Source organism: Humulus lupulus, chromosome 2 (assembly GCF_963169125.1).
Source record: "Humulus lupulus chromosome 2, drHumLupu1.1, whole genome shotgun sequence".
NCBI lineage: Eukaryota > Viridiplantae > Streptophyta > Magnoliopsida > Rosales > Cannabaceae > Humulus > Humulus lupulus.
In genome coordinates this window covers 52,486,863-52,558,951 of record NC_084794.1, presented here as the reverse complement: position 1 = coordinate 52,558,951, position 72,089 = coordinate 52,486,863, and the positions used below count along the sequence as shown (strand labels likewise).

The following is a 72,089-nucleotide window of genomic DNA, read 5'->3' as shown; positions in this document are numbered from 1 at the left end:
CTCTACGGAGATTAATTAACTTGAATCACATACCAAAATTCCACATTGATTCAAATCATAAGTGTGAAACCTATGTTGAGGCAAAACTAACAAGGTCTTCCTTCAAAAGGATTGAAAGGAATAATGAACCCCTAAATTTAATCCATAGCGATGTATGTGATTTAAAATTTGTTCAAACAAGGGGAGGCAATAAGTATTTTATTACTTTTGTCGTTGATAGCATGAAATATTGCTATGTGTATTTGCTAAAAAGCAAAGACGGTGCTATAGAGAAATTTGTTCTCTATAAGACCGAAGTTGAGAATCAACTTAACAAAAAGATTAAGGTGTTAAGAAGTGATCAAGGTGGTGAGTATGAATCACCATTTCGTGAATTTTGTGCTAAACATGGAATCATCCATGAAACCATTTCACCTTATTCACCTCAGCAAAATAGTGTTGCTAAACGAAAAAATCGTACATTGAAAGAGATGATGAATGTGATGTTGATTAGTTCTGGATTGCCTCAGAACATGTGGGGAGAAGCTATCTTATCAGCTAATTTTCTTTTAAATAAGATACCCAAAAAGAAAGAAGATAAGACCCCTTATGAGTTATGGAAATGAGCAAAACCTTCTTTCAAATACTTAAGAGTGTGGGGGTGTCTTGCCAAAGTGGATGTACCTTTACCAAAAATGGTAAAAATAGGTCCAAAAACTATTGATTGCATTTTCATTGGTTATGCACATAATAGTAGCGCGTATCGGTTTTTGGTGTATGAGTCTAAAATATCTGACATACACAAAAATACGATAATGGAATCCAGAAATGCGTCATTCTTTGAACACGTATTTCCTTGTAGATCAAAAGATGATTCAAGTTCGTTAAAACGAACACATGGGACTATTGCTGAAAATAGTCAGGATCAAAGTCAAGAATGTGAGGATGAACCTAGACGTAGCAAAAGAATTAGAACAGAAAAATATTTTGGTCCAGATTTTCTGGCCTATTTGCTAGAAGGTGAACCTCAAAACTTTGATGAAGCTGTGAACTCAACTGAAGGCTCTTTATGGAAAGATGCTATTAATAGTGAGATTGAATCCATACTTCAAAATCACACCTAGGAGTTAGTAGATCTTCCTCCAGGATGTAAGCCTTTAGGGGCCAAATGAATTTTCAAAAGGAAAATGAAAGTTGATGGTTCAATTGATAAGTATAAGGCATGACTTGTAATTAAAGGCTATAAGCAACGTGAAGGCCTTGCTTACTTTGACACTTATTCTCCTGTGACGAGAATAAATTCCATTAGGATGATACTTGCTATTGCTGCATTACGCAATCTTGAAGTACATCAAATGGATGTGAAAACTGTTTTTTCAAATGGGGATTTAAATGAAGAAATTTATATGGAACAACCCGAGGGTTTTTCCTCCCCAAGAAAAGAAAGAAAAGTATGTAAATTGGTGAAATATTTATATGGTTTAAAGCAAGCACCAAAACGATGGCATGAGAAATTTGACCAAACTATGTTGGAAAATGGCTTCAAAATCAATGAATGTGATCAATGTATTTATGTTAAAGACGCAGATAATGACTATGTCATTTTGTGTCTTTACGTAGATGACATGCTCATTGTTGGAAGCAATGATAAGATGATTAAGTTACTTGTCTTTCAATATAGTTTTTCTCTTTTTACTCTTTAGAGTTCTTAGATCTTTTGTAGTGTGATAGAGTTCGGGCATATTTGGTTCAGCGAAGTAATTGAGTTACTTGTCGCTCACCGTTGTATTCTGGGAGATAGTCGTCGAAACTTCTTGGAGGCGGCGAATCTGTTTTAAGGAAATTATGTGTTATACAGGCCTCGGCTTTTATTTTTGTTCTTTATAATTATTGTCTAAATTAATTATAATTATTATTTATATTATAATTATTTATATTGTGTTATTTATAATTATAATATTATTATTTATATTATAGTTATTTATATTGTATTATTTATAATTATAATATTGTTATTTATATTATAATTATTTATATTGTATTATTTATAATTATAATGTTTATGTATCTTTAATTTAGTAAATATAAATATTGTATTTATTATATTGCGTTTATTCAAGTATTACATTATATTATTCTTATAAGAGAAACATGTAATAATGGTATAATAGATACACTTTCAAATTACACATTATTTATTATATGATGTGTCATTATTTATATCCACATAAATTAATGTAAGGATCTTACTTTAAAATATTATATGATTGATCACAATAACATATTATAGTTTGCAAAATATATATATTTATATCATTCTCTCCGAAAATTTTGCGTTTTGCCATTTTGTATGACTTTCCCAATTCATATTTGAGTGGTTTTGCCGATTTAGTCTGGAGCATCAATGCCTGATTATAAGATCTTTAAAATGCGAATCATTATTATGTGCGTTTGTACAAGAGTTATGATCGGTCCCTCTTTGGGTATAACTTGGTACTTTGATATATTTGTTTGTAATCCGCTACATTTTCATTTTCAAATATTTGGATTATCTTCGTAGTGGATTTTTCACAAGTTTTTTTAACTTTCCGTGACCTGTAACATTGAATGATACTTTATTATTATTATTATTATTATTATTATTGTTGTTGTTGTTGTTATTGTTATTATTATTATTATTATTAATTTTTTTTTTTTTTTTTGTTGCAAAAATTTGCACGGACCTTTCGTTGGTTGCAAACTAGTTATCGCAGATTGGTTCTATTTCCATTGAGAAAACCCATAAACCTGGATGGATCTGTTAACTTTTCAAGATTGGTACAAAAGCTAGCCCATCAAAATAGTGTATTTCTCAACTCTCAAATAGCTGAGCTGGCCTCTATAAAGGCCCATCTCTATCATAACGAACCCCATCAAATTCTTAGTCTCGCGATCATCATATTCTTCGTAGACCACTGACCCGGAGAATTCGCAAAATTGACAACGAAAAATTTAAACTTTTACCATTACCTATGTTAATTTTCAGAATAGAATTGATGGGAAATATATGGACATGAGTAGTAGGAGTAGGAGTGAGTTTACTCTAAAAAATTTGTTATTGTTGTAGGACTATCATTTTGTTATGATGATTGGTGGTTACAAAATTTTGTTCTTGTTATATAATATCGTTTTGTGATTGTTTTATATAGTAGGACAGTCACAATTTTTAATACTTAGATTATAATAAGTGATTAGGGTGTGTGTGATGTTTCTTTTTATATCAAATTATATTGTGTTATATATAACATATTTTTATATAGTGTGATGTTGGGTATGGACTTGAATTTACATATAAATATATATTTTTTAATAAAAATCAATATCCAACATAATACTTTTAAAAATATGATATCTAATACAATCTAATTTAATATTGTACAATATAATACCAGTAACATTCTAATGACCTATTATAACCTAAGTAGTAAAAGTTGTAACCTTTGGAGGCTAAATTATTTATGGTTTTGTATACAACTAACATTTGGTTTATTTTTTATAAAGCCCAAAAGTCTACAAGAATCCACATTTCAAAACTCAATCATGGAGCTAGAGAGTGTTAGTAGGATTGATAAATACCACTTACAATCCACACACATAACCAAAGTGGCACTAAGTGGCAAACACACGCCCAAGAGACTACTTTTCATTATGCTTTTAATGAGATTAATCTTTTTTGTTCTTGAAGATATATGATTAAGGGTAAATAGCATTTGATATCCTCAAACTTTACTAAGTGTATCACTTAGGTCCCCAGCCTTTTTGTAGCATTTAGATCCCCAACTATTAGTTTTTGGCTCACATAAGTCCCCGATGTCATATTCTATAAATAAACTCTAAAAGTTAAAGATAAAATGAGATTTTAACAAAATAAATATAAAATAACACTTTTTTTTCTCTCTTTACACCATTTTAATTAATTAATTATTACTCAATATATTATTTTGGCAAATTAACCTAAATATCATCATCATCAAATACTAAGAAATAAAGACAAAAAATCTATTGTTTCTTTAACATATTTAATATATCACTCATGTATTAATTAGTATGTTATTGTTAATTGTTAATGAAACAAATATACATAGGCCCTGTTTGGCATGATTTTGGAATAATTTTTGAAGTTTAAAAGATACTTTTAGGTGTGTGTTTTGATGAAATATTGAAATAACTTTTTGAATTTAAAAGAGCTTTTAAGAGAAGCAATGACTCACCAGCTTCTTCAAGAAAGACTTCTAAAAAAATACGGGAAGTTATTTTCTTGTTTTAATGAATCTTTCTTAATACCTATTTTACCCCTATTTTTTATATAATAAAAAAATATATTACATCTTTATCATAAATTGTGTAGATAACAGTTATAGAATACGATTAATTTTTTCTTAAAAAGTATTCCATCTAATTTTTCTAAAAAATACTACTTACGATTTCTTTTAGGTTTTATTTTTCTTGTTATTGTTTTATATATAGAATATCTTTTTTATATTTGAATATTCAATTTAAAATTTAGATTTTTTGTTAATTACGTTTAGATTTTTATGATTTATTTATTTATTAATATTAATTCATATATGTATGCAATTAGATTTTTCTTCTTCAAAAGAACGATTAATTTTCAAATGAATTCAGACATAACATATACTATTATTATTATTACAAACATATAATTATGGTTAAATTTGATATTTATTTTATAAGAGCTTTTATGTAGTCTATGTCAAACACTCTGAAAAGCTCTTCAACCAAGAAAAAAGCTCTTTCAAAATATAAATCCTAACAGTAATTAGAAAGCTCAAATTTGTTCTTCTCTTCTTCTTATGTCTAAAAGTAAAAGTAAAAATTATGTCAAACAAGCTCATAGTACTTTAAATTTTAGAAGCATGAAAATTAAATATTTGTATTTTACTAATGATTTTAATTCTAGTGATACATATATTTATTTTTAATTTTTGAAAAGATTATTATTTCCTTAATAGCGTCAATTTTATTTCAATTTTTAAATAATTTTAAAGGTGCGAAAAAAGTAAAATTATTTACTACATAATTTTGCACTTCAACTTTTTAGAATGTGTGTGTGTTTTTTTTAACAATTTATGAGGATTTTAAATAGAAAGATGTGTAGTGAGAAAAATTCGCGTATAGATAAAAGCAACCTTATTAAATTTCCAGCTTCTAAAATTTAAAGTACGTAATTTTTTTATTAAAAAATAATAAATTAATTAATATATAAGTGATATATTAAATATTTTAGAGGTATAATAGAATTTTTTTTATTTGTTATTATTTAGTAGAAATATTAATGTCAATTTACCAAAATAATACATTGATGATAAATAATTAATTAAAATTGGCGTAAAGAAAAAAAAATGGGTGCTATTTTATTTATTTATTTATGTTAAATTATCAACCCTTAATTTTTAGGATTTATTTAATAATATATGACATTGAGGAATTATGTGAGCTAAAAAATAATAGCTCGGGATCTAATTGCTACAAAGAAAAAAAAAATTGGGAACCTAAGTTATACATTCGGTAAAGTTTGGAGACGCATGTGCTATTTACCCTACGATTAATCATTTTGAACATGAAGTGTTGACATTTTTGCATGCTACCTTATAATAATTAATTATTTTTTAAAAAAAATATTTAGCATAGGAAAAAGAATAAAATGCTCCATTAGAAAAAAAAAAGACTAATGCTCACAAATATCTAGCTTAACTTTGTGCTTAATTATTAAAATAATAACATTTTACAAGATAACAATAAAAAACAAAAGATTAATTTTACCAGAGGATTTTTTTCAGCTGCAGTCCCCATTCTTTACACTTTGTAACACTTAGGTCCCAAAATTTGATTTTGTATCAGTTAGGTCCCTAACATTTTGAATTCTTATCATTTAGGTCCCTAAATGCTATTTTTATTTATTTTTTCTTTCAAAATACCTAAAAGAAATAAAAAATTATTGACACGGTTTTTCGCCAACTATGAATTAAGAAATCCGACAACAGAGATATTAGCCTTTCTTACTAAAACGTGATTAGAAAAATGAACAATATCACAAACACTCACATTCTAATGTGGTTCAGTGGTTAAAATCCACCTAATCCATGAGACAATCTTATTAATCTCTTTAAGGCTTTGAGTGAAATTGTTTCTTACAATTTGAGCAAAGTTTCTGTATATCAAGAAGCAGTCCATTTTCTATCCATTCCCCTAATCTTTATAGAGGGTGTTCCTGGACAGTTTTGGGTAACCACGTACATATATATGGTATATAATAAATCAGAATACTCTCCCATTTACATAGGGATATGATTTCCTATGGAATTTACATCTGTTATCTCGAGTAATAAATGTGTAATAAAATATGGGCATTAATGAGTGTATAAGGAATCTCCAAGTCTTTTGGGATCCTTCACTATGCGTCATGATTAGGCTTCCACGAGCTGAACACTTCCTTCGAGATGGATGTCGGAGAGCTAACCTAACCTAACATGGGCCAAGTTTAGTCTAGAAGGCGATCTAACTATCACGCATCTCAAACTAGGTTGTTGGCGCAAGAGGCGATCTACAGACTATCTGATTGTCGTACTGTCAAGTTTGACTCGAGCTGCTCACACCAGAGTTAGCTAAATGTTCTACCTATACACTTTCTCCATGCGTTTATCTACCAGATGTACCTCGGGCTGAGTGATTCAGTTCGTATATATTTTGGGGTACAACATTTTCCTCCCAAGCTCCTGCCCGTGCATGACGTTACCTCTTACACGCACAATAAGAGCTTTTAGGCCTCTGTTATGTGAAATCGTGCCCACCCACTACTCGAGTGCTAAACACGTGTCACTTTGTAATAGCTTCCTGTTCGGGCTTCAAGTACTGTGACAATTGTCCTGTCAACTTTTTGCTGTCGCATGGGTTATTTAATCTAAGCACTTGGATCCTGAACTGACCCAATCGAGTGGCCCAGATTGGTTCTTGAAGTTTACGTATAAATAGGAGAAACAAACCTGAACCTCGCCACCTTTGCATTAAAAAAAACTCCATTTCCTTCTCAGAGCACCTTTAGAAACCTTCGACATTCTCTCATTCTCCAGAAGCTTTCAAGCTACTATCTTTGGAGCTGTCATCACTTCCCTCGATCGAACATCTAATCTGTAGGTATTTCTATACCTGGTTTAAATTTCACCTTCTTATTTTTCAATAAGTTTTACAAAATTTTCCAATATAGTTTCTTACTTCGACCATGTTCGAGTTTAATATGGGGTTTTATTAGGCCAAAACAGTAATAGGTCTGATTAGAAATAATGTGCATAAAAAACGAGTAATTTTCTGGTTTTTGAAAGAGGATCGCCTGTGTATGCGTAGAAATTTGAGGATTTTTAGGTCAAGTTCTGGGTAGCTTAAGGGTTACGATTCCCCGAGCAGTTTTGCATTAAATCGCTTTCAAAAAGGTATTGGGTCTGACACACAAATCTCGAAGTATCAGGGGATTTCCTAAGTTTACAGCACGTGGTTACTGAACGCGCATGGACACACACGCTGTTGCTAGGAGATGTAACACCCCAAATTTCCTTATGTGGCTTAGTGCCTGGATTAGGGGGCCGGGAGGCAATAATTGAGTTATTATGTGAATTATATTATAATATAATTATGTTTGCATGTTAGAGATATTAAATATGTGTATGTGGGCCCGTTTCTTATAAGAATGATATTTTAGTAATTTGACCCGTTCGAGGAATAAATGCAAATATGTGTTTGTGTGATTGAGACCACATTATTATGTGGATAAATTTTGGCTACTCGATGAGAGGCGATCCCGATGAGCAAGTTAGCAGAAAAGTCACAACGGGGTTTTAATACCTGGCTCGAGGGAAGGTTAGGGGTATTTTAGTAATTTAGTACATTAGCGGGAATTAGTGGGTAATGGGAAATTTATTGGTAACCGTGTGAGAACATTGGAAGTAGCGGGAATTATAGGATGTAAATTGTGGATAGCGGGATTTGAGGCAAAGGAAAAAATTTCCCTTGTGAACATTTGATGAATAAGCTAAGGGCAAGGGGAAAAATAGTCGTTTTTGGTCTAAGTATAGTGTATGGTGGGCTGGGAATGTTTGAGAAGGCTAAGGAAATTAAAGGAAGAAAAACACAGCAGCAACTCTCCCTTTCTCTCTCCCACGTTTTCCTTATGCACCATGGAAGCTTGAGGAATTTTTTGGGAAATTGAAGATCAAAGCCTAGGAATCAAGGTGTAGGGCTTGGGGAAACTAGAGGTTTAGCTCAAGTGGATCAACTCAGTGGAGGTAAGGGTTTTAATCTGAATTTTTCATGATTAGTTTTGCTAAATTATCTAGAGCTATGGTGTTCATGCATGCTTGATAGTTGGAAGGTTGGGTTTGGGAATTTTGATGAGTTTTACTATGATAATTAGTTGGGTTTGAGTGGTGAGAAGGATTATTTACATTGTGGGAATTGAATTGGAAGATTGGGATGGAATTGGATGATTTTTAGTTGGGTTCGGCTGAAGAAAAACCCAGAAAATTATGGGTTTGTGGGGTTGAGCCGCGACTCTTTTCTGGTGAGTCGCACCCCTCGAAGGGAAAATTTGAGCCAGGAGGGCTCGGAGGCAGGGGCGGGCCACAGTGCGTGTTGGTTTCCAAGGAGGCCGAGCCTCTAGAATTAGAGGCAGGTCGCGGCTCGGGTTTTTGGGGTCGCGACCCTTAAGGGGAAATTTGGCCTTAATGGGATTTTTAGGTTGGGGGACTTAACCATTTGGGCTCGGGATCGATTCTACTTCCTTGTTAAGTGGAATTCGATGTCGCAGAGGCTAAGATTTGGTCTGAAAGCTTTTATTTACCTATTGTTGATGGAACTTCCTTACTACGGTTGTGACTAGGTATACGCTAAGGGCTTGAATCGGGGATCGTACTCAAAGGGACGTCGCTAGTAACTTGCATACAGACCGAAGGTAAGAAAACTGCACCCATTACGTGAATGCGTGATTAGGGCTTAATCAATGTGGTGAATGTAGAGATGAATAAGGCTTTGACTTTGTTAATGAACATGATTATAATTATGTTTGCGAATATCTGATTAGGTACACTGTAATGCGTATAATTATAATTATGCCTATGACTACCGTTTGACTGTATTATAATGCATTGTAATTGTTGATATGTATGCTATGTGAAATATGTGACTATCTGTTGTGACCGTGAAGCTTGGTGTATAAACCAGAGAGTTATTAGAATGTTAAGTGAGGATCAACTTATTAGTTGAGAGTATATTGGACTCCGGGAGACTCGCCTTATAAGTCGAGAGTCCCAAGGCTTCAACTTATAAGTTGGAGGCACGTGGTGGCTTGACTTATAAGTCAAGGGCTTAAAGAACTTAGTTTATAAGCTAAGATTGGCATAGTGCACGTGGAGTGCAGGCCACCATGGCTGGGCCACCCTGGGAGTGCGACACACACTTGACTGGCTTGAATGCCAACAACTTGAAAGAAAGTGTGATACGCACTTGTGTGACTCCATGGTTACCAGTTTGCTTAATGAACACACCAGCTTCAGTTATTACTGCTTGATAGGCATTTTATTATGTGAACTGTTAAATATATTTTCTTGCTGAGTCTTCTGGCTCACAGGTGCTTTGTGGTGCAGGTAAAGGTAAAGACAAGCTCAACCATCCATGAGTCGGAGGGCAATAGCAGTGATATGTACATATGCAGTCCGCTCGACCACCACGACCGAGATGCTCAAGGGAACTAGGGTTAAACCCAGCTTTTGCCGCCTAGGTTGGCTTATTGTGTAACTTGAGTGTTGTAATTAACTTTTAAACTGATGTTTTTGGGGATCCCGTGTAAAGAACATGTTTTTAATCTAATGAAAATACATATGAGTTTACCAAAGATTTTTAGTACCTAAACCTTTAGTGGCTTAATCACACATTTAGTCCAAATGACTTGTTTAGCAAGTCCAGCACTGGTTATAAACACACTTGGTAATGGACCCTAATTAGCAGGGCATTACAACTTGGTATCAGAGCAGCCAAGGTTTAAGGGTTCCTGATGTAGGACTAGGCATGTACATTCACTGCTAAAGACAAGCTCAACTCAAGGTTGGGTAACTATTAATATAGTTATGTGTATGTTTGCTTAAATGAATTATGTGTGCTTTATCTGCTAGTCTAAATAAGAAGCATGAGTTATTCTGATAGGGCCTGGCCCTTGACTACTGTATGTAGGTTGAGAACGTGTTTATTAGCATGATAGGTGTTAGTAAATGCTATAGGATTTCTTATTAGCGTCATTGAACTTGATGAATGTTAGAAACACTTATTAGTGCTGCTGTATGTTTACCCAGGATAGAGGACGCTTATCAGCATCGTTACATGCTAAGGAAAATGTTTATTAGCATTGCTAAGTGGTTATTCATGCCAAGAATATGCTTATTAGCATCTTCTTTAAGTGATATCGTGAATTTCTCTGCTTATTAGCATGATTATTGTATGAGAACTATAGGGATGCTTATTAGCATTGTCAATGCATGTGGATGCTTATTCGATTGGTTTTGAACCATGGGTTGATGTGAGATATTGTTATTATTGCCTAATAAGCTGAGTCATTGATTGCATATAGACTTGGAAGTGTGCTTCCAGGGCAATCTAATGAGCCAGCCAACGCTGGGAATCAGGCCAAAAGTAGTGATCAAGGTCAGAACCCTCCGCCAACCCCTGAGAACTGGCAACATGTGCTTGCAGACTTGTAGGCTCAACTGCATAGACAGAATGAAGAGATACTACAATTGAGGCAATAGCAGGTTCCGGTAGGGAACGCTGCATCAGGGGCCCCATCTGCTGTTCCAGTACTAGTCGTACAATAGCAGAGTTGGAGAACCGCTGGGAGTTGGTATATGAGCGGTTCAGGAAGCAGCATCCTCCGGTTTTTTAGGTTGGGGCAGATCCACTTAAGGCAGAACCAAAAACTTGTTGCGAAAATTATAGAAATTAAAATACGCAAGTATACATAGTCGCACAAGTAATATAATGATAAATGAGTATCGTCTCCACAGGGATTTTAAACTAAATAATTGCAAAATCAACTAAAACAATTCAAAAAGACAATAACCAATTCAAGGGAATAATGGGTAAATGAATCTGGAATTAAAAGTAAATATGCAGAATTAATTAAACTAAAATAATAGAACCAAGAGAAATCAAGTCTGTGAGGAAATTCTATGTGAATTAGTGATCTGGGTGGTTAATCCCCCTATAATTTCTTTCTAGTTGTTATAGCATAAGTTCAGCAATGGATCAGCAATTACATCCAGAGTTAACAGATTTCAAAAACGCCCAGTAAGTCTTTTCCAAAACCCACTGTATAATGCTTACAACCCTCTCAACACACTCCTGTATTAAACCAGATTGCAAACAGTCTATTAAGCATCAAATCGTGTGTTATACAAGGCAGCAAAATATCCCTATTTCACCACTAAAATTTACCTACAAATAGGCAAGTTTCTTGCATCAATTAAATGGGTTCAGCTAGCTTAAGTTTTTCCAAACTTAGATCTAGCTCAGTAATTGTTAATTATGGCCAGTAAATAACAATCAATAGCATTAATCACATTTAATTGAACAAAGACACAACTACTTCAACCATGCATCAAAGATTCATTCATAATATAGGTTTCATAACCACCCAAATCCTTAGAGTATTAGTTCATTGCTGAAATGAAAAGTACAAAACCAGTAGTAAATAGAGTATCCATAGAGTTGTTCACAGTTGAAATGGAGAGAAAATTTAATACAAAATTAAAAGGAAGAAGGAAAGAGTAGAATGAATTGATGAGCTCAAGTCCTCCTAGGCGTCTGCCGTGGTCCTCTTCCCTTTTTGGTATTTTCTCTCTGTTTTCTTCAGCTCTCCTCTGTACTTCCTTTTTTCTCTCAAAATGGTGCTAAGAAAATCAGCTGTCTTCCAAGAATGGGTTCTCCCTCATGTTGCGGCTGCCCCCCCCCCCCCTCCTTTTTAGGGTACTTTGCTTTACCCTAATAGGAAAGTCAATTCCCACCTTGTCCTCCACGTGCCACATCACCCAGCTGACTTAAGTTTTTTAAAATTCTCGCCACATAGGCACCGATATCACTCATTAAGTCCAGCTGGCCTCTTGCCCCGTCACCTGTCTGATCCCTTGAATTGCTGTGTGGTGATCTTGCAGCATTGAAGTAGCAACACGCCCCTTTCAGAATTTGTTTTCCCCTTGCTTCCAGCATTTTCCCTTTCATATATTTTCTTAAGCTTCCTTTCCTGATTAACACAACACAGTAATTTACATAAAAACACTGAAAAATATTACAATATATAACTAATTCTTACATGGACTCACTACCTAGAATAATACACTAAAACTAACAAATTTACAATAAACAAGGACTCATTACTCTTTTTAATTTGAAAAGCAAGTTCAAAGATTATAAGAATAACTCTAAATCCTAGAGTTATCAACAGTGGATGGCCATGATTACTTCTATTTTTGATTTCATGAGAGTTGTAGGCAATGAAAGAGTGGCCTATGCCACGTATATGTTTCGGGAAGATGCCCGGATCTGGTGGGAGGTTGTATCCTAAACTAGAAACGTAACCACAATGGGATGGGAAGAGTTTAAAACCCTCTTCAATGAAAAGTATTACAATGAGGTTATTAAAGCCACAAAGGCTGAGGAGTTCAGTAAACTTTTGCAAGGGAATATGTTGGTGACCGAGTATGCCCTGAAATTCGACAGGTTAGCCAAGTTCGCTCCAGACTTAGTGCCCACTGATGGGACAAGGAAGGAAAGATTCCTTCAAGGGATACAGCCTATGATAGCCCGGGATGTCAGAATTACCACGGTACCTGGAGTGACGACATACGCTCAGGTAGTGGAGAAAGCCCTTACTGCAGAGGGTGCTGAGAATAAGATCTGACGTGATAATGCAGCCAAAAGAGATATGAGGAGGAAGGGACCTCCCTCCTCAGGAGTAAGTAGAGGGGGAGGCCCCAGTGATCTGAAAAGGAAACCTTCGGACACCAGTTCAGCTCCTAGACCTGATAGGAGGCCACAAGGTGCACAGATTGGCCGCCAGGGCGGCAATGAGAACTGGAAGACATATCTAGAATGTACCAGATGTAGGAGACATCATCTAGGTGAGTGTCGGGCGAAATCCTGTTTTGTATGTGGACTTATGGGGCATCTTAAGAAGGATTGCCCAAGACTGAAGAAAGAAGAATATAAGAAGCCAGACAGCTCGACTCCAGCTTGAGTATTTGCATTGACACAAGTTGAGGCTGAGGCTAGGCCTTCAGTGGTCACAGGTCAGCTTTCTAGTACTGGCATATCTTATTCTATGCTGATTAATTCTGGTGCTACACAATCTTATGTATCTAGTAGGGTTGTTGATAGTTTGTGTAGGCCCTGTGAGTTTTATGCTGTGGGATTTGGGACATTATTATCCACTGGGGAGTTGGTGGTTTCCAGGAGATGGGTTAGGTCTTTACCAGTGATGGTAGATGGTAGGGAATTATCAGTTGATTTGATAGAGTTAGCATTGAATCCCTGACAAAGACTCAGGGAAAAATTTTGCTGAGTCACGAGATCGAATTGGGGTCCGAGGGCCTTGTTGCCCGACCTTTGTTGGAAGGAGAGCAGAGCAGCACTCCACTTCAGGATGACTTCAAGGCCTGGAGTGACGAGCATCTGAAGTCTAGTGTCTTTCTCCATTTGGACCAGCTTCCCCCCAATTCATATCAGCTACCAACATCATGTACTTCTTCTCTCTCAAAGCCAACCTCGAATAGAAGGGGCGAGGTGACAACTTCTACTAACTCACTAGATTCCTCAATACGTCCTCCGTCATCGACCTCCCCAGCCACCCGAATGACTACAAGGATCAATATTGCATGTCAAATGGGTTCAAGAACTGCACCCATCAGTATTTCAACCGTCCTCGTAAGTTTCTTAGCTTTTCAAATTTTGTACTTGAATTCCATTTTAATAAAGTTTAAACATATTCTAATTGAGTTGTTACCTTGTGCAGCTATATACAAGAGAACAAGGCGATTAGAGACCCTTGGAGGTCAATATGAGACGTTGTCTCGTATTCCTGCCAAGGAGAAAGAGTTTTGGATGATAGTTAATGACGCTACCATGGTAGCCTGCAAACTGATCAAGAAACATCAGACACTGGCTATCAGAGCTCGACGTCCTCCCCTCGAGCTCCCTCCTCATCAAAAAGGCATCCCTATTGTTGAAGACACTGAAGAGGAAGAAGAGGTCGCGTAGCTGATGCGCAAAAGAAAAGTCCTTGAAGATGGACGACATCCTGACCAAGACCGAGCTAAATCGAAGGCAGCAGCTGGTACTTCCAACCAAGGTAACCCATATAGAGAATTAAACTAAGCTGCTGCTAGTTTTAGGCTAGTTTGATTCAACCCACGACAGTTCATGAGTCGACATCCGGTTGATCTGGACCTGAAAGTGACCCTCCTCCAGTGCGTGGATCACTTGGTTGTACGCTACCACCATAGCTATCCTTGGTGTACCATAGTGGTAGATAACACCCTTCACTTTAGATCCACCATTTGTTAGGAGTGCGGTACAAATATTTTGTCGTGGCCTTCCCTTTGTGAGGGTGTTTTTTCCCCGGGCATTAGGCATGCCGCGCATGAGTCTAGTTCGAATGAAGAACCTGAACCCCGTAGGACCCAAAACATAATAATATTAGAGTCCCCCCCTCTTCCGATAGTGAAAGAGTTAGAGGTTTTACCCAGTCTGGTTCATGACCCAGAGCTGATCATAGTAGTTTCCTCCTCTAGCTCGTAGGGTAGGGTTTTTGCTCTATTTTTTTCCTTGAATTACCCTAGCTAATTATTTATTGGATCTGACTTTTCTGCTAGCCCTTTTTTAGGCTAAGATATGGACCTGAAGGGCGCCTTAAAATTTGATGGGGCCAGAACTGGAACCGTAGTCAAGAAGGCAGGAATATCAAAGAAGAGTGCCTCCAAATCTGGAGCTGCCACCAAATCTCCTGCAAAGGATAAAGGTGCCAGCTCCACTCAGAAACAACAAAAGCAAACACAACCACCAGCTCTAGTAACTACAGCTACCATTTGTAACGCCGTGGATAGCCAAGACTATTACACTGTGTATTTTAAATAAGGTTGGACTTGCTAATCAAGTCATTTGGATATAAACATGTAACTAAGGGTAATTAACGGATTAGGGTTTTAAAATTTTGATCATAGGAATAGTTATTTTAATTTAAAAGTTTGAGTTTGTACATGGGATCCAAAAATAATTATTTATAAGGCATTTACAACTCTGAAAGTAATTACAACGCAAGTCGGCCTAACCGGCAAAATTAAGGTTTGACTCTAGTCCCTCTTGAATCCTTGGTTGTGGCGGTCGAGCAGTTGCAAATGACACGCCACCTCTAAAGTTCTTCAACTCATGGCTAGTCCAGCATCCCCTTTCCCTTACCTGCACCACATAACACCTGTGAGCCAAGGCTCAGCAAGAAAACTTAAATCAACAGAATATAAACAACAAGCTTAGCAATCATAACCCTTCTCAAACAAACACATAGTCCAATTTATTAGTCAAAGAGTTAGACAAGTGCAGACCGCACTTCTAATTATTTAGGTGGAGTTCAGGCTAGTCAAGTGCGTATTGCACTCCCAAGTTACCCTAGTCAAATGGCCTATGTTCTGCACGCTTATTTCTGTCCCCGGCTCCCTTAGGTCGAGCTTTCAAATAAAGTATAACCAGACATATAGTTTTCATAGCGCACAATCAGATGTAGCATATACAAGCATGCCTAATCAAATAATCACATTCATAATCACAGTCATATTCACTAATAGGGGCTCGAGACCTAATCACAACCAGGGTGTAGTTTTCTTACCTCGAGTCCCAATTAGATAGTGTATGGCGATCTCGAGCACGATCCTTACTTTTGAACCCTAACGATATAACCTAGTCATAACTTAATAACAGGTAATCATCAAGAACTAAACTAATTAAAATCTTTGAAACTACTTACTAGCCTCCGAGACCTCAAATTCTACTAAACCGGGTAGTAGAATCCTTCCTGAGCCTTTAGGTTTGAGTTCCCGAGCTTAAAATCCCCTTTTTGTCAAAACCTCCCATTTGAGTCATGGTGCCCCTCAAAAGCGTCGCAACCCCCTACAATTTAGAGAGCCTTTCCCCCTTGTTACTCTGGACACGCGTTGCGGTGGTAGGTGGCGCTAAGGCGGTTTAGAGAATCACCCTTAGCCATACGGGTCGCGACGCTCCAAGAACAGTGCTGCGGCGTAACCCCGTTAACCCAGAAATTCAAAGTTTTTCCTGCGTTCTTCCCTGAGCCAAAACTTCTCCAAACCCAACACAAAGTTGAACCTAAGTCTCAATTGGGTCTAGAACTCTCAACAACACAACATAGTATCCATTTATACCTCAAAAACCAACCCAAAAGCCTTACCAACACTCAATTACCAAAGATAGAGTTTAAACCTCAGCCAAAACTCAAATTAGTTCGAGAATTCATCACAACAGAGAAGGATTCTTACCTCAATTGAATAGCTATGATCTCAAGCTTCCTTTAACCCAATCCTAGTCAAATTCACAGCTTTAATCTCCCAAGCTATCAACTCAAAAATCCAAAGAACCCAAACCACTCAAGAGGAAGAGAAAACCAAAAGATGGATGAGAGAATAGGAGCGGCTGAACTAAGTGCTTCCTTTGGTTTTTCTGAAGGCTTCTAGTCTCAACTAAGTCAAAACAAGGCTAGGAAAAGACCATAATGCCCCTCACCCAAGAGCTTTCCCTTTAATGCCATCAAGGGCAAAACGGTCATTTGCCACATTTCCAGCTAATCCTCAAATAGCACTATAAATTCCCCATTATTCCGAACATACCCAAATAATCAACAAATAACCACTCATCACCCGATAAATCCCGACTACGCTCTAAATTACTAAAATACCCCTAGGCTCACACCGAGCCGAGTATTTGACCCTGTTGTGACATTTCAGCCAACTAGCTCACTAGGATCGAGCCGAATATTGAAAATATATCCACATAATAATGTGGTCTCATCCGCATAACACATATAATTACATTTATACCCTCAACGGGTCAAAATTATAGGTGCCCTTATTAACGAAAACGGACCCATATGCATATTTAATACACATAAACTTGCATAAATATTCATATCACAATATAATTCATATATGCCACTTAATCACACTTATATTCAATTAATTTCGCATAATTAGCATATAAATCCAATTATGTCGCTCTAATTGAGTCACTAAGCCTTATTAGCAAATTTGAGACATTACACCATTCTTGAGGGTCCTCCTCCTCATCCTCGCGATGAACTTGTTCCGATTCCCCAAGTTGTTCAAGGCGAAGACCCATCTGTGCAGCTCCCAGTCAAGCCACTCAAGGTTGCAAGGATCCCAGAAGCACTTCGAGGGCCTGTCCATGACATGGCGAACCACACGGTGGGTCACACCAACCAAGAGAACGTCAAGGACCTGAGGGCCATATAGGACCATTCCTCAGGGTATGTTCTGGAGTCAGCCTTAGGAATGAACTTGAATGTGAGTTATCTTTCTTCCTCCTATAGTATTTCCCTTTTTGGTTTTAATTTCACGAGCTAATCCTATCACGTGTCTTTCTTTTGTAGTCTACTTTAGCTCCAATCTGTGGCATCGCATAGTTCTGAGCTCAAAGAGAGGAGCTCAAGGCCACTCTGGCTTCATCCCAGGAGAATGAGCGAATTGCCAAGGACCACGTTGTTGAGGTGAGTCAGCGATGAGATCAGCGACAGGTTGAGGTCGGCAGCCTCAACAAGAAACTTGAGGAGATCGATGTACTAAAAAATAAGTTGTCTGAGGTCGAGGGCAAAGCCAAGGAAGATTCCGAGGAGGCAAAGCAAGATGCCGATAAGGCAAAGTAGGATGCTAAACAGGCAAAGTTGGATGTTGCAGAAGCAACAAATGCCCTGGAGGAGATGCTTTATCTATGCTGGGCATACAACCAGAAAGGGGATTTCTCATTTCTGGATGCGGAGCTTTGGGGACGTTATCTTGCCAAGTTCCAGAGCTGACTCTTGCAAGAGCCCTCTGAGACCACATATGCTTCTGAAGTTGTTGAGGGGGATGGCAATGAGGTGTCATCACATGGGCAAGTTACCAGAGCTTAGTGATGCTTCTAGAGCTTCTTATTTCCTTTTTTTCTTTATTGTAACTATGCTTTCACAAGCTGAAACAATCGCCTTCGGGCTTAGTTCGACATTATTTCTCCTCGTGATATTCATGTACTTGTTTAAGTTTATTTTCACTACTTTATAATTTATTTTTGTTCTCCTTAATCTATTATCTTGCTATGCTTATGAATTTCAAATTCTTGCACACTTGCAATTGTATGGGTTATCTTTAGATCGAGATAGGCTTCTGATGACTTGACCAATCAATTTTGGTTGATATCCTGGTTATACCCAGGAATTTGCCCACCTAGTAGCGTTATACCTATTAGGAATCAGGTCTTGGACCTAGTTATCTCCAGGAGTTTGTCTGCTTAACAACATTATACCTGTTAGGAACTAGGCCTTGAACCTGGTTATATCCAGGAGTTTGTAGTTGAATTTGGTTTAACTTAGTTCGTATTTGAAATTTCTTTGAAAATTTGATCTAGCTATAAAAAGTCATTGTATAATCAATTTTCCAAATTCTATGTTTTAAAAAAAATTAATCACACTCAATATTTGTAAATTAATCTAAGGTTATATGCCCCCTAAGCGATCTGAATTTATGAATATTCTAGGTCGCTTTTACAAAATGAGTACGTGATACATCGTGAGAATAAGATAAACACGTAGCCATCCCTTGTCATTTAAATAGGATGGCTTTTATAAAAAATCCTTACACGGAAAACTACTAAAATTATATAAAAAAATAACAGAACAATATTATGACTGATAATATTTTTTAAGATGAAGAGCATTCCAGGTCCATGGTACCAATTCTCCATTTATTCGAGCTAGTTTGAATGTTCCTTCACATAAAATCTCCATGATCAGTTATGATTCTTCCCAATTTGCTCCCAATACACCATCTTAGGATCCTTACTCGCCAAAAACACTCTTTGAAGCACCAGGTCACCCAGCTTGAGTCTACTTCCTCTTACCTTTGAGTTAAAGTAACGCGTAATTCTCTATTGATAATGGGCGAGTTGTAATTGTGACTCTTCTCGCTTTTCTTTAATTAGATCCAGGGATGCGTTGAGCAATTCGTGGTTTTGATTTTAATCGAAGGTTTTTTGTCTATGTGTCGTCACTAACGCTTCAATTGGGAGCATAGCCTCGCTTCCAAAGGTTAAAGAGAAAGGAGTGTGTCACATGGAGGTGCGATGTTAGGTCCTATAGGCCCAAAGTACTTGTGGGAGCTACTTAGGCCATAATCCCTTGGCTTCATCTGGTCGCTTTTTCAAGCTCGCTTTTATGGTCTTATTTACAACCTCGACCTGTCCATTAGCTTGCAGTTACGCCACTAAAGAGAAACTCTTGATTATGTCATACTTTTCACAAAAGTTTGTGAAAAGATTGCTATCGAACTGAGTTTTGTTATCAGACACGATCTTCGTCGGGAGCCCAAAATGACACAAGATGTTCTTCACGACAAAATACAGGACTCTCTTTGAGGTTATGGTCGCCAGAGGCTCGGCCTCGACCCACTTCATAAAGTATTCAATGGTGAAAACTACATAGCAAACTCCTCATTTTCCAGTTGGTAATGACCCAATCAGGTTGATCCCCCATACTGCAAATGGCAAGAGGGATGAGATCATGGTTAACTCAATGGGCGTTGCCCGAGCAATTGTGGCAAAGTGTTGGCAGTTATCACATTTCTATACGTATGAGGCTGAATCCTTTTTGAGTGTAGGCCAAAAATAACCCTGTCTCAATATCTTTAGAGCTAAGTTTTGCCCCCCAGCATGGTCTTTACAGAAGCCTTCATGTATCTCTTATAGGATGGTTTGTGCTTCTTCAAGCAGAACACACCGCTGGAGGGGTAGCAAATGCCCTAGTTGGTATAGAATTCCCTTAGCCATAACATCCAGTGGGACTTGATATAACAATTTTCTTGCGTCCTTTTGGTCATCTGGTAGTTTACCGGTTATGAGGTATTCCACTATGGGGGTTATCCAGGTCGGTTTCGTATTAATCACTCTGACCTTAACCGGTTTTTTCGCTATGCTTTATTGTTCTAAGAATTCCACTGAGACCATGTTTAGTGTATCTGCCTCTTTGGTGATGGCAAGTCGGGCTAACGCATCAGTGTTGGAGTTCTACTCACGGGGTACCTGCTCAATGGAACATAACTCAAACTCAAACAACTCATCTTTAACCTTAGCTAGATAAGCTTCCATTTTGATACCTTGAGCTTGATAACCCCCTAATATCTTATTTACCACGGGCTGGGAATCACTATAACATTGGATTGTCTTTGCTTTCAGTTCTTTTGCCACCCGTATTCCCGCCAATAGAGCTTCGTACTCTACTTCATTATTGGATGCTTCAAACCTGAACCTTAGAGCTGTCTGGAATTGATGTCCCTTATGTGAGATCAGAATTATCCCAGCTCCAAATTCGTTCTTGTTAGATGATCCATCAATGAAGAGTTTCCACAACTCTTGCACTAGTTCTCTCATTGGCTCTTCTTGAAAACCTGTACATTCGGCCACAAAGTCAGTGAGCGCTTGACTCTTGATTGTTGTGCGTGGCATATACAATATCTCGAACGGGCTGAGTTCGATGGCCTACTTAAGCAAACGTCCTGATGTTTCAGGGTTTTGCAAGACCTGCCTTAAAGGTTGATCAGGTAAGACGTGGATGGTGTGGGACTGGAAATAAGGCCTAAATTTTCTTGAGGCCAAGATCATGCAGAATGCGAGTTTTTCTATTAAAGGATATCGGGACTCAGCTCCCAGAAGTCTTTTTGTAGCATCCCAAATTTGCTAATAAGGATTAGGGCCTTGATTAGCATGCTTGGAGGGAAATAATTGATTTATTGTATTAATATGTGAATTTGATGGGTATGTGATTAGAAATGCATGTTTAGGTGAATTAAATATGCATGTGGATCCCATTTGGTTATTAGGGGCATATTTGTAATTTTAGTTGTTGAGGGCATAAATGCAATATTTGTGTATATTATGAGTGATACCATGTGTGAGTGGTGATATATTTGTGATGCCCGATCTGAGACTGTCCTAGGGAGCAATTTAGCTAAAAGACACAACGCGATCGAATACTCAGCTCGGGAGGAGCCTAGGGGTATTTTGGGAACATAATATTTTTTTCGAGATTTATCGAGTAGCGGGTAGTAATTAAGTAATGATTTGGGTATGTTGGGATCAAATGAGGATTTGTAGGTTCACTCGAGGAGTTAGCGGAATAAGGCAAAGGACGGAATTGCCCTTGAGGTTAGTATAGGAGTTTAATTGGTAGGAGGGGCAAAGTGGTAATTGGCCTTATTATAGATAGACTTTGGCTGAAGAGGGTGTTCTGCGTTTTCTTCTCACCTTGACATTTTGCTTGAGTCTTTTAGAAGCTTTAGAGAAAGTTAGAAATCCAAGGAAGGATTTCTGAGTTTGTGGATCAAAGTGGGAGAAATCAGGTCAGGGATTGAAGCCAAGGGAGCTAGAGGTCGTTCTACACATTTGAGGTAAGAATTAGAGCTAGGTTGTTGTTGAGTTTCTCTATTTTGTTGGAGTTTTGGAGGTTGAAATCTTGATAATTGAACTTGGATTGTGGTAGGAATTTTGTTTAGGTTCTTTAAGTTTTTGTGCTGCCCTGAGTTTGGTATGAGTGGTTTGGGACTGAATTATGGCTTTAGGATAGGTTTGGGTTGTATTGCAGGGGATTTAGAGGTCCAAAAAAGGAGGAAAATTTCTGGGTTTTGGGCTTGCACTGCGGCCCTATTCATTAGTGTCGCAGCCCGCTTGAGTTTATAGCTCAAAGAATTTCCCAGACGTCGCGGCGCAAGGTTTGGGTGCCGCGACCCGTGTTGCCCAGCAGAGAGGCATTTTGCCTCTGATTTGGGGCGCGCCGCGGCCCTTAAGGGGGGCTGGGCCGTGACCCAAATGCATGATTTTGGCTTTTTGAGGGTTTTAGCTCAGGAACTTGAACGTTAGGGTTCGGGAAGGTTTCTACTACCCAGTTTGGTAGAAACCAAGGTCCCGAAGGTTAAAGTTATGTCTCGAAGCTATTTAATGGATTAGAACTTGATAGTTGATTTTGTTCATGCATTTTGAATAGGATTTCTTCAAGGCTCGGGTAAGAGGATTGTGCTCGTGATCGCGGTGCTCGGATAGCTTGAGACACAGGTAAGAAAACTGTTGTACCCGTAGAGTAGGGCATGGCCCTATAGTTTGTATTGCAGAGCATGGCCCTATGTGATTGAATTTTAGGGCGTAGCCTTATTATTTTTGTTATGTATTTGTTTAAGTATTTCTTGATTATATGCTATGTATTGCACACTTGTGAATGAACGGCAAAGGCTGAGAATGGCGAAGGCCGAGAACAGCAGGAAGCCGGGTACGGCAAGGGGCCGGGAACGGCGTTAAGCACGTGGAGTGTAAGGCTGAGTACAACAAGGGATGGGAGCGGCATTGAGCACGCGAAGTGCAAACCGCTAGGTTGAGACCCTTCACGGATGGATGAGTCATCCTCACGGTGTAGACCACGAACCCAGGGCCTGGTAAAGCGCCTAGGATGGCATGGCCGCTATATGTTTAGCATGTTGGTGGCTTTGTTATATGCTGATTGATAGATATGCATATGTTGATTGTTTATGTTGAGTTTTCTTGTTGGGCTTCGGCTCACGGGTGCTCTATAGTGCAGGTAAGGGCAAGGGAAAGGCTGACCAACCATGAGTACGGAGAGCGTGAAGCGACGTGTACATGTTCGACTTGCCTGGTTGCCATGGCCAGGGTATTTTTGGGGAATGTTATATATTAACCTGAATTTTGTCATTTAGTCGACCTTAATTATATTTTGAGTTGTAAATATTTCTAAACAGCGTTTTGGGATCCCAACTGTAAAACTTTCTGATGTTTTCAATGAGTATCCAAATATTTTGTATTTAATGATTGAGCACGGGTTTTTATCTCAACTTAGCTACACTTTTAACCTAAACCTCGATTAGCGAGTGATTAGCACGTTTTAAACTCAATTAGTAACGGCTCTAAGGTAGTAGGGCGTTACACTTTTACAGACGTAGTATACTGGTTTCTACGCCCGATTTTCCTCTTGAACTAATATGACGCTGATCAAATTTTCTATCACAGCTAGGTATAAGAGCAAACATTCTCCAACTACCATTTTTGATAGTATGGGGGGTTCAGCCAGGTGAGTTTTCAGATCCTGAAATGCCTGCTCACATTCTTCGGTCCACTCAAACTTTTTGTTTTCTATGAGCAAGTTGTAAAATAAGAGACACTTGTCAGTTGATTTTGAAATGAAGCAATTTAGGGACGCTACTTTCCCAGTTAGGCTCTGTACTTCTTTACGTGACCTGGGTGAAGGAATTTCTAACAATGACCTGATCTTGTCTGGATTCGCCTCTATCCCCCTTGTGTTGACTATGAAGCCCTGCAATTTTCCTGACGAAACCCCAAAGGTGCACTTCTGGGGGTTTAGCGTCATATCATATTTCCTTAGCACACCAAAACATTCTTCCAGGTCAAATACATGGTTATTGGCAGTCTTTAACTTAGCGATCATATCATCGAAATACACTTCCATGTTATTCTCGATCTGGTTAATGAACATTTTTTTACTAGCTGTTGGTACGTTGCACTAGCATTCTTCAACCTGAATGGCATAACCTTGTAGCAATATACATTATGCTCGGCCACGAAGCTAGTGTGCTCTTGGTCTGCAGGATTCATTGCGGTATGGTTATATCTAGAATATGCGTCCATGAAAGATATGAGCTCATGACCGACTGTTGCGTCTACCAACTGATTGATTCGTGGTAGTGGAAAATGATCCTTAGGACAAGCATTTTTGAGGTTAGAGAAGTCAATGCAAGTTCTCCACTTTCCATTGGGTTTTGGGACCAAGACAGGGTTAGCAACTATAACACCCTGGATAGCCAATACCGTTACACTGTGTATTTTAAATAGGGCTAGACTCACTAAATGAGTCATTTGTCCATAATCGTGTAACTAAACGCGATCAATGGTTTAGGTTTAAAATTTTTGGTCAAAAGATATAACCGTTTCATTAAAATATTTACATTCATACATGCGATCCCAAAATAATGTTTTAAAAGGTAATTACAACCAACTGACCTAAGCAGCAAAATAGGGGCCCAACACCCTAGGATATGGGACTAATAAGTCACCTCGGGGCCTGTTGCCCTATCCTTTGTATAACCAGCCTTAGAGCTGGCCCTGTGTACCTGGCGCTTTAATTTTCCATGACCATTGGGTTGAACAAGCGTGTAATACGCTCTTAATTAGGCCTAACCACAATGACCAACACTCAGCATGCTATTACCACCCTTGACTTATAAGTCAATGCTTTCGACCATCGCTCAACACTATTGTTGTCCTTGACTTATAAGCTAAGCCTTTCTCAATAAAATAATGCAATCGGACATACACTATATAACAATTTTCTAGATACGGAGCATTCAACATGCTTAATCAAACAACCACAAGCATAATCATAATCATGCACATCATAGGGGCCCAAGCCATAATCAAAGATATATTTAACAACCACGCCAAGCCCTAATCACGTAATCACATATTGGGTGCAGTTTTCTTACCGTTGGTCCAAGCACAGATTAAAAATGAACGACCCTCGAGCATGATCTGTTCCCGAGCCTTAGCAGTATCCTAGTCATCCATAAAATATGATATTCATCAATATTGAGTAAATAAAGGCTTCCAGACCAAGTCCTAGCCTCTGGCACCTCGAATTCTACTAAACCGGGTAGTAGAATCCTACCCGAGCCCTTAGGTTTGAGTTACCTTCACTCAAATCCCAAGTTGGCCAAAACTGCCTATGTGCGCCTCGGCGCCCCCCTTATAGGTCACAGCGCACCCCCAATCTGAGGACTCCCCCTGCTTCTGTCCTAAGGACACGCACCACAACTTGACCCTGGGGGTCGCAGCATGCCTACACCAAATAGAATCCCCTGCACTCTGGGTTCACACAGGTCACAGCGCCCTAAGAACAGGGTCGTGGCGCGACCCTACGAATCTAGTTTCTCCCCTGTTTTTCTTCAACCAAACCTTACCAAAAATCATGACTTGACCTTAGAACAACATTAACATACTACCAACAACAAAACCCAACATTAGTTTACTTAAAACCCTCACCAAGACTCCAATTCAATACCTTGAACCTCATGCTCAAGAACAATATAAAATAAGGGTAGAATTAGATCAAAGCAGAAATTGGAGCCTTACCTCAACTGTGATTAAGTCCTCCTAGCTGTAGCTAATCAAATCCTAAATTCAAGCCTTCAAACCAAGCTTAAGTTTCCACTAGTTTCCTCAAAAATCAATCCAAGAGAGAGAGAGAGAGAGTGTACGTAGAGGAAAGAGAGACGAGAGTGATGTTTTGACTATATCTCTCCCTTAGGCTAGTAAAAGACTAGAATACCCCTTAGTCAAGCTTAGGTCCTTTAGTGCCCTTAAGGGCAAAACCGTCATTGCCACTGTCCCCGCTAATCCCAATTAACGCCTCATAATTCCCATTAATTCCAATATCTTCAAATAATTACCAAATAATTTCCCATTACCCTCTCAATCCCGATAATGTACTAAATTACCAAATTACCCTTAGGCTTACCTCGAGCTAGGTATTTGACCCCGTTATGACTAAACCGCTAACTTGCTCCCTAGGATCGCCTCGTGCCGAATAACTCAAATATATCCACATAATAATATGGTCTCAATCAATATACACATACACACACACACACACACACACACACACACACACACACACACACACACACATATATATATATATAGAAATATGCATTAACATGCCAAAATTACTTAAATGCCCTTCTAATAAGAAACGGGGCTACATGCATGCAAATTCAGTCATATAATAATATAACTCACATAATGCATATAATCATGCATGTCATCATATAATAATGCATTAACATCAATTATTTCCCTTCTGGCCTCCTAATCAAGGCACTAAGACTTATTAGGGAAATTAGGACGTTACAGCAACCCAAGTCGGATATTTTTCTTCCCTGATGAATCCAAACTTAAGTAGGCAAGCTATTTCTTCTTCTAAAGCTTCTGATCACTCTTTTCCCAAAAGCATTCATATTTATGCCTTTGCAGGCACATTTCGGTCCAAATTTAGAGTATGCATTATTACATTCGAATTGATTCCCACCATATCTTCATGTGACCAGGAGAAGACGTCCAGATTATTTCTCAAAAACTCGACCAGCTCCTTCTTCCTTTCGGTTTCAAGATTTTTTTCCAACTTTTACTACCCCTGAAGGTATTTCCAGGTCGATACTGATTTCCTCAAGCTCTTCAAATGCTTGGAGCTTAGAATTACCTTCACCTAATGTTGGATCAATGTCGTCTTCCTAGGAGACCTCGTTACTTCCTTCTTGAGGTTCTTCTGCCACATGGGAAATTTTCATTACCTGAGGCTCCTTTCCTCCTCAATAATGATCATTGCTTGCTGCCCGTGTTGTGATTTTCCCTTTATGGCAATGCTATAGCATTCTCTGGCAGTGATCTGGTCTCCTCTCACAGTACATATACCTGAGGTTGAGGAGAACTTCATCTCTAGGTGTCGGATCGAGGTGATAGCCTCAAAAGTCATCAGCGCGGGTTGTTCCAAAATCATGTTGTATGCGACTAGACAATTGATTACAAAGAACTCGAGTATTTTAGAAATAGTTCGTGTATCATTCCCCAGCGTAACTTCAAGTCTGATCGTCCCTATGGATGCCATTCCTTCTCCTGAGAATCCGTATATGGTCATTGAGGTGGCCTTAAGATCGGTTACGGACAATCCCATCTTTTCTAGGGTCGAGCTGAATAGCACGTTTACTAAGCTCCCATTATCAACCAATATCCTCTGTACCCTTCAATTAGCAAGCTGAACGGTTACCATCAGCTGATCATTATACAGAAACTGAACGTGGCTAGTGTCCTCTTCCGTGAAAATGATTGGTTGTTTTTCCAATTTCTATTGTTTTGATAACCTTTGCTTCGGAATAAATTCAATACCGTTGTGGGCTTTTAGCTCCTGTATGTTCATTTTTTGGGCCCCATTACTTGTGCTCTCCAAATGGGGTCCTCTGGCGATAGTGGTTATATCCCCTCCTACTATTTGAGGGGGGACGACTTGGTTCCCTTGGTGTGTCTGAGCCCGGGTTTGGCTGACCGAATTTTTTGGAACTGGATGAATACTTTTCCTAGTTAGGTGATTGGGAACTGCTCGGTTTCAGGCATTCTGGGCTAACGGTCCATCTTGGGTGAGAGTTTCAATCTTGTCCTTTAGTTTTCGGCAATCATTAGTATTATGGCCAATGTCGTTGTGATATCGGCACTCTCTGGTGCCTCAAAGGCTCTATCTCCTTCCATGGAAGACGATTAGAGTTTGCCAAGAAAATATGCTCTCGCGTATCTATCAGGTCGGTGTAGGTGGTGTAGATGGGCTTGGACTTTTCTACGAGCTTGTTCTTTTTGGTTTCGTTCTGGTTGCCCTCACCAATCCCCTTCTGCTTATTGTTCCCTGCCTGTTATTCTAGGTAGCAAGTTGAGTCGTAGCTGCAACATCCGCCACCGCTCCAGCGAACTGAACAAGGGTCGGCTGGTTCCTGCGACAACAGATCGCGCCTCCTCTAGATTTATCCATTCTTGAGCTCGGGCCAGGATTTCATATACACTTTTTACTCCTTTTCGCTAAATTTCTTTCCATAAATCACCTCCTATCGTGATCCCTGTCCTCATTGCCATGAGCTTGGAGCTATCATTAACATCCCTAGCTTGTGCTGCTGCATTGTTGAACCGGTTCATATATGCTTTCAAGGACTCACCAAGTTGTTCTTTTATGTTAGCCAGCGAATTAGCCTCAACGCGAGTTTCCTTTGAAGCTCGAATCTGTCTCTTAAATTTGAAAGACATTTTCTTCCACGAGGTGATTGGATGTTTTTTTTTTACTTGTTGAGCCACAATCAAGCGGGTCCGGTCAGATTTACGGGGAACAAATTACATCTTAAGTCGAACCCGACATTGTGGACCATCATTAATGTATTGAACGTCCCGAGGTGTTTGGACGGGTCAATGTTTTCGTCATATGCGGGTATGGTCAGCATCCTAAAGCCAACAAGATACGGAGCTGTCGCAATGTTTGGAGCAAAATGCTCGAACTCCTCATCGTAATCACAATCATCGATTCCTTTTCCAAGTAGAAGTCTCTTCATCTATTCATCCATCAAGGCCAGTCGCTTGAGGGTTGTATCCTTGGCCTCTAGGTTATTTGGGATCTGATCATTAACCCTCATCCTATTGTACACGTTAGATGGTTTGTCTTCCCTCCAAGCTTGAGCTTGGTTAGGTGGGACATTCCCATTGTCGTGTACAATAGATAGATCTCCCTTGTGCTAAGTATAACTCAAATCATCATGGCGATCTGGATATCTTCTTTATGAATTCAAATGATCACGCCGATCGAGATGTGGGTTGGAACGAAGACTTTGTGCAGAGCTCAAATGATTCCTCAGGTCTCTCTCAGACTTGCCACCACCCTAGCTCTCCATCCAGTAATTTCCGTTAGTGAAACTTACAGCCCGTGGCTGGGATCGAGGACTTGGATTATTAGCGCGAGGTCATGGGACATAGATGTCTTTTTAGGGGGTAGGATTCCTTCAGCTATCCCCTCGAGCTGGAGCATTCCTCTGTGGGCGAGGTGGCATTGTAAGTCGAAGCAGTGATGGCGGATGTCTTATCAGTGAAGCTATCCTTGTTCCATCAGGGCACACTAGGTTAGCTTGTCCTTGTTCTATCCTAATATCCCTTGTTGGAGGTAGAACCGGTTCATTTCTCTATGCCGGAAGCTCTGACCGTGGCACTGATGGATTTTCTGGAATGTTTTGCCTCCTCAAATTGGTCCCAGCTCGCCTTATTGGGTTGTTCTAACCATTTTGTGGAATCTGCTCAGAAGGCACGGAGCTCGGGGTCCCAGTTCGAACAGGTCAACTGACATGGGGCCGATGGTTCCTATGAGTATTGGCAGGTTGAGTATCTCGCTGATTCCGCTCTGAAGGTATGGAGCTCAGAGTTGCAGTTCTGGCAGAGTGACTGTGGTTGGGTCGGTTATTCCTGTGGGACCTATGGGACCCACTTTGCCTTCTTCTGATATTAACATTGGTTGCAGGAGGGGGTAATCGAGACAAGATCTCCTCAATCTGCTTGTTAGTCTTAGCGAGATGGCTCATTAACTCGGCATTTTCCATCTCAATGGCTGTCAGATACCCCGGATTGGGATTTGGTGGGCGTGATGCTGAGCTCCCAGAATAGTCTTGGCTTACATGTTGCTTTCCAGAACAGTGCTGAGCATCTGGGCCTTTTCCAGCGGGAACAGCCGTATGATGCACCTCCTGATCATCAGGTTGTTCTATCTCGTTGTCATGCATAGACCAGGCGACCATCATGGTGAGTGTTGGGTGAAACTTGCATGGGGGATTAAGTACTAATAAGCTCTCAATGAAAGCACAAATCTATTGACGTGGATTTTTGCCAACAGTGGATTAAGAAATCCGACAACAGAGATTGTTGTACCCTAAAAATTAGCACAGGTCTAGTCACTCAGTTCGGGTACAACTGGCAGATGAATACATGGAAAAGCAGCCGAGTGGAACCTCTGGTTAACAATGATGTGAGCAACTCGAGTCGAGACCTAAAAACACGACGTATAGGTTGTTATCAGACCGCCTCTTAGGATAACAATCCAGTTCGAGACCTAAAATAGCCAGATCCCCATTTGGGCACTCTGAGCTTAATACAAACTAAGGATCAGATAGTCTTTGAACACTAGCTCAGATGAGATATCCAGCTCGTGGAAACCTGGTCAGAATGCATACTGAAGGATCCCAAGAGATTCAGAGGCTCCTTATACGCTCATTAATGCCCAGGTTGTATTGCATATCTATCATATATTATCCCAGATAGCAGGATTATATTCTATTCTTTTATCATATTAGGGATAATGGATAGGGAAGGGGACTGTCTTTTTGTATTACTAAAACTCTGAAGAAATTGTGTGAGAGAAAATCAATAATATTGTCTTGTGGACTAGGTTGATTTTAACCACTGAACCACGTAAAAGTTATGCGTGTGCGAAATGGTTCTTATTATTTCATTACGGTTTATAATTTAGCACTAATATCACTATTAGATTTATTAATCTACTGTTGGTGAAAAACCAGGTCAATAGAGATGTTAGGCTTTCTTACTAAACAGTGATTAGACAAATAAACAATATCACAAACACTCACAATTTAACATGGTTCAGTGGTTAAAATCCACCTAGTCCACAAGACAATCTTATTAATCTCTTTAAGGCTCTGGGTGAAATTGTTTCTTGCAATTTCAGCAGAGTTTCTGTATATCAAAAAGCAGCCCCTTTTTCTATTCATTACCCTAATATTTATAGAGTGTTTTCCTAGACAGTTTTGGGTAACCGCATACATAAATATTGTAAATAATAAAGCAGAATAATCTCTCATTTACATAGGGATGTGATTGCCTATGGAATTTACATATGTTATCTCAGGTAAAAAATGTATAATAAAATCTGGGCATTAATGAGTGTATAAGAATCTCCAAGTCTTTTGGGATCCTTCACTATGCGTCATGATCAGGCTTCCACGAGCTAAACACTTCCTTCGAGGTGGATGTCGGAGAGCTAACCTAACTTGACACGGGCCAAGTTTAGTCTAGAAGGTGATCTAGCCATCTCCCATCTCGAACTAGGTTGTTGGCGCAAGAGGCGAATTGGAGACTATTTGGTTGTCGTACTATCAAGTTTGACTCGAGTTGCTCACAACAGAGTTAGCTAAATGTTCTACCTGTACACTTTCTCCATACGCTTATCTGTCAGCTGTACCCCGGGCTGAGTAATTCAGTTCATATTTATTTTGGGGAACAACAAAAATAAATGGTGAATCATTCTTAAAATATTTTGACATTTAATTTATGACAATAACAAACATGAAATAAGAAAAAAAATATTTTCATGGCATTTTTAAAAATATTTATTATTTTTATAAATCAAATTAATGTTTCATTAAAATAAAATCTACCTACATTGTTGTTTTATAATTAATATTAATAACTATATTATCTCGATTATTTTGATATTATCAATTTTTATTATATTTATTTTATATATATATTTTTTAAACTTAGTAGTATATATAAAGTTATTTATGTGCATATATATATATTTATATATAATTAGCTATAAGTTCAATTATAAAAAAGATTTACAAAATAAAAATAAATATGTATATGTCTCATGATAGTTCAATTATTAATATTAAAAAAAAGTATGAATTTTTTTCTAGGAAAAATTAATTTAATTTGTAAAACTATTAAATATTTTTTTAAATATCATGAAAATATATATTTTTTCAGTATCATGTTTGGTATGGTCATAAATTTAGTGGTGCACTATTTTTTAAGATTGATTCATCATTTATTATATTTTATTTATGTATTTTGAAAGAAAAATAAAATAAAACTAGTATTTAGGTACCTAAATGATACGATTGGAAAATGTTGAGGACCTAACTGATATAAAATCAACTTTCGGGACCTAAATATTGTAAAGTATAAAGAATAGGATTACAACTTAAAAAAACCCTCTTCTTATTTTTTTCATCTTGTTACTGTAGATATGTTAAAAATAAAAAGATGAGTAAATTATGACGTTAATTTGCTACAACTTTTTGAGTTTTGACCCAAAAAAAAAAAGATCCTAACGTTAAATAATGTGTTGTTTTAATATTATTGTGCATTAAAAACTCATCTTCATTCATTTGAGTAATTATGAGCTAACAAATAATTACTAATAATAATTTTGGAAATTCTTTTTACGAGTTTTAATTCAAATATTGCCAAGCATATATTTCAATATCATTCCAATATATAATTCAATTTACTTCATTCTAACCTTAATTGAAATAAATTAATTAATTATAAAATATTGAAATCATGATCGAACTAGATTCAAACGTTCTTTAATCAACTGGTGTGAGCATTGGAATCCCATTAAAATTCTCTTCAAACAAAATTTGAACCTCCTTTAAATCTTAATTAAAGCATACCAATAATATGAAACATAATTTTCCCATATGAATTTACAATTTTTTATCTCTTTTTTACGATAAAATAAATTAAAAAATGAATCTATATCTCTTTAATATAATAAGTGTGTAGATAACGATTTTTTTTTGTTTTAACGTATTTTATTTTTTTTTCATTAATTTTTACGGAATATTCTTATATTTAACGGTAGATTGTAAACATGTCTTCAACTTAAATAAATAATTAATTAAAAAAATTAAAATATGATACTTTTGAGATATTTTACAATAATAATTATTTAAAAATAATAAAACATTATATTTATAACTAAAATAAAATTTAATTAAACTTAAACTTAATATTATATTAAACATATAATATATAATCTTTTGTTGTCACTCCCAAATTTAAAATTAGAATAAATATAAACTTAAACAAAAATAAATAAATTGAAAAATGATATTTTTAAGATATATTATGATAATTTAAATAATTAAATCATATTTATTTAAAAATAATAAAGGCATATATTATTTTTTTATCTTATAAATTTGTGTGGTAGTTTATTTTTTATCAAGTGATTGGAGCTATTTTTCTTCATCAAATTCACCATAAGACATTGTAAGATACATTAGAAACTAAAAATAGTTTATGCATGTATACTATTGTCTACACTGTGACTTTTTCTATTCTTATTTTATTTCTACTATTAATTTCTTTTTAAGTATTATTGTATTTTATATATATGTCATGTAAATATATATATATATATATCTATGTCAACATTGTCTTTAGATGTCATAAATGTAGAGATTATTGATATAAATATTTATGTATACTATAGAATTATAATTCATTTTATTATATGTATATTTAAAAAAAAAACAGTAAACTAGTTTTTATTAAAATTATAGACAATGTTTACAACTTTAAAGCTAAGCAAACGTGCATTGTACGTTGTTGCTTCTACCTAGTATCTATATAAATAAGAGCTTTGAGAAGATGAGGTGATACTCTCTTCTTCTAATCTTCTATTTTCTTTATTTTGTGCTTTTTTTCTAACTTTTTATTTAACATTTACTAAAAGAAATTAACAATTAAAAAAAATCATATAGTCTCGTATGGTTTACAAACCATTGTGGTATTATATACATTTAGTCTATATATAACATATCATTTAATAACTTTGATTTGTCCGAATATTAGTATTTTTTTTCTTATATGGTTGATTGATTTAACTCAATCTTGCTTAAATACCACATAATTATATTTTTTTAGTTTATCAAATTTAATATATTATTTATATTTTACATATATTTTTTTAACAAATTTATATTTTTCATATTTAATTTTTGTAGTATATATTTTTTATATCATTTAAATTTGTAAATTTTATATTATATATTGAAAAAAAATGGAATTTTCTATCTATATTTCTAAATCAATATATAAATATATTTAATTAAGATAAAATATCCATAAAAAAGTAATAGTACTATCTATATAAAGGAGGGTTTTAGGAGATGAGGTATCAACCTCTTCTAGTTTCTCTATTTTGCGATATTTTCTAATTTTTATTTAACATTTATTAAAGAGAAATGACTCATTTAGTACCTTTTGTTTTTTCAAAGTATCATTATGGTACCATCTTGTACGCCCTGATTTTCCCACGGGCTGATTAGCAAGCTGAGCTGCGGCCTAATCATGATTATCTCGTGGACCTCCCCAAGACCGGAGCTTCCGTCATAAGGTCGTACATCCTTAGCTCGGGGCAACCAAAGGGTTCGCCAAGATTGCCTAAGACTTGAGCCTGGACTCTGAAGGCCGAAGGTCGAGTTAAGTATCCAGCTAGTGGTACGAGCAGAATATGGAGGCTATGACATCACGTGTCTGATATGCCCCTGACTTCTCGGACACGCAGCAGGAACGTGCGTATTCAGACACCCACGACTAGGTTGGGCCGTGCGGCCCATTATCTCCTTACCTATTGATTTGACCACACTTATGTGTCAGGTTTAGGAATTAATCATGAATGTCACAGAGTTGATACGATAGGTAAGAAGGTCACGGGATGACCTTCTTACCAACTCCCAGGTGCCTTCTCCTATAAATATGGAGACCCTGGGAGTTGATAAGGGTTGGATGATCTCTTGTAAGAAATATCTTGTAATCGTATACCCAGAATAGAGCAATAATATTGACTAGTGGAGTAGAAGGATTTTAACCTTTGAACCACTTAAAAACCGTGTCTTGAGTCACCATTTCATTTTAAAAGATCACATATCTGTTTCGGTTCATTATTAGCACTAATCCCTTTCTCTTCTTTTCTTAAATTACCTGATGGCGAAGAACCGCGTCAACAGTTTGGTGCTTTCATTGAGAGCAAGTTTGGTTAGTTCTGTCGCAAAAATCCAACCATGGTGACTACTCGATCCAGGCACGGTAACGAGACCGAGCAACATGATGGGCAGGAGGCTCATCATACTGCCACCCCTGGTGAACAAGTTCCTGAGACCCAGCAGCGGCTAGGAAAGTAGCCGGTGGGCCAAGATGACACCGGAAGTTCGGCCCCCCGGCCACCTAATCCAAACCCGTGTTATTACACGGCGGTGGAGATGGAGAACGCTCAGTTGAGGAGCCAGCTAGCAATAGCTAACCAGCAGATCAAGGATGTGCTGGCCCGACTACCCCCTCTCACAACTGACGTTAACGTCGAAGAGAGGCAAGGCGAGGCTCCTAAGTCTCGCCGGGGTAACCGGTCCAGGCATAGCCGGTCGGATAGACTTCCGACAGCCAATTCCACTCCTTCATCACATCACCAAGAGGCAAGCTTCGAAGAAATGCCTGAAGCCAGGCAACAGCAATACAGCTGTTCGGTTAGAACGTCAACTCCTAGCTCTCAGCCATCCTCGAGAGCGCCCAGGGGAGCTCGAGGAAATTCTCGAAGGAGATCCGGGGAGGGCTCGCAGCATCGGCCCGTCCCCAACAACCGACCTGCGCCTCGTCCAGATCGTCAGACACGGGACCAGCAGGTTGGCAGGGCTGAAAGGCCACCACCGAACTTGATCCGTCTTGACGGAACTAGGATCGCCTCTCCAGTCAGGCATCCTCCTTCTCCAATCAGGTACCCGTCTCCTCCTCGGCCCGTCTGAGATATCCCAGCCTATGGGAGTAGTAGGAGAAACTCGCCATCAGCTGGACCTTCCCGGCGTAGCAGGGCGCCAAGGGAAAGCCCAGATCATCCGCACCAAGGGCAGACTCCAAGCCGATCTAACAGGAGCCACTAGACGAGCAGTCGCCAGAGTGATCTCTCTGGGGGAGACCTACGTCAGCGTTTGAGTTCGGCACAAAGTCATCAAACCACCCAGGGAGGCGACCTGCGAGATCGCCTTAACTCCCATAGGGGGGAACCAGCAGGAGGAGATGGTCACGCTCGCTCAGGGGGGGCCTTATCCAAAGTACGTAACGGAGGGAATGCCCCAAATAACCTATCCCAAGATAGGAGGGGCAATAACCCACCAAATATGTACAATGGATCCGGAGCTGTTGAACAGCCCCGGAATAACCAAGGACATCAGGACCAAACCCTCTAGCGCCTGACTCAGATGGAGGAGCTGATGAGGAAGCTCCTGTCAGAAAAAGAAAAAGATGAATATGATTCAAGGGACGAGATGGAACTTTTCGCCCCCAGTATAGCAGCAACGGCGTACCCATCTGGTTTCCGTATGCCTCACTTGTCAAAGTTCAATGGGGACGGAGACCCATCGGACCATCTAGGGATGTTCAACACCCTCATGATGGCCCACAACATTGGCCCTGAGTTGAGATGTTTAATCTTCCCTTCCACACTGACTGGACCTGCCAGGCAGCGGTTCAAGTAAAGTAAAAGACAGTCAATCAGCTCCTGGAAGACTTTCTCGGAGGACTTCAAAAGGGCATTCCGAGCCTCCCAGGCCGCCCGTGTTCAGGCTGACTCCCTGGCTGACGTGAGGCAGCAGCCCGGTGAGACTCTGAAGGCCTACCTAAGCAGATTTGCGAACGTCGCTGCTCGAGCCAGAGACGCGGATGATAGCTCCAAGCTCATGGCCATGAGAACCGGAATCCTCGTTGGAGGAGACCTCTGGAAGGATATATATAAAGGAAGGGAGTCAGCTCGGTTAACGAATTCCTTAACAGGGCCCAAGAATGGATTAACTTGGAGGAGGCCGAAGCCTCAGCTACGGGAACCAGCCAGGTCCTCGAATAGCTCGCTGGAGTGGGGACGGAGGTCGTGGCAGCGACCCAAAACGTCACACAGAACAACCAGCCCAGTGGAGGCAAAAGAAAGGGAAATGGCAAAAACAGTCAGCACGGCCAAAAGAAGAATAAGTCTATAGACAAATTCAAGCGCGTCTTCGCGACTTATACAGAGCTCACCCAGTCTAAGGAGAATATCTTCCTAGCTAACTCTACTCGAGTCCCCTGGAAGAGGCCGGAGCCATTAAAGCACCACAAGGGGAAGAGAGACACCTCCAAGTTTTGCCGTTTTCATAACGATGTTGGCCACAATACCGACGATTGTAGGCATTTAAAAGATGAGATCGAGACTCTCATCAGAGCCGGACCCTTGGCTCAATATGCACGGAACAGGGTTCCAGCTAGTCGACCTGCTCCAGAAGTCCCGGCCAGTCAGCCCGGGCCTCGGGTAGATCAGGACGTCCCTCCTCCCGTGGTTGGAGGAGAGATATCCACCATCTCTAGAGGTCCGCATATGGCCACCACGAGCAGAGGCGCCTAGAAGAGGTATGTGAACGAACTAAAGGCTCATAACGGAGTAGAGTTCATCCCCGAGCAGCGCCAGTCAAAATAGTAGCGGTTGGAGAGGCAACCGATCATTTTCACGGAGGAAGATGCGAGCCATGTCCAGTTCCCTCACAATGACCCTTTGGTTGTGGCAGTTCAGCTCGCCAATAAGAGGGTGAGGAGGGTACTAATAGACATCGGGAGCTCGGTGAACCTCCTGTTCCGATCCACATTGGAAAAGATGGGTTTGACCGTCGCCGATCTAAAGGCGACCTCCATGATGTTGTATGGTTTTTCGGGAGAGGGATCAACAACAATAGGGACGATCGAGCTGGTGATCACTCTAGGAGAAGGATCTCGGACAGTCTCCAAACTTCTCGAGTTCGTGGTCATTGACTGCTCCGCGGCCTACAACGCCATTTTGGGACGACCTACGCTCATAGCTTTTGAGGCCGTCACTTCCATTCGCCACCTCGCGATGAAATTCCCTACTTCCACGGGAATCTGCACTGTCCATGGCGATCAGCTCGCTACCAGGGAATGCTACAGCATTTCCATGAAGGGAAAGTCTAAACTCGGGCAGCTGGCAATGGCCATTCAAGATGGTGAAGAGGAATCTCAGGAACCCTTAGCTGATTCTGAGATTGAAAAACCTCAAAGTGCCGAAGGGGAAAATTTCGTCTTAAGTGAGGACATTGACCCCCGAATAGGCGAAGACAGATCCAAGCTCCAGGCGATTGAGGAGCTCGAGGAAGTGAACATCGATCTGCAGAATCCATCACGGATGGTCAAGCTCGGGAAAAACCTCTGTAGCAAGAGGAAGGCGGAGCTGACTAAATTTCTGCGAGATAACCTGGACGTGTTTGCATGGTCCCATGAGGACATGGTGGGAATCAGCCCGAGTGTCATCATGCATACACTTCATCTGGATAAAAGCATTCCCGCCAAGTCCCAGAAGCAAAGACGCCTAGGAACAGCTCGAGCTGAAGCCTTGAAGGAAGAGGTGGCCCGGCTCAAGAAATGCGGCTTTATCCGCGAGGCCATGTTTCCAATATGGGTCGCCAACCCCGTGCTAGTTCCAAAGCCTAACGGGAAATGGCGGACCTGCATAGACTTCTCCAACCTGAATAAGACCTGCCCCAAGGATTGATTTCCATTGCCAAGGATTGATCAGTTGGTGGACGCCACGGCGGGGCACGAGCTCATGTCATTTTTGGATGCGTACTCAGGATACAATCAGATCGCGATGAATCTGGCGGACCAGGAACACACCAGCTTCATGACCCCGACTAATGTCTATTGTTACAAGGTCATGTCGTTCGGGCTGAAGAACGCCGGAGCTACCTACCAAAGGTTAGTAAATAGAATGTTCGCAGAACAGATCGGAAAAAACATGGAAGTGTACGTTGATGACATGCTAGTCAAGTCAAAGATTGCTGATAACCATGCTTCCGACCTGGAAGAATGTTTTAAGGTACTGCGGGAATATGGCATGAGGATCATTCCACAAAAATGCACTTTTGGAGTCGCGTCAGGGAAATTCCTGGGGTTCATAGTCAATACCCGAGGAATCGAAGCAAAGCCCGACAAGATCTGATCACTGCTCGAGCTTCCCTCGCCCAGGTTGCGAAAAGATGTCCAAGGCCTGACAGGAAGAGTGGAAGCCCTCAATCGGTTTATTTCCAAGTCCACCGATAAGTGTTTGCCATTCTACAACCTGCTCCGAGGAAACAAGAAGTTCGAATGCACAGAAGTGTGCGAAAGCGCATTCCTCGACCTGGAGGCACATCTGCCCGAGCCACCCGTATTATCCAAACTGAAAGCGGGAGAGCCTCTTTTTCTCTACCTGGCTGTCACTGAGGATGCAGCTAGTGCCGTGCTGGCATGTGAAGAAGACCGAGTTCAGAGACCAGTCTACTACATCAGCAAGAGACTTCTCAGAGCTGAATCCCGGTACCCGTTGATGGAGAAATTGGCGTTCTGCCTTATCACGGCCTCGCGAAAGCTCAGGTCGTACTTCCAGTCCCACTCGATACACGTCATGACCGATCAGCCTTTAAGGCAGGTTTTGCAAAAACCTGAAGCATCGAGACGTTTGTTAAAGTGGGCCATCGAACTCAGTCAGTTCGAGATTCTGTACACTCCGTGAACTGCTATAAAAGGTCAGGCCCTGGACGATTTTATGACAGAATGCACGGGATTCCAGGAGGATCCCGCAGAAGACTCACCCCAGGTCACTGTTGGGGTTTTATGCCCTAATTAAAACCTAAATTCTTTGTAATCTCATTTTATTATCAATAAAAGAATAGAAATCATTTTTTGACTTGGTCAATCACTTTGCTCACATGTTTTATTTTCATGATTATTTGTTAAATATAAACTTCTATTAAATCCCGAGCATATAGCTAATCTTATTTATAGTGACGTAATCACAGTGGAATATAAATATGATTATATGTTCAAAATAAGTTAGTCCTAAGATTAGTCAGTGCACCGGATTTACACTGACTTGCCAATCTACGATATGATCTACTTACACATTACAATGTTATGTTCTTTCCAGAACATTAGCAAAGTAGATAAGATCGGATGTATATGTTACATCGGACAGGACCGATATTGACAGTTGATAAGATAAGTAAACATGCCGTTATTATCTATTCTAGTCATATCATATAGTTGACCATAGGTCAATTCAATCTCAATTCTGAGTGGTTAGTATTCTAACTGATTGTATTATTTGAGTTCTTTGACTTGTTCGTTACCAGCTTACCCTATGGACTAGCCCATACTTACATCTTGGGAACTCGGTAGTATAATTGAGTGGGAGTGTTAATCATAGATATGAACATCTATAGCTTCTGATGAAGAAGTGAAACGATGGTTTCCTTTTAGTTTGGTTCAAGGTGTTAAATGATAGAGATCTCATTTCAGTAATTAAATTAGTTTACTGAAATATCATTTACAAGGAACTAAGTGTTTTAAGGATAAAATACAATGAGGGGTAAAACAGTATTTTAGTCCTATCTCATTGTAGACCGTCTATAGAGGATTGAGTGAAAATTATGGTTGTAACAATGGATAATTAATAGCGTATCTATATTTGTTATAGAGCGTTCTATGAATTCAAGAGTGCAATTCCAAGTCTATAGTGGAGTCACGAGGAATTAATAAGTTAGTAAATTTATTTGTTAGATTTATGATAACTTATTGGAGCTTGATTTCATAGGCCCATGGTCCCCATTGTACCTTGGATAAAATCATCTAGATAGTCTCAATTAATTGATTTAATCATCAATTAGAATTATCAAAGTTGACCAGGTCAATTTTGGATAGTTTCACAGAGTTGTGTAATTTTGAGAAGAAAAGAGAAATTATGGCAGATTTATTAATTAAGATAAATTGGTATCTAAATTAATAAATAAATTTAAATCAAGGTTCAAATTATAAATAATTAATTTGATACAGGATTTAAATAATTATTTAATTAATTAAATCAATAGAAAATAATACAGGCCTTGATTTTAAGTCCAATGGGCTTATAATCAAATGAGAAATGTCACGGGCCTATAGCCCATGATAATTTCGACCTAGGGCTTCAAAATGACTGTTATTTTATTGATTTTTTAATTAAATTAAATGGCCTAATTGAGTCTATAAAAGGAGTGCTTAAAGAGAAGATTTTAGAGACGACAGATAAGTCACAAGTCAGATTTTCTGATAGTTTTAGATTCTCTCTAAACACAAGTCATTTTCTAAACCTCTTTGTTATTTTCTCTTCTTCTCTCTATATCTATCTCATGTGTTGAGAATTTCCCACACTAGTCTAGGTGGTTCTAAGGATACATTGGAAGATCGTGAAGAAAATAGAAGATCGGTTCAGTTTCTTGATAATACTCTGCGACAGAGAGGATACAAGAGTTAGAGAAACTGAAGGAAGGACTCTTAATTCCGTTGCGTATACTGTAAGTATTCTATTCTTTGTTTCTCTTGAATTCAATTTTAGAAACATGTTTTAGGCTATCTTGTATTAATTTGTTTAATATTAGATATACATGAAAATAAATAAAGATCCTGTATAAGCTTTTTCCAACAGTCACCTCGTCCCAGGCGTCGTGGAGGATCTTTGTGGATGGTTCATCCAACGAGAACGGCTCCGGAGCTGGAATCATTTTGATATCCCCCGAGGGACACAGATACCACTCGGCACTGAGATTCGGGTTCAAGGCCTCCAACAACGAGGCCGAATACAAAGCTTTGCTGGTCGGGCTGAGGGTAGCCCAGGAGTTGAAGGCGGGCTCCGTCCAGTACTTCAGTGACTCCCAGCTTGTGGTAAACCAAGTTCTGGGAGAATATCAAGCACGGGGACCCAAGATGGCCGCTTATCTGGCAAAGGTGAAAGCTGAACTGTTCGCGTTTGAGCGAGGCTCGATCGAACAGATACCTCGGGAGCAGAACGCTAACGCAGATGCTCTTGCCAAGCTTGCCACCTCTGGGGAGACGGAGACCTTGGGGTTAGTACCAGTAGAATTCTTGGAGAAACCAAGTATAGAAGAAGTAAGGACAGAGGTCGAGATGATCGACGCCAGGCCGACCTGGATGACCCCCATCCTTGAGTATCTCGTCGAGGGAAAGCTGCCTGAAGGTCGAAATGATGCACGGCAAGTACTCTATCAAGCTCCGAGGTATACGATAGTAGATGGGGTGTTATACCGGCGTGGACACTCCCTGCCCCTCCTACGATGTGTTCTTCTAGATGAAGCAAAGGCCATCCTGCAGGAGGTGCACGAGGGTTTTTGCGGAGACCACACTGGGGGGGCAGAGCTTGGCCTTAAAGGTCCTGAGGCAGGGGTATTACTGGCCAACTCTGTCCAAAGACTCGATCTCATATGTGAAGAAGTGCGACAAGTGCCAGTGATTCGCCGCAGTTGCCCAAGCTCCTCCAGTCGAGCTGAAGATGATCTCGTCCCCATGGCCGTTTGCCGTTTGGGGGATAGACTTGGTTGGCGCCCTCCTCACTGGAAAAGGCGGGGTCCGTTACGCCGTGGTAGCCATCGATTACTTTACGAAGTGGGCTAAGGCAGAACCTTTGGCAACGATAACGTCCAAAAAAGTGCTTGACTTCGTGGTTAATAGCATTGTCTGTCGATTCGGCCTGCCCAAGAAGATTGTCTCCGAAAATGGTACTCAGTTCGACAACGACCTGTTCACCGAATTTTGTGAAAGGTACGGGATTGTGAAAAGTTTTTCCTCCGTGGCCTGTCCTCAGGCGAATGGCCAGGTCGAAGCTGTCAGCAAGACTCTAAAGGCGACCCTCAAGAAGAGATTAGATGATGCGAAAGGGGTCTGGCCAGAATAGCTCCCCCAGGTCCTATGGGCGTACCGGACCTCGCATCGGACTCCTACGGGTCATACTCCTTTTTCCCTAACCTTTGGGAGTGAGGCAGTCCTCCCCGTGGAGGTTCAGGTGCTTTTGCATAGGGTCCAATCTTACGACCAGGACCGCAACCACGAGCTCCTGTGCAATTCCCTTGACCTAGTTGATGAAAGGCGAGAGGATTCGCAACTCCAGCTCGCCCATTATCAGCAGAAAATCACTCGCTACTTCAACACCAAAGTCAAAAAGCGCGCCTTTAGCGTTGGAGACTTGGTCCTAAGGAGAGTTTTCCTGGCCGGGAAAGATCCCAAAGATGGAGTCTTGGGACCAAACTGGGAAGGACCGTACCAGGTCACCGAAATTGTTAAGAAGGGAACTTATAAGTTAGCTCGACTTGATGGAGGGGCGGTCCCGCGGACTTGGAACGCCATCCACTTAAAGAAATATTATCAATGATTCACTTGTAAGGCCTGGAAGGCCATTCTTTATGTATTAATGAAGATCAGCTTTTGTACATGTTTGCAAGTGTAATCTAAAGTAACCACGAAAGACCCTTTCCCAGTTACTTGGGGGGCATATGGTACCTGGATATAACCAGGTCTCCTTAATGACTTAGAAGTTGATTCATATCGATTGACCGTTGTTTTTCTTAAAAAACGCGAGATATTGATAAGGATTAAACGCTAACTAAGTCCTATCCTGGATATAACCGGGTCATAAAACTTAGAAGTTGATTTAAATCTATTGATCGTTGTTCTTCCTAAAGAGCTCGAGATATGGATAAAAGTTAACGCGAACTAAGTTTTCAAAATAAGTTCCTGGTCATAACCGGGTCATAAAACTTAGAAGTTGATTTAAATCTATTGATCGTTGTTCTTCCTAAAGTGCTCGAGATATGGATAAAAGTTAACGCGAACTAAGTTTTCAAAATAAGTTCCTGGTCATAAACGGGTCATAAAACTTAGAAGTTTATTTAAATCTATTGATCATTGTTCTTCCTAAAGAGCTCGAGATATGGATAAAAGTTAACGCGAACTAAGTTTTCAAAATAAGTTCCTGGTCATAACCGGGTCATAAAACTTAGAAGTTGATTTAAATCTATTGATCGTTGTTCTTCCTAAAGAGCTCGAGATATGGATAAAAGTTAACGTGAACTAAGTTTTCAAAATAAGTTCCTGGTCATAACCGGGTCATAAAACTTAGAAGTTGATTTAAATCTATTGATCGTTGTTCTTCCTAAAGAGCTCAAGATATGGATAAAAGTTAACGCGAACTAAGTTTTCAAAATAAGTTCCTGGTCATAACCGGGTCACAAAACTTAGAAGTTGATTTAAATCTGTTGATCGTTGTTCTTCCTAAAGAGCTCGAGATATGGATAAAATTAACACGAACTAAGTTTTTCAAAAAATTGTAACCAAAATGCGTAAGGGCAAGAAAGAGGATCAATTAAAAACGTTAAATCAAATTGTCTCGAGGTGGAAGCACCTCATGCAAAGATTACCCAAAAAATATTAAAAAATAGTGAAGGGCACAAGAGAGGAAACGCCCTAAGCTCCACCAGGTGGCCCCTTGGAGGTCGCCGTCTCGCCTTGCTCAGCTGCGCCAGAGCCTTCCCCGGCCTCGGAGGGTGGTTCCTTATCAAGGCGAGCTTGGAACTTCACCAGCAAGCACTCCCAGAGGCTCACTGACAAGAAGGAGAAGTCAGCGTCTGGATTGTAGGCCCAACAATGGTAGAACAGGTCTTCCAGGGACTTTTCCGAAGTTGTCTGCTCGGCCTTTAGGGCGGCCTGAGCCTTAGCCTTCACGACATCTAGGTCTGTCCGCGAGGTGGCGAGGGAGGTCTCGAACTCTTGGACCTTCGAGCGGGTTTTTTCCAACTTGACCTGTGAGGTCGCCAAGGCATCCTTAGCCGCCTGCAGGGTATTCTGGTGCTCGCTCCTCATGTCCTCGAGCTAAGTTTTGGTCCTGGCGATGCTCCGATGAAAGGCAACGGCGCTCTGCGAAGGTGAAAAGACAATTGCCTTAGAAAAAAGAAAGAAAAAACAGGGCAAAGTGCAGTAATAAAAAGCCATGAAAGGGTAAAGTCAGCTTACCGTTAGGGTCATGCCCAGTGAAGACTCCAGCACGCCCACCGGGCTCATTGTCTCGATGGCCCGAAGCTCCTTCTCATTGAACTTGTAGATGTGGCTGACGGCGTAGTTCGCCGACTCATACACCGTTCCCCGGAAGGCCTCTGGGATCTTCTCCAGATCCTGGGGATTGACTGGGATGCGTACCTCAGAGGGTACAATCGCCGAGGTCCCAAGCTCCGCTCTTGCGTCCCGGGCGGTGGCCAGAGCTCGTGGGGGAGGTGGAGGCATGTTGCTTCCCCCTGCAGCAGGAGGGACCGCTCCCACGACCTGAGCAGCTAGGGCTTACTCCTTCTCCTTTGCAGGAGACTTGGTGGGGGTCCCGGCGGCGTGCTTAGACGTCCGGAGCCTCTTCATTTTTGGCCCAGCGGCCCCTGCTGGGAGGTTCCCCCCGAAGAACGTATCGCAGGCTCTCCTCAGGCTGAGACATCTCTTCTGTCAAATCAAAGACATAATTAGTAAAAGTTAACAATCACACAAACAAAAACAAGGGGGGAAAAGGAAAAACTCAAGTATGTGTATACTAAAGGGAATCCTACCCCCCAGACTAAAAGAAGAATCTAAGTTGATTACTTCCCGAGCTGGCGCAAGTTCTGGTTCCGAGGCTGACTCAGGGCTAGATTCCTCTACATATTGCCTAAGCCCCGGAGCTACGTCGCCCCTCCGGAGTGATGGCCATGACCGAATGTTGGTCCCATACTCCTCGAATAGGATCGACCTAAAAGCTAGGGTGTTATCTACTACTACGGTACCCCTAGGCCGGCTATCTTGGTAGTCCAGCACGAGCCGGTCGACACAGTGGAGCAGGGTGGTGTTCAGGTCCGGATTACTTCGGTGACGGTGGATGAGCTGCCTAGGATTGAACCTAGCCAGCCGGGGGTCTGCTGTGGCCCTATCTAGACTCCTAAACATGTAAGGGTTACCTTGGCCAGAAGGACCCGCGGCTGCTCTGGATTGGATCCTCTCCTCGCCCGTCCTCTTGGCGACCTCCAAAGCCCGCTTCCTGTTCCTCACAAGGGGAACTTCGTCGTCCTCGTCCTCCTCAACTTCGTCTCCCGCGACCTCCTCCACGATGATGGGTTTGGTGTCGCGAGCTGGGGGAAGCCCCCGGGGCCTCCTGAGGTTCAAAGTCTGATTTGGGAAAATAAGCTTGTAGGCTACCATCGTCTCGTCTGTTACGAGCACGCGATAATCTTTCTCACTGGGGGGCAAGCTCGCCAGTGTCTCGTATTGGGCCCCGAGGGTCATAGATTTCTCTGTCCTCGCGAAGATGGCTGCAGAATTAGTCTAAGTCCGAAAGGGATACGGGAGGAGCTGAAACGACACTTAACTTACGAGCTAAGGATGAAAAACACTTACGAGGCCGATTGAAGTAGTGGAGCTCGCAGTTCCTGAACCCCGTCGACATGAAGAATTGATCCTTGAAGTCGTTGGGGTGGATGGGCAACTCAGAGTAAAACTCGTCGCCTCGCCCCCGCTGATCCGGGCTGGCCTTGAGGAAGAAGAAGTGCAAAATGTCCGCTGGAGTGGGGACCTCCCACTCGTGCTTCAAAAATAAATATCTCAACCCCGCCAACAACCGATAAGATTTGGGGGGGAGCTGGAATGGGGCCAACTTCACATAATTTAGGAAGTCAGCGAAGTACTGGTCCAGCGGGAGGAATGCCCCCGCCTTGAAATGCTCGCCGCTCCAGGCCGCGAATGCCTCATCGAGCGGCGCGCAGATCCGCTCGCCTTCCGCGGGAGGTCGGGCAATCACTGATGTCCTCCCCAGCGTGATGTTGTGGGAGAGGAATATCTTATTGATCTTCGTCTGGTCGGTGATCTTTGAGACGATCTTCTCCGCCTCGAAGAACGCGCCAGGAGCCAACTCGAGCTCCTGCTCCACTGCCGGACCAAAGTTGGGGATTGGGGAGTCCGGCATCACCGCCTTTCCTTTGTCTTTTTGGGAGGCCGAGCTGCTGACGGTATGCTTGGAAGCATTCCTCTTTGGTGCCATCTGGTCGCCTAACGAACAAAAAGAAAATATTTTAGAAAAGTCGACCCAAGCATGAGGAAAAATCAAATGTTATTTGCACGAGCTAAGGTAAGCCCAGCCCGCGAAGAGTGGGACCACGCAGTTCAATGAACATGCGCCTGTGCTCCCAACAGATCCCCGATTACTCGGAATTCATGTGTCAGGAGGGTCAGGATAAAATTTTCCTTGGGGGGAAAGTTTCAGTAGGCAAAAATTGCAAAACCACCTGTGAAGCGTGTCCCCTAAGCTACCTGGTTTTGCACCCAAAATTCCAAAACTCCTACCCAGAAATTTTCCCCAGAAAATGCATCCTATAAACCATACTCCTAAACGATTTCCTACAGTAAAATACCCTAACCTAAAAGGCTTTCACCCTTCATACCCACAAAAACCAGTAAACCCTTGCATGTGGCTACAGTAAATATTTACCTAAGCTACAGTGAAAAATATTTTCAAAACACGCATGGTAAGGAGACTTACAGTGTTTGTTTGGGAGGTAAGTGAAGGTGTCGCCTAGATTGGAGCTTCGTAGGAGTTGTTGTCTCCAAAGATTCGAAGGAATCCTCACGCCTGAGCTTCTTGAACACTGAGAATGGCAGTCACGGAGAAGAGGGTTTCTTTTTCTTCTGAGATGAAGAGAGAAGAAGGAAAGAAGTTCTCAGAAATTTCAAATGAAAGGGTGGCCCATGCGTAGGGTGGCCACCCCTTTTATATACGTGAAGGGTCACATGTAGAGGGCCGTTGGATGGCCCTGATGAGGGATCCGAAGCCCTCCACTTGAAATACGAAACGACGGCTGGGCATAGGCTAGGCCATTAAATGCGGTTCTCGTAAGACGTACCGTCACCAACCACGATGTTCCACGTATCAGGCACCTGCGTAAGAGGTGGAATGTGAAGAGTTCGTGGGGAAGCCTAAAAGCCCCTACTGTGGTCTTATACGACATGGTATACCACGAGCAGGGGCTTGGGGGGCAGATGTACGCCCTGATTTTCCCACGGGCTGATTAGCAAGCTGAGCTGCGGCCTAATCATGATTATCTCGTGGACCTCCCCAAGACCGGAGTTTCCGTAATAAGGTCGTACATCCTTAGCTCGGGGCAACCAAAGGGTTCGCCAAGATTGCCTAAGACTTGAGCCTGGACTCTAAAGGCCGAAGGTCGAGTTAAGTATCCAGCTCGTGGTATGAGCAGAATATGGAGGCTATGACCCTTTGTGAAGTCAACACACGCAAGGTAAACGTGCATATATCAGACATCGCGTGTCTAATATGCCCCTGACTTCTCGGACACGCACCAGGAACGTGCGTATTCAGACACCCACGACTAGGTTGGGCCGTGCGGCCCATTATCTCATTACCTATTGATTTGACCACACTTATGTGTCAGGTTTTGGAATTAATCATGAATGTCACAGAGTTGATACGATAGGTAAGAAGGTCACGGGATGACCTTCTTACCAACTCCCAGGTGCCTTCTCCTATAAATATGGAGACCCTGGGAGTTGATAAGGGTTGGATGATCTCTTGTAAGAAATATCCTGTAATCGTATACCCAGAATAGAGCAATAATATTGACTAGTGGAGTAGAAGGATTTTAACCTTTGAACCACTTAAAAACCATGTCTTGAGTCACCATTTCATTTTAAAAGATCACATATCTGTTTCGGTTCATTATTAGCACTAATCCCTTTCTCTTCTTTTCTTAAATTACCTGTTGGCGAAGAACCGCGTCAACACATTTGTTTTCAATAATGCTCATATGGTACCCCGTATTTTGAAAACATAGATATTTGGTATACTAATTGATAAAATTTTGTCAATATGACAAAACTATCAGCAGTTATATATAATTTGTAGATCGTATGATTGAGAGTAATTTGATTAAATTGGTAAAATTTTATTTATTAAATTTGAGTTTAGGGTACCAAATATGTACAATTTTAAAATACAGGGTACCAAATATGTGCGATTTTAAAATGCAGGGTACCAAATATGTACAATTTCAAAATACAGGGTACCAAATAAGCATTATTTGTAAACACAAGGTACCAAGATAATACTTTGCAAAAACACAGGGTACCAAATGGTTGACTACCCTTTATTAAAAGAAATAGTTAATTAACAATAAAAAAATCTCTATAGTATCACATGGTTTATTTTCTCTATTTTGTGATATTTTCTTTTTTTTTATTTAACATTTATTAAAAGAAATAGTTAATTAACAATAAAAAAAAATCTATATAGTCTCACATGGTTTACAAACCATTGTGGTATTATACATGTAACATCCCGTGTTTTGAACACCCGTTAGTAGCCGATTGGAGCCGGTGAAGAATTATGTGGAATATTTTTTTGACAAATGCTATTATATAAATTTTTGATGATTCGTAAATTTTTATAGCCGCTATGATGTGGTAAAGGATCTGGTTTTATGCAAAGAAAGATTGGTCTTGGACCAAGGGATAACCCTAATGGGAGAAAAATCTAGGATTAAATAAAATAGGAAATACTATGACATAAAAATATTAATTTTGGTTTGACAACTAGGAATTTATTGTTGAGCCAATAAATTTTAAGAGAATTGATTCAGGTTTGAATTCTAATCAATCAGGCTTAAGAATGAAAATTGTCTTGCTCAGGCCTTTAAGGGCATTTTGGTCAATATGTGATAAATTGCCAAAATTATGTGATGTTGTGACAATTTTTATTTTTGGTCACAAATTAATTTTGCTTGGAGATTAAAAACTATAGGTTAAAAGTTAAGGGAGATTTAGAGCACAAAATTCCCAAAGGACCCTTGGATTCCTTAAATGTGAGGTAAAATAAGTAAGGGCATAAAAGTAAGAGAGAGAGAGAGGTGAGTAGAAAGGCTAGGTCCTAGAGCTCTCAAGAACTAGGACACATACCCTAAAGAGAATAGAAAGAGTCTTACCCATTCACAAGTTAAGGGTTTAATCATTGTTTTCCTCTCAAAACAATTTTCTCTCTACCATTTCTCCCCAAAATCGAGGCACCCTTTCTCCTCCCTTCCCTTTTATTTTTCTAACTCTAAAAAGAAAAATTAGAGGCTCTCTCCCTCCCTCTCATTTCGCCCCTCTCCCTTTCTCACTCAAGGAAGGACTCATTTGAAGCTAGTGTACCCTCCTAAGCGAAACCGAGCTCAAGGTAAGTGAAATCATTTCTTGTGATTCATTCTTTCTCCTTCTTCAAACCCGAAACCCTAGGGTTCCTTGGGCATGCATGTGATCTAAAAGACATGCATGGCCTTGTTCTTGTGTTCTAGGGTTCAAGAGAAGCCTTTACAAGTTGGATCTCAAGGTTGAGCACCATTGTGATCAAATAAAGCAAGGTAAGAGGTTTTTGTAATCTTGAATGTTCTTGTCCCTCGTCTAGTTTCTTTCTACCCTAATATTTTCTTAAAAATATGCATGTGGGACTTGGGGCTTGGTTTTGAGAGTTTAGAGCACCGAGGGAAGGCTTTGAAGAGCTAAGGAATACATCTCCAAGCTAGGGCTTCAAAAGGTAGAATTTATGGTTGTTTTCTTTATGTTTTGTGGTGATTCTTGTAGATCTGGTCATATACGGTATTTCAATATTTCCTTTAATAAGTAATGTGCAATTTTATTAATAATAGTAGTGTTTAAATATTTATAATAATAGTAGGGTTTTGAGTTTAATATTAATGTGGTCTTAGAATTCACCCAAAATTTATAGTACAAAATATTAATAACTAAAATTTTATACCCAAAATTTTTAACTTAGATAAACAAATTTTTTATATATATATATTTAAATTAATTAAAATTAAATAACCTAAGTGGACAAAATTCAGAAGATATTATTATCATCATATAATATTAATAATTATGCTATTTTGGATAACAAAAATTGGATATATATTAATAATAATATTCATAATATATAAATTGTATATCTTAATAAATATATAAATATTATTGTTATTAATTTCCATATATATATATAACATAATTTGGTGGATTAACAAATTCTTATAAAAAAATAATAATTACATTAAAAATTTAACTTTATTATTATTATTATAATTTTACTTTCAGGATTACACTCATCTCTATTCACCTTCAATACTTTGAGTGCTACCAGGTTAGTATTAAAATATTAATTATTAATTATAACATAAATAATTGGAAGTTTCTTAGAGTATGAAAATTTAGTTAATTAGTATATTTGAAAACATATTTTATCATTTAATTATTTAATCTATACTATGATATGATACATTTGTTATTTTTTTCCTGTAGAAATATATCTTGCAGTTGAAACATATACTACATTCATTGACATAATGGGAAATGGTAAGATTTCATTAATAATAGTTTTAAAAAATTATAAACCTAAAAAAAATTATGAACTTTATATTTGAAATTTTTTCCTTTTTGAAGATCATGACAAACAACCTACAAGAAGAATTTCATATAAAGATTTCCGGAAGAAGAAAAAGAAAAAATTCGTAGAAAACAAAGAGAGAGATATGCTAAACAGAAAGCATTAAAAACCAATTCAATTCGTATAAATGATATCGAATCATCAAATAACGATGATTTGGACACATTTGATAATGATCGTACGACATTATTGATTACTCAACATTCAAATATTGGTGTTCAATATACGAACAATATTGAACATGTTAGTCCTCCTCAAAGAGTATCAAAGAGACAATGAAATTCTCATACTCATACTGACATCAATGAAGAGGGATCGTCTTGTGAAGTCTTAATATATCCCAATCTTAATGGCACCGGGCTAATTCATTCAGAGCCAAATTCATCTATAAATGTATTTATCCAATAGGTTTTCCTGAAATTATTTTTCTCAGTAGACTAATTCAACCATTCGTCTATTTGTTTTTTCTTAACATTTCAAAAAAATTTCATGAATAGGACCCATATTTTGTTCGAAAGGATCTAATCTATGAAACAAACATACCAAGACCTTGTAGGGGTAAGGAATTAATATAAAATTAGTTAGTTTTTCAAAATTATTCATTAAAACAATATGGACAGTTTCATTTTGTTTTCTAATTAGTCATTCTCATCAAAATAGGTCAATCGCATATGTGTTCTACTAGATTTAGACAATTGCTAAACGTAGTGCCATCTGAACCATATTCACTTCCATTAGTGCCTAGCTGTCGACATTGTAAAGAAAAATGATTCTGCCATGAAACAACTGGGTTTTGTTGTGCTGATGGAAAAATTTCTCTGGCCACAAATAATGTACCAAATGAGCTTTATGCGTTGTTTACATCCAACAGTAGTGACTCTCAACATTTCCGAACATACATTCGAACTTATAATAATAAGTTTGCGTTTACATCGTTCGGTGTTAATTTTAATAAAGAACTCTATCGAAGAAATAGAGGAATATATACTTTCAGAACCCAAGGACAAATCTATCACTATATCAACGACTTGCTCCCTTCCAATAGTCGTCCTTCTTATCTCCAATTGTATTTCTACGACACGGAGCATGAATTACAAAATCGAATTTCTGATTCAAACAGAATGGAGCCATCAATTGTAACCCAGCTCATCAATATTCTTCACATCAATCCTTATTCCATTTTTTTTCGTTCACTTGGAGATCTCCCTGATTTGGAAAAACAAATCATTCATATAAAAACAGATGTTGGGCTTGATCAACGTGTATTCAATGCTCCTACATCCTCACAAGTTGCAGTGATATGGGTCGAAAATGATGACGGAGATCAACCAAGAGGATGTAACATTCTTGTGTATAACCATTCTGGTGGAAATTATAAAGTTCAGTATTACTTTGGGTGTTATGATCCACTGCAATATCCGATATTATTTCCTTTCGGTGATACTGGTTGGCATCAAGGGATTCAAATGATTAGGGGAAGCAGATCAAAGTACAACGAAACAAACCCATCAATAAATCCTTAAGAATCAGCCATTGCAGAAGAACTACTTGCAACAGAAGAGCGAGGTTAGACTATAGTATTAAAAATTTAGAAAAATGCATTTAGTATATATACATCCAAGTTAGTAACATTTCCTTCACATTCAACTTTTTTAGGATTAAACAAACAAAGAAAGTGCCCAATAGTTTCATGTTGCGAATATTATTGCTACAAGTTGCAAATAAGAGAAAATGTCAGATCAATTTTGTTGTTTTCTGGTCGATTATTGCAGCAATTTGTAGTAGATATGCATGTGAAGATCGAGACCTCAAGACTAGATTCTTTTAGAGGCAAGCAACAACGTATTCGATCAGAGTTATATCAAGGTATTGTTGATACAATTACGCTTAGGGAAACAAATCCTTCTAATGTTGGGAAACAGATTATACTCCCATCTTCTTTTATTGGAGGTCCAAGAGACATGAGAAAAAGATATATGGAAGCAATGGATTTAGTTCAACGTTACGGCAAATCTGACACTTTCTTAACGATGACATGCAATCCAAATTGGCCAGAAATTACAAATGGACTAAGTCCACACGAGGAGATTCAAACTCGACCTGATTCAGTTGCTCGAGTTTTTCATGCAAAATTGGAAGAATTAAAGGACCAGTTATTCAAAAGGCAAATATTCGGAAAAGTTTCAGCATATGTCTATGTTATTGAGCACCAAAAAAGGGGTCTTCCGCATGCCCACTTTTTAATTATCTTACAAAATGAGTGGAAACTCCACTCACCATAATCTTTTGATGAGATCGTATCAGCAGAGATACCTGATAAAAATACAAACATCCACCTCCATAACGTTATTGTTAAGCACATGATGCATGGACCATGTGGAATATTGAATCCATCAAATGTTTGCATGAAAGGAAATCGTGGATGCAAAAATAATTATCCAAAGAATTATGCATCTGCAACAACTGTTGGAAACGATTGCTTCCCAATATATAGGCGCTCAAACAATGGAATGACTGTGAAGGGTCGAGGACAAAATCTAGATAGTCGTTGGGTTGTTCCATACAACCCGTATCTCCTTGCAACATTTGACTCTCACATTAATGTAGAGATTTTTTCTACAATAAAAGTAGTGAAATATCTTTACAAGTACATTTATAAAGGTCATGATCGTGTCGCTTTCAACTTGGTTTTTGAAACAAACAATCAACAAGTTGATGAAATCCAACAATTCCAGTCAGCCCAATGGATTGCTCCCCCAGAAGCAATGTGGAGAATATATGGATTTATTATCAATGAGATGTCCCCAACAGTGTATAGTTTGCATTTACATCTGGAGGATCAACACCCGGTCACTTTCCGAGCAAACATCGATCTAATTAACATCCTCAATTTAGACCGTTCTTGGAAAAACTATGCTAACACAATTCTTTTCATTAAATCGAGTAGATGAAAATCCAAAGAAATTACTGTACAAACAAATTCCAGAATATTATGTTTGGAACCATCAACACAAAGAGTGGACTCCCCGAAAAACAAAAACAGTCATAGGTCGTATTGTTACAGCAAATCCATTTGAGGGTGAGCGTTATTTTATGCGGATATTGCTAAACCATGTAAGGGGACCACTGTCCTTTGAAGATCTTAGAACAGTCGATGACATTTTGGCCCCACATTTCGTGAGGCAGTAACAATGCATGGTTTGTTACAAAGAGATAGTAGCTTAGAAGAATGTTTACATGAGGCATCTTTATATCAAATTCCATCCAGTTTGAGGTGACTGTTCACAACAATATTGTTATATTGTAATCCAACCAATCCAAGAGACCTTTGGGAACGTTTTGAGGAAGATATGTCAGTTGATTTCAAATTATCCGAAGATTCTACATTGACTACAAGATATCACGTATTAAGATCAATCTCTTCTACAATTGAATCAATGAGGAAAAACATTAACTCTTACCATCTTCTTGATGAAGACATTTCTTTCGATGGAAATGAATTTCAATATAGAGAAATCGATGATGAGTTGGGTGTTGAAATTCTAGAAGAAGATATTACATCTTCAAGATCACTTAATAGTGAGCAACAACAAGTGTATAATGTAGTGTTGGAAAAAGTTTTATCAAACCAAAATGTTGCATTCTTTGTAGATGGCACAAGTGGGACAGGGAAAACATTCCTATACAAGGCACTTCTGGCAACAGTACGATCAAGAAACTTGGTAGCACTTGCAACTGCTTCATCAGGTGTGGTTGCATCTATACTTCTAGGAGGTCGAACAGCTCACTTACGCTTTAAGCTTCCACTTGATACTGACGAAAAAACCACATGTTGTGTGAGCAAACAAAGTGCACTCGCAAACCTTCTTCGTGCAGCAAAATTAATAATATGGGATGAGGCACCGATGACAAGAAAACAACACATAGAGGCATTAGACAAAATGGTACGAGACATCAATGATTCTGACGTAGTCTTCGGTGGAAAGATTGTTGTTTTCAGGGGAGATTTTTGACAAGTATTACCTGTGGTCCGCAAAGGAACTAGATAAGAGTAGGTTTATTCCAGTCTGGTTCATTCTTACTTGTGGCCTACATTGACTAAGTTTCGACTAACTGAAAATATGCGAGCAAGATTAGATCCAATATTTTCAAATTATGTGTTAGCAGTAGGTAATGGATTGCCACCCACCACAAAAGATGAAATCATAAAAATACCAAATGGGATGCTTGTTCCCTATGATGATGACAAGACTTCATTAGATCACTTAATACAAGACGTTTTCCACAAAATTCAAGAATATTTGGGAAATATGTCAACTATGATGAACTGGGCCATACTAACACCAAAGAATAGTTTTGTCGATGGAATAAATGCATTGTTAATACAAAGATTTCCAGGTGAAGCCCAGGGATATTACAATGTAGATGAGACAATAGATAAAACTAAGCAATCAGTTATGAAAGATTTATGAAACACAATAATGCCTAATGGACTTTCGCCTCATGAATTATTACTAATGAATAATTGTCCCATCATGCTCCTAAGAAACATTAATCCTTCCGAGGGACTATGCAATGGAACCTGTTTGATTTGTCGGGCTTTCGATCGAAATATCATAGATGCTGAAATTGTTGTTGGACATCATATGGGAACAAGAGTCTTCATTCCAAGGATACCGTTCTTACCAAATGTGGATGATAATAGTGGTTTTACATTTAAGCGAACTCAATTTCCTATAAGATTAAGTTTTGCAATGACCATAAATAAGTCACAAGGCCAAACATTGGACTATGTTGGGATTTATTTACCACAACCAGTATTTTCTCATAGTCAATTATACGTGGCTTTATCAAGGGCAAAGGCAGCATCTACAGTGAGGATTTTAATTCGATCGGTGACTACTGATAAACTTAACAAAAACTACACCAAAAATATTGTGTACACAAAATTATTATCATCATCATGTTTATATTAATGTTAACGTAGGTAACATTCACAAATTTTATTAATCTATTTTCAATCCATTATTCTATTATTCCATTATTTCATAAGCTAATAATTCAAATACATTATATTTATGTTTGTAATATTCTTCTATCTTTACAGGGAAAAATGCCGACAATATGTACCTTGATCAACGAGATCACGCCAAATACAAAACCTTGGAAAATCAAGATGATTGTGGCAGACAAATCTCCAAAGCAAACAAGTCGTAACTCAGTAGTCAAATACCAAAATATAATATTAATCGACCAACAAGTATCATATTTGTTATAATATATATTAGTTTGGAAATTACTAATACTCTCCTAAATGAATGTAGCATACCTCTATTTATCATTTGCAACTCATATAATACAATATTGACCATTATTTCTTAAAATTTTGGTTCAGGGGAATCGAGTCCAATCAGTGATTTATGGAACAGATATTGAATCTAGGGAGGACACTTTAAAATTGTTTCACTCTTATTATATTAGTGATGCCCTTGTCAAAAACGCCAACCCAAGGTACAAGATTGGAACATATGAATATGATTGGACCCTCAACTCAAGAACACTAATAGAAGATGTAGAAGAACAAGACAATCAAATAGAGGCGCCAAAATATAACATTGTTCCATTTACAGACTTGCACTCTTACAAAGACTCAGCTGAATGAATAGGTATTTCAAATTTAATTCTTATACAAATTGATTATCATAAAAATAACCATTTTCTTATTTCAATATGTAGATTTATTAGCTGTTGCAATCCAAATTGAATCAACAAAAGAGATAACCACAAAATTTCAACAACAAACAATCCAAGAGATATATCTTATCGATGAAAGGTAAAAAAATAAAAACATACTTTCAATTAAATTTAGTATTGATATTACTTTACAAAATGTACACCAACATTTTTTATTCAATCTAATTTGTCAGCTTCAACCTAATAAAATTGACTATGTGGGGTCGGTTTGTCCAAGAAGAATGCCAAACAATAACAAAAATTATTGAAGAATACCCAATAATATTGGGAACACAAATAGTTGTTCGAACATATAGAGGTCCTTAGAAATACATAACTTATATATTCTTATATCTTCGATATACTTTCATTACTATAAATCTCAATTTGAATACAGGATTGTCCCTATCATCACGTTCATCAAGTACCTTCACAATCAATCCTCAAATTTCAGAGGCAACTGCATTGAAGCAATGGTAATACTCACATATTAAAATACACATATTGCTCAAATTATAGTACATTTAATTATATTATTTTCATACAATCTTCCTATATTTATTAACTTTTATTACTATTCACTTTTTATTCTAAAAGGCGAATAATAATACACTTAAAATCAAAAGTATCATTGAAACATTGTTGACACATCCATCTACTACTTTATCATCTATTGGACTTCAAAAAATCGTGAAGATTTGTGATATTCCATGTGCGATGAAGGCTTTGCAATCTCTGGAGGTAAATATTACTTTTTTATTTAAATTTAATAACAAAGTACAATCTTTAACTTTCTAAAAAACAATTCTTATTTGATGTAGAAAACATACTTTTGGATAGAAGCAAAATTGATTCTACCCAAATGTACTATTACATGTCGTGTGCGACATGCCATAGAAAAATACAACATAAGTATGACAAAATAATTGTTTGCGAAAATCCAAACTGCAAACAGCGAGGCACCCCCACACCACAGTGAGTATATTTTATTTAAATTTATAAATAAATTATAAATTTTAAAAAACTAATATTCACATTAAAACTAATATATGTGTTAGGGCATATGTGCAACTAGAAGATGATACTGGAAAACTTTATGTTGTTATGTTCGGAGAAGTAGTAGAAGAGACATTTGGTAGTTCTGCAGTCTAGTTGATGGAAAATTCTAAAAAGGTAAAAATAAATATTACTACATTTCAAAATAATACATATGGAAAAATCCATAATTTCTATAAACTAACTCTTAATTGTTCTTGCAGGAAATTCCTCAATACATTGAAAGAGTTGCAAATAAATTAGCAACAAAAAAATGGACAATCAAATTGTCTGCAGATGAAGAAAAATTAAGAATGTCAAATACAAGCATTTCACTATTCTCTCCATTGAAGCCGCACAAGATGACAAGAAGGATGAATCATCATCCTAAATTACAAACAAAAATTAACTCATTTCTTCATTTTTTTTATTTATTTAGACAAATCGCATTCTTTATTAAACTATAGACAATTTTATTTCAATATTTTTATTTATGAATGTATACCCTTTAAAACCATTCGATAGCAAAATCACTCGTTCGGAAACAAAACTACCAAATACTTATAAAAAAATGTTATTGTTTGAATTCCAACAATATTTTTTAGTAATATATTTATGTTATACATTAAATTAAATATTGTCTTTTAAAATATATGACACTGATTATAGAAAATTTACTCATTTGGTACCCGTATTTTTGCAAATATAGGGTACCAAAACGATACTTTACAAAAATACACTGTACCAAATGGTTACCTACCCTTGATTAAATAATAAATTTTACTACGAAAGTTAAAAAATAAAACTAAGTTCACACAATTTCTCAATACAACTAAGCAAACGTGCATTGCACGTTGCTTTCTGCTAGTATATATATATATATATAAGAGCTCCAATGAGATAATGTGGCACTTTAAAATATCTTCAAACCAATCCATCTATTTTCTTTTTTTTTATTCAACTTTTTTTATAATTTATGCTTATTAATTAATATTTTATGGTAATTTCTTTTTTGGTCCAAAAAACTAACTACATAGATATATTTGTTTTGAGAATTGTTGGACTTTGATACGTGCAATCAAATAAACTTGAGCGCATATAAGAATTAAGTATTGCTTTTAATATGCATACGTATCTACAAACCCTGTGAAATAAAATATCACATGACTCTTTTGCAAGCATTTTATCACTGGTGAAGATTCAAACTCCCTATCTATATTAAGGAGCTTCAAAATTTAGAGCAACAACTTGATTTTTCACAATAACACGTATTATTGTAAATATTGTTTTTATAGTGGAGTCCACAAAGTAAAAAATCATAGGATACCCACTATGTAACATTTACATGTAATGTACTAATTTTTGTGCATTTTATTTATCAATTTACACAATATTTGAATAAAAAATAATTAAATAAATTAGTTTTAAATTAGAGTAATGAGTGGAAAGAGTTGAAAATCAAACAAAAACTAATAAAATCAACAATAAAAGATGTAGATGTGAGCATTGTCGGACCCAGAAATTTTGTTCACAGGGGGCGAAAATTTTAAGAAAAAATAGAAGGGGCATAAATATAAAAATGTACATAAAAAATTAAATTATTGCAAAATTTAGAAGGGCGTAAATGTCAATATATATATAAAAGATTACATTGTAACATTTAAAGGATATAAATGTCAATATATATAAGGAGGACTAAATTGCAAATAATATATTAAACTTTTTTTTTTTAAATCAGGGTAGGCAACTGCCCACCCTAGGCTTAACGTGGGTCCGCCCATGGCAGTGAGAATTGAGTGGTACAAATATATAGATATATCTCTTGTATATAAAAATTGTGTAGATAACGAAAATTCTTGGTTTTAACGGTTTGTTTTGTTAACTTTAACAAAATATTCTAAATATTTAACGGAATATACTTTTAAAACTAACTAAAAATAGATATTTATTAATTATATTAATATAAATTCAAATATGATAAATATCATTATTATATTAATGTAATGCCCCAAATTTCCTATTAAGGTTTAAGACCTTGATTAGGAGGCCGGAAGGGTCATAATTGATTTATTATGTTATTAAATGATTATATGCATGTTTAGGAGTATTAAAATTGCATGTGAACCCATTTCTGATTAAATGGGTGGTTTTCATATTTTGTCCATTTCGGGCATATTTGACATATATGTGATATGTGTGTGATGCTTTATTATTATTTGGTTATGCCAGGGTTACTTTGAACAAGACGATCCTAGGAGGTAAGCTAGTGGGAAAGTCACAACGGGATTTATTCTTGACTCGGAGTGAGTCAAGGGGTATATAGAGTATTACCGGGTTATTGGGTAATGGGAACAAGAATTTGATGATAAATCGGGAGTTAGTAAGATCAGGGGGAAATTCTGGAGGTTTTGACTATTTTGTCCCCGGGGGTGTTTTCGAGACCCCGTTAGGATTTGTTTGAGGCTACTTAAGCTTGAAGTAACCTTTAAAGGAATAAAAAGAACGTTCTGTACGTTCTCTCTCCCTCAAAGTTCCATTTTCGTCTCCCGATCGCATTTTAGAAGGAAACTTGAGTTCTAGGACTCGGATTCAAGCCAGGATTGAGGCATAGCGATTCTAGGGAAGATTAGAAGCTTATTAGCCTGAGGATTTAGTTGGAAAACAACTCAATCGGAGGTAATCCAAGTTTTAAGTTCTAAGTTTCTAAAGTTTTTAAGGTTGAATTGGATTTTTGTGTTTTAATGAGTTTTTGGGTGATTTGAAACTGGGGTTTTAATGATTTTGGATGATTAGGATGTTTGGGAACTTTGATTTTATGATTTGGGGATGTTTGTATAGGTTGTTGGAAGGTTTTATAATGGAGAAAACGAGGAAAAATGGCTGGTTCGTGGTTGGGCCGCAGCCCTGTTCTTGGGTGCCGCGGCCCTGGCTTGTTGAAGCAGGTGGAGGTTGCTGATAAGCCTAAGGGCCGCAGCGCTTTCCGGGAGGGCCGCGGCGCTTGATGCCATTTTTGGCCAAATTGATGTTTTGAGCATGGGAACTTAACTCTAAGGGCCTGGGATCGATCCTACTACCTAGTTGAGTGGGATTCGATGTCCCGGAGGCTTGGGTTGGGTTTGGAAGTATTTATTTACTCATTTTGATGAAGTTTTATATTATGGTTGTGACTAGGTTATCACTAGGGGCTTGGAATCAGGATCGTGCTTGTGGCTCATTTATTGGTAACCTGTGCTTGGACCAAAGGTAAGAAAACTGCACCCTGTGTATATATGGCATGCATGGTTATTCTTGATGCATGTTGGATGGTTAAATGTGACATGCATGGTTATTGTTGAGGCATGCCAAGTGATTAAATGTGATGCATGTGATGCACGAGAAACATGTGATTAGGGCACGCTATGAATATTGATTATGAGTGAGCATGCCAAATGCCTTATATCTGAATATTCGACATATGATATATGTCTGTGTGTATTACCTAAATGAGGAAGCACTAACTTATTAGTCAGGGATTGGCAATGATGTCAATATCAACTGTGAAGCTGTGACTCATTAGTCAGGTTCGGCAGTGGTATTGAGCACTGGTCACATGGGATTGACTTATAAGTCAAGTACGGCCTTAGCGTGTTTAACGCAAGCTGATAAAAGATTAGATCTAATCGATATCTGCATTGAATGACTCAAAGGAGCATTAATGCCGGACCAACCTCAAGGTCGATGAAAATTAAAAGCACTTGTCTAGTCTAAGGGCTAGTTAGTTAGAGTCAGAAAGGCTAAGGTGACCTACATGTCACATGGCTAGGAGGGTATGAGACCTCCAGAGCGTGGCTCATTAGTCACCTATACAGGGTATGATTGTAATGCCCCGAATTCCCTAATAAGGGTTAGGACCTTGATTAGGAGACCGGGAGGGCCATAATTGATTTATTATGCTACTCAATGACTATATGCATGTTTATGTGAATTATATTATAATATGATGTTATATACATGCATGTGGGTTCACAACTGTTTATTAAAGTGTTTTGGAAATTTGGGCTTTTTAGAGCATGATTGTGTATTTGGGTGCGTTTTGTGATTCGTGAATGAGATCCCATCATTATGGAAATATGTTTGAGCTTTTCGGCATGAGACGATCATGAAATGCAAGTGTTCGGTCTAGTCATAACGAGTTTAAGTTTGAGGCTCGGGTTAAGTCTCGGGGTGAGTTTAATGATTAGAGCATTACCGGGAATTAAAGGGTAATGGGTATGGATTATTGGTATTTGAGAATATTGAGAATAGCGAGAATTGGAGAGTGTTAATTATGATTAACGAAATAGGTGCGAAAGGACGGTTTTTCCCTTGGTGGCTGTTAAGGTTTTGTTTTAGACCTAAGGGCATTTAGGTCTTTTCCCCCTAAAAGATTGATATAAACTATTAAGGCTGTAGAAGAGAAACAAAAACAGAGTATCCTTTCTCCTTCTCTCCCGATAGGTTTTCTCCTTCATTTCTCTCTAGATTTTCAAGCTTTGTTTGAGGAATCAAGCCAAGGAATCAAGTCGGGATAAGCTAGGGTTATGCTCCACCATTGAAGAGGGTGTGTTGCTGAGATTGAGGTGAGTTTTTAGCCATTAGAACTATAGCTTTTACTCTGTTTTCTGAGTTAAGTTCCAGCTGGTTTTTGAGTTGGAAAGTTGAGTTTCAATGGATGTTTTGGCTAGGGTTCTTTGGGTTGTGATGCTTGGGGCATGTGAGGGTGGTTTTTAGGTTCATTTGGGACTGAATTTGATGTTTGGAAGCTTTTGATTTGGGTTGGAAATGGTAGAATCGAAGGAGGAAATTTCTGGGCTGAAGCTGGCTGAAGGTAGCGCTACAGCGCCCAGTGTAGGGCTACAGCGCAACTTGCAGAGGAGGTTGGGTGGTTGTGGTTCTGAGTAAAGGGATGGGGCGCTAGGAGGGCAGCGCTGTAGCACTACCCTATTTCTTCAGAACCCTGTTTTAAGTGTTTTTAAGGGTTTTTTGGCTCGGGGTTTCAATCCTTAAGGCCCGGGATCGAATCTACTCACCGTGTGAGCATGTTTCGAGGTCCCGAGAGTGGGGTTTAGACCAAGACCCTATCATTGTTGATATTCATTAATTGGAGATTATATTTGGTTATGACTAGGTGACCGCTAAAGGATTAAAGGATCGATCGTTCTCAAGGGTCGTTCTTGTTCTAATTCTTGCTCGGACCAAAGGTAAGAAAACTGCACCCCATGTGTGACATGCATGGTCATTCTTGATGCAGGTTGGATGTTTAAATGTAAACATTGATAGCATATTGAATTCTTGGAAATCTTGCTCATTTGCATATGGTTATTGTTGAGGCATTGTAACGCCCTGGATAGCCAAGACCGTTACATTGTGTACTTGTAAAGGTGCAGGACTCGCTAATCAAGTCATTAACTCGAAAACATGTCACTAAACATGTAAGATCTATGGTTAAAAAGGTTTTGGTCTCAAAAGACTCATTTCATATATTTAAACTGTAACAAACATGGGATCCCATACAAACAAAGTTAAAATAAGTTTACAGACTCCCAAAAGTACATAAGGAACCACTAGCCATACTAAGGCAAAATAGACAGTCTTTAGGTTCCACATCCATGCCTAGACCTCAACCATGGCGGATGAGCACCTGGCTATGTACATTCTGCTCGCTGAGCTCTCCAGTCAGGGCTGATCTAGGTTTCCTTTGCCTTTACCTGCACCACGTAGCACCCGTGAGCCAAGGCCCAGCAAGAAAACATCATAAACAACTCAAACAATAACAACAGTCAGATAGTTCAGTAAGCATGTACACTCATCAAGTAATCCACAACCGGTATTCAGTATATTCAATCCAAGTCAAGATACATTCTATCATATATAACATTCATATCACATAATATTCAGGGCCGACGACTTAGGCGGCACCCTCTGTTTAACCCACTGACTCTGACCCGCTTAAACCAAGCTCAGTGCATAATAATCTGTCCTCGGATACCAGTGTCTGAGCCGCGCCCTGTGCGCTAGTGAAACCCTTGGCACCCTTAGGTCGTTGGTTCACTAAATGGCTTGCATGGCATAATACCATCTTTTCAAGCTTCTACAGTAGGGAGCCCTTAGTCCCATCACATATATTCAACCGGGTGCAGTTTTCTTACCTTTAGTCTGTACGATTATCGAATTACGAGCAACGCCCCTCAAGCACGATCCGCTCTCGAGCCTAAGCTTTTATCACCTAGCCACAGCCAAAGCATAGGGTTTCATAAATACTCAATTATAGGTTTCCAGTTACAAAACTAACTCCCAGAACTCCTAATTCCACCAAGCACGGTGATGAAATCAAACCCGAGCACACTAGACCACTTCCCAATGCTTAAAACCCTCAAAATCTCAAGTGTGCATCCAAGGGCTGCGGCCCCCTAAGCCTAGCCGCGGCCTTTCCTCAAAACAGAGCAAACTCCCACACTGAACCACACACGCGCCGCGGCCCTTGCCTTGGGTGCCGCGGCGCGCCCCCTTGGCCGAACCTCCTTGTCTTTTTTGCATGCTAGGGTCGCGGCCCTCCCCTTAGAACCCAGATTTTACACCATTTTAAAGCTCAAAACCTTACCTCAAACCATCCCAAAACTTCCCAACTCTTAACCAATTAATCCCCAACTTCTTTAACATGATCCAAACAACATAATTTCCAAAAAAACACAGCCTAACACACTCTAATCTCCTCCTTCCAATTTCTGAAACCCAAGTGCCATGAACACCCAAACCAGCCACTTAAACTCAATTTAAAGCCTCTAAGAAGGAGTTGAAACTTACCTTTGCTGTAGTACCACCTCTCCAAGCTGTGACCAAGCTAAACTCCTAAGTCTCCCCTCTTAATTCTGCCTTAGAACATCACAACTGAACTTGTTTCAGCACTTAACTAAAACCCAACTAAAACTCATACTTCAACCATAGAAACAGAGTTAGATGCTTACCTTAAACCTTGCTTCAATTCCTTGATTTTCCCTAAGCTATACCTTCAAATCCTCACTTCAAATTCAAGAGATTCCAGCTAGTTTCCCCCTTTAGTTTTCTGTGTTTTTCTTCCTTTGGTTTCCCCTTAAGCGTGAGAGAGAGAGAGAGAGAGCTGAAGCTAAATTAAGGTCGGTTTGTGTTTTTTTCTAATGGCTTCCTTAAGTCTATCCCACGTGTTAAATTAATCCCGAGGCTCGGGGTGCCGGAACCGTCCCCAAGGACAAAATGGTAAAACCCCCCATTATTCCCGCCTAGACATCCTAACCTCAAATATATCTCCATATATTTATTTTCATGTCTCGATAGTCCAAATCGCTACCCTCTATCTAAAGTTACCCCCGACTTTACCAAATTCATATCTTAAACCCTCATTGTGACTTTTCCCACTATCTGGCCCTAGAATCGTCTTCAGTCGTGCTCAGCGAACCTGTCCACATAATAATGTGGTTCTCACTTATATCACATATCATATTACCACATAATTTAACCAATTATCATATAAACATTATTAAACATACAATTACTCATTAAATCACAATTATTCCATTAATGCCCTCCTGGCACACTAATCAAGGCCCTTAAGCCTTATTAGCGACTTTGGGTCGTTACAAATATCCCCTCCTAATGAGAATTTTATCCTCGAAATTTACCTGAAAAGCTCAGGATGCTGATCCCGCATCGCCGTCTCTAAATCCCAAGTCGCTTCTTCGACCTTGCTATTCCTCCATAATACTTTCACTAACGGAATCGTCTTATTCCGCAAAACCTTCTCCTTCCAATCCAAAATCTGAACTGGTCTCTTCTCATAGGAAAAGTCTGCCTGCAGCTCCAAGTCCTCATGCCTCAACACATGTGTTGTATCAGAAACATACTTCCGCAACATAGAGACGTGAAACACCTTATGAACCCCTGATAAGGACGGTGGCAAGGCCAGCCTATAAGCCACCTGCCCTACCCTCTCTAGAATCTCAAAGGGTCCAAGGAACCGAGGGCTCAGCATGCCCTTCACTCCAAACCTCCTCACACCCCTCAATGGTGAAACTCGCAGAAACACGTGGTCCCCGACCTGGAACTCCACGTTCCTACGCTTAGGGTAAGCGTAGCTTTTCTGTCTACTCTGCGAGGCAAGCATTCTAGCTCGAATCTTTTCAATGGCCTCATTAGTCTTTTGAACCATATCTGGCCCCAGATACCTTCTCTCACCCATCTCATCCCAGTGAATAGGTTGTTAACCCAAGATATGTTTCCAAGAGGGGGGGTGAATTGGAAATTTAAACTAATTTCGGAAATTTAAAACTTAATATGCCAAATTATGCAATAAATCAAATTTATCAAGTATAAGCAAATAATATGGCAATCAAATAGATATAGCAAATAGTTAAACTTGTAATGTAAAGAGTTGAAAGTTAAGAAATCGCAAACTCTCGAATTTTACAAGGTTCGGTAGAACTAAGCCACCTACGTCCTTGGTCTTCAAAGCTAAGGACCTAGCTTTGAGTTCAACTATCGAGCCAAGTTAGCGGGCTTGACTAACCCTTACAACCGGGAATTTTTCACCAAGGTATTTCCAAACCTCTTACAATAGTTTTCCACCACCAAGGACTATCAACCTCTTTTTCGGATTGTTGAAGTGCCAATCTCACTCTAACCGGGTTGTTTACAAAACCGGTGCCAACCTCACCTCAATTTCAATATGGGAATGTGTTTGATATTACAAGCAAAAATCACTCTAGAAGTATGATAATACAATGAGAAACCTAGAGTGATTAGCAAGCACACTTAGAAGAAATAAATACAAATTTTGGCTCAAGTGTGTGAATATGTGTTTGGATGAGTTAAACTTTGAAAGCTCTTTGAAATCAATGGATTTGGTTTGGTATATGTAATAAATGCTCAGCCAACAACCAATTTGAAGTAAAAGACGAGTTTATATAGAGTTTGGGAAAAAAACTAGCCGTTTATAGCCGTTAGGGATTAATTTGCGAAGCTGTCTGCCGCGAACCGGAAGTTCGGATGAGGGAACCGGAATTCCGGTTGGAAGCAACCGGAATTCCGGTTGCCCATCCGGAATTCCGGATGGCAAACAGAGAGCAAAATCAGTTTTAAGCCTATTTTCCCATTTTTCAATTCTTTATAACTTTTAGCTCGTTTATCCGATTTCAAAAATTCCAATTGCGTTACGACCGTATCGGGATGTATTTTCTTAAAAGTGAATTTAGGATAATTATTTCTCATTTTAAAAAATCACCATTTTTTAGTGCGTGAGTGAGCCAAATTCTATACTTATGACTTAAAGTATACTTGCAATCACTTTACAAGACTAAGAAATGAAGTTAAACCTTTATCTTGAGTTTCTTGAGTCTTGAAGTCCAATTCGGGTCGTTTCCGGAAAACTTGGTAAAATGACCATTTTGCCCTTGGTCATAATTTTGACTTTGAAGTGCTAATTCACTTTAGTTTTTGCTACAAAATCAACAAATCATTAGTAACAAATAATAATCAAATATTTGTTAATCATCAAAACAAGGAGACTTAAGAGTTTGGGTCAACAATCTCCCCCTTTTTGATGATATCAAATATTTGATTATTTTACAAGGGAAAGAATATATTTTTAAATATGAATATTAGATTAGCTCCCCCTTAATGTGTGCAAGGATAAAAGAAATTTACCTTTTAGTTTTACTTTGCATGATTTTGTAAACTCCCCCTCAATATATCACTTAAGTTCAAATAACATTGTTAGTCTTAGATATTGAGGTTTTGCCAAATATTAAAAAATAATCCTATCACTTCTCCCCCTTTTGATTCATCAAAAAGGATGGCAAAGGAATTCACAAAATAAATTATAAACAAACATAGATTAAATAGTTTAAGCATTCATACATAAGGCATAAAGCCATGCAAACACATAAGTACATAGAAAAATAAAATAAAACATAAAGGAATGCAAGACTAGAAAAACATGCAAATGCCTATGATGGTGGCCCCCCAAACCGCCTTATGTAGGCCCTCATCTCCTCCATTTCATTACGAACATCTTGGAAGCCTTGTGCCATGTCACTCCGCAGGTTGGTAAATTGAGTGTTCATGTCGGTGTGAAGACGAGCAAAGGCTTCCTCAAGGTTGAATTGAGATGCTTGAGGCATTGGAGCTTCTTCTTCATCGGCTTGCTCCTCGTCTTCACTTTCGCTTGCGGGTAGTCCAAAGCTCTCCTCTTCTTCACTTTCGTCGCCTACTTCAAGGCCCTCTTGCCTTCTTTGGCCTCTTTTGGGAGTGAAGACCCACTTATTGTTGATAAGAGCATACCCTAAGCTTGTGAAAGATTTAGGACCGAGCTTATCCCCTTCGGTAGGACCAACCTTCTTTTCACCCGAGATGGGAACTCCTAAGAGAGGTAGGAGGTAGCTAAGGAGAAAGCCAAATGGGAGGGACTTAACCATGTTGGGTTTATTCACATCAACAATAAATCGAAGAATAAGATGCCCTAGGTTGATTCGTGCTTTTTTGGTGAGGATAAGGTATAAAATGAATATATCGATGTTGTTGACCTCATCCTTATGACCACTTCTAGGAGCAAGATTGTTGATGATAAAAAGTTGGAGAATTTTGGCTTCTAAAGTAAGATTGTGAAACTTTGGTTTGATGAAAATGGGGCCTTCTCCACAAAGGACTCTAGAACACTCATTCATAGCAAAAAGTTCATCATTCTTAAGAGTGGTTTTTGGTTCTAGCAAGAGTCCCTCATTTGGTGCTCCTAGCAAGTTATTGAGAGATTCTACATTAAGTTCAAAGGGGACATCTCCAATAGTGCCTCTAACTCCTAGGGGTGCATGGTTAGGTTTGATGCAAGCATAGAAGGCTCTAACCAACCTAGGGTACATGGGTGTCTTAATATTGATAAATGATTTCCACCCTAACATTTCAAAGTGATAACTGAATTTGACACAAGCTAGGCTTGGAAGGTGACAAAACTTACCTTTGATAATAGGCCTAGAGGAGAAAGCTTCATGGAACCTATTGAAGTCCTCTTGGTTGTAGAAGAGAGTGGGTTCATTTCTGCCTTTAGCCCTTTTCTCCCTGATTTGTTCAGCATTGAGAACCCTCTTGCTCTTCCTTGGGTTGGATGATGAGGCCATTGAAGGGAAAACAAGAAAAGAAAGAGAGTTTTGGAGAGAAATGGATGATGAAGTGAGGGTTTGAGGGAGTGATTTTTGAGAGGAAAGAGAGAGGAGGCTTGTATTTTAGGGTGTAGAGTCAGAATGGGGAAAAAGAGTCGTGGGTAGGGTTTTTATTTTGAACAAAATGCATTTAAAAAAGGCAAAAAAAAAACTGAAGGGCTGCTGTCAGGCGCCAACCGGAATTCCGGTTGGTCTGTGCACAGCCAACCGGAATTCCGGTTGGTGCACCAGCCCAGCCCACTTTTCGAAAAAGTGCCCAAAAACTTTGTTTTTAACCCAATTGACTCCAAACTTTTTCTAACACCTAAAATATGAGAAAATGAACATGCTCAAACAAGAAAATCTGAAAAATGTTGAAAAATGACGATTTACGGTAAGTTTTAAAAAAGAATTCAAGAAAGCCAAAAACCTACCAAAAACGAAATCTGTTCAACCAAATTGAAAAATTATTTTTCCAGCAGTTTAAGAATATTAAATATGAGGTGTGTGAAGTGACGGAATCGAAAAATATTGAAAATTGAGAATTTTGGGTAGATTTTTCGAAAAATGCCTTAAAAGGCCTTGAAAAGGAGAAATCTACCAAAAATGAGTTGTATGCATCCAAATCGAAAAATTCTTTTTGCAACACCTCAATAATGTTAAATGTGAGATGAGGGAAGTTACGGTTTTGAAAAATGATGAAAATTGAGCATTTTGGGTAGATTTTTCGAAAAATGCCTTAAAAAGGCCTTGAAAAGTAGAAGTCTACCAAAAATGAGTTTTATGCAACCAAATCGAAAAATTCTTTTTGCAATAGTTCAAATGTGTTAAATGTGAGGTGCTCAAACTGACGGATTTGAAAAATGTTGAAAATTGAGTAAGTTTGGCGAAAAACACTCATTTAGGCAAAAACTAACAAATTTTCAATACTTAGCATACCTAAAAATTGTTCAAAGAGTAATTCAAGCATAGAAACCCTATAGGCATACTAGATAGACTTATTTAGACAAGTTTAAACACATAAACACATATACTAGGCACATATGCAAAAATTCACATATTTACTCAATCAAAAATGAGTTCAAAGTTCACCAAAGATTCATATCATGACCTATAATTTGTTATCCTCAAAGACATATATCTAATAGGTCAAGTGTTATAAGATTTTGCTTATTTATGTATAGAATCATATTATAGTGAGAGTATACATGCATAGGTAAGTAAGGAGAGATATGATATTCAAGTAGCTAGTAAACCTTAAATTTCATTTATGTTGGTCATTCCTAGCTCTCTTCTAATAAAACTAAATCTCTCATCACTAAGAGGCTTGGTGAAAATATCCGCTAGTTGGAAATTGGTGCTCACAAAATTTAGCATAATGTCTCCTCTTTGGATATGGTCTCTAAGGAAGTGGTGCCTTATATCAATATGCTTGGCTCTAGAATGCAAGATTGGATTCTTAGAGAGGTTAATGGCACTAGTATTGTCACACTTTATGGGTGTACATTCAAAATCAACATCAAAATCCTTAAGAGTTTGTTTCATCCAAAGTATTTGAGCACAACAACTACCGGCGGCTATGTATTCGGCTTCGGTTGTGGATAGGGCTACCGAGTTTTGTTTCTTGCTAAACCATGACACTAAAGAGTTTCCTAGAAAGTGACATGTTCCACTAGTACTTTTCCTATCCGACTTACAACCGGCAAAGTCCGCATCCGAGTAACTAATGATTTCAAAGTTTGAGTTCTTGGGATACCAAAGTCCTAGATTCATTGTGCCTATCAAGTATCTAAAGATTCTCTTAACGGCACTTAAGTGGGATTCCTTGGGACATGATTGGTACCTAGCACATAGACCAACACTAAACAAAATATCGGGTCTACTAGCGGTTAAATATAATAATGAGCCAATCATACCTCGATACTTGGTAATGTCAACATCCTTACCACTTTCATCCTTGTCCATCTTTATGGAGGTGCTCATAGGGGTTTTCATGGACTTTGCATTGGCCAAGTCAAACTTTTGAAGTAGATCCTTGATATACTTGGATTGACTTATGAAGATTCCATTCTTTTGTTGCTTTATTTGAAGTCCAAGGAAAAAGTTGAGCTCTCCCATCATGCTCATCTCGAATTCACTATGCATACACTTTGAAAATTCTTCACAAAGAACATCATTAGTAGCACCAAAAATAATATCATCAACATAGATTTGTACTATAATAATGTCTTTTGATTTTCTTTTAATAAAAAGTGTATTATCCGCTTTTCCCATTGAAAAACCATTTGAGATAAGAAAAGTGCTTAAACGATCATACCAAGCTCTAGGAGCTTGCTTTAAACCATATAATGCTTTCTTTAATTTGTAAACATGGTTAGGGTGTTTGTGATCTTGAAAACCGGGGGGTTGAGAGACATAAACCTCTTCCATAATGTATCCATTTAAGAAAGCGCTTTTAACATCCATTTGATACAAGACAAAATTCTTGTGGCATGCAAAAGCTAATAACATTCTTATGGACTCAAGTCTTGCTACCGGGGCAAAGGTCTCCTCATAATCAATTCCTTCTTCTTGATTGTAACCTTGGGCCACTAATCTAGCCTTGTTACGCACAATGACCCCATGCTCATCTACCTTATTTCTATAGACCCATTTTGTTCCAATCACCGATTGGTGTGACGGTCTTGGAACTAACTCCCAAACATCATTTCTAATAAATTGATTTATTTCTTCTTGCATAGCTAGAAGCCAAGATTCATCGAACTCGGCCTCTTTAAAATTCTTTGGTTCAATTTGAGAAATAAAAGCAATGAAATTACATAAGTTTCTAAGGGAGCTTCTAGTTGTGACTCCTTGTGAAGGATCACCTAGAATTTGGTCTATAGGATGAGCACTTTTGAACTTCCACTCATGAGGGAGGTTAGAATCCATACCTTTGCTTTCATTTACCTTTTCCTCGGGTAGTTCCTCTTTGG

General features: G+C 38.7%; 3 protein-coding genes across 3 annotated transcripts; all 3 read left to right on the top strand.

Annotated features, from left to right (window-relative positions):
- Positions 1-52,287: 52,287 nt before the first annotated feature.
- Positions 52,288-53,448, top strand: LOC133814255 (uncharacterized). Its single transcript, XM_062247244.1, has 2 exons — positions 52,288-52,612; positions 52,823-53,448. The coding sequence occupies exons 1-2, from the start codon at positions 52,288-52,290 to the stop codon at positions 53,446-53,448; spliced, it is 951 nt and encodes a 316-aa protein (XP_062103228.1).
- Positions 53,449-53,526: 78 nt separating this feature from the next.
- LOC133814254 (uncharacterized) lies at positions 53,527-54,117 on the top strand. Its single transcript, XM_062247243.1, has one exon. The coding sequence runs from the start codon at positions 53,527-53,529 to the stop codon at positions 54,115-54,117; it is 591 nt and encodes a 196-aa protein (XP_062103227.1).
- A 399-nt stretch (positions 54,118-54,516) lies between these two features.
- On the top strand, positions 54,517-55,179 carry LOC133814253 (uncharacterized). The gene has a single exon (XM_062247242.1). It carries the CDS (start codon positions 54,517-54,519, stop codon positions 55,177-55,179), a length of 663 nt encoding a protein of 220 aa, XP_062103226.1.
- Positions 55,180-72,089: the final 16,910 nt, after the last annotated feature.

What these genes read in the sequence shown, in the direction of transcription:
- LOC133814255 (XM_062247244.1), top strand. Translation starts at nt 52,288, where the DNA reads ATGGAGCCATCAATTGTAACCCAGCTCATCAATATTCTTCACATCAAT. An exon ending in ATTTCCTTTCGGTGATACTG is followed by an intron (nt 52,613 to 52,822) that starts GTTGGCATCAAG and finishes CAACTTTTTTAG; the next exon opens with GATTAAACAAACAAAGAAAG.
- LOC133814254 (XM_062247243.1), top strand. Translation starts at nt 53,527, where the DNA reads ATGATGCATGGACCATGTGGAATATTGAATCCATCAAATGTTTGCATG.
- LOC133814253 (XM_062247242.1), top strand. Translation starts at nt 54,517, where the DNA reads ATGTCAGTTGATTTCAAATTATCCGAAGATTCTACATTGACTACAAGA.